Below are 72,089 nucleotides of genomic sequence, written 5' to 3' on the forward strand. Positions count from 1 at the left end.
TGCTCCCCACTTACCACCGGGTGAGGGGTGCGGCTCTAGGTCTTTCGCCCTCGTAATCTCGTGCGTGTGGGACGTACCACGGGGAATCGATCCGTCCAGGAGAGGGTCAGCTGAGAGGCTGGATCCCCGCTGGGCCATTTACTAGCTGTGTTACCTCGAATGAGTCACTTAGCGTCTTGGAGCTTTGTCCTCTTCACCTGTTATACAGGCAGACTGACAGCCACACTACGAGGCTGGTGTGAGGATGAAGTGGAATCGTGCAGCCAAGAATCTGGTACAATCCCTGGCCTATAGTAGGCCTCTTAAATGGTCTTTTTTTGCTTCCCTCCCTTCACGTGATTCTCACACAGTCCTGTGAGGAAGGTTAGGGCAAATGGCATTATCTCCATTTTTGAGAGAAAGAAACGAAGGCCTAGAAATGTTAATGATTTGCATAAGGTCACATAGCTAAAAGATGGTATTTCTCAAATTCTAGCTCTGCGATGGGCCCTATGCCAGGATAATAAAATGGGTTTCACTTCATAGGCCAAAACCAATTAATAGGTCCTTTTGCCTAAACTGCAGGATGGCAAGGCTACTTGAGATTTGAAGAAAGAACCCGGATGGCTTAGCCATGTGTGTCAGGGGCCTGCTGTCGGGGTGGTGACCCTTGGGCCCTGCAGTTGTCATGCAGGTCCTGGGTGAATTCTTTCCTAGTAAATTTTGGGGTCGGCAGAATGACCCTCTCAAAGACCTTCATAGTCAAATCACAGTTACCTTAGGTAGCAAAAAGGAATTTGCAGATATAATTAAGGTTTCCAGGTCTTAAAACAGGGAGATTATTCTGGATTCCCCAGATAGGACCGATCCAATCACATGAGTTCTTAAAAGCAGAAAGTTTTCTCTGGTTGCAGTCAGAGAGATGTGGCATAAGGAGAAGTTGGAGAAATTACAAGCACAGGAGGATCTGACCTGCCCTTGCTGGCTTTGAGGATGGAAGGTGCCAACAAAATTTCTCTGTAAGAGCCAGAAAGCAAATATTTTTGGCTTTGCAAGACACAGAGGCTCTGTCACGACTACTTTGCCGTTGTAGAGGAAAGTAGCAGTAGACAATATGCAAAGAATGGGTGTGCCTGTGTTCCAATAACACTTGATTTACAAAGACAGATGGTAGGCTGGATTTGGCCGCAGGCTACCATTTGCGGAACTTGATGTTGCCAGCAGTGCTGGTCAGGGAGTTTGTAGGATGCTCGTTGATTGGAATTTGTCTGATGCTTTTCTTACAACCATATTGGAGTTACAGGTTTGGGGGGAAGAAGATCACAGAGGTCAAGTGCCACCTACCTGAGTTCATATCCAGGGTATATACATACGGCCAACATGACTTGTTGACCTTGACCACCCAGCTGAAGTAGTGTTGCAGATTTGTCTTCTATAAACTTACTCTCTTTGCTCCCTTTTCCATTCTGTACGCTCTGGAGAAAGGCATTATGTGCAGCCCACACACAAGAAATGGGAGTTATGCAATATCTCTTGAGTGGAATATCTACATAATGTGTTCTTATGCTTCTATGTAGGAGATTTGTCTCTTCTTCCCATTTATTAACTCATTTAGTCATTTATTTATATCCATATGGACTCATGGAAATTCACTTCATACTCGGGTTTAGAATCTAACGCTCTGCAGTTGATTTTATTATTCAAATTGTTCCAGCTTTTTGACCAACTTTTAAATTTTGTCAGTCTGCCGAATTTGGAATGGTGACTCATTGTGGTTTTAATTGACTTTTACCTGATTAAGAAAGAGCTTGAGGGTCTTTTCATAATTTTATGGGTTTTGTGTGTGTGTTTCCTCTATCATGAAAGTCTTATTCGTGTCTTTCGTTCAACTTTTTTTTTTTTCATTTTAAAAATTAGTTTGTGGGAGTTCTATAACCTGGATATTAACCTTTGCAAGTTGTATCTTCTATTCGAGGCTTGTCTTTTCACTCCCTTTATAGTATCTTTCTCTGAATAAAAGTTTATGTTTTAAAGCTTAAAGTTAATCAGTCTTTTCCTTTGTATTTTGTGCTTTCTTGTTTTAAAAATCCCTTCCTACCACAAGATCATAATGGAATTCTCAGACACTGTCTTCTGAATATTTTATGGCTTTACCTTTCCAATTAAGTGTTTAGTTAACTGGGAATAGATTGTGGGTGTAGTGTGAGGTAGGGATCCAGCTTCAATTCTTGTCCCACATGGATAACCGAATACTCGAGAATCTGTTAAGGAACAGTGTCATTCGTCCACTTGTCTGCAGTTTTAACTTTGTCATTAATTTGCGACCCTTTTTTCCTATGCCTGAACCAGTACCAGTGTTCCCATAATTTCTATAGCCTTTTCCTTTTCCACCTCTTCCTACTTCCCTTCTTCCTCTTCTTTCTTCTTCCTACCAAATCTTGATACCCGGTACGGCAAGTCCTTCACTTGACCCCTTTTCAGGAATGTCTGGATATTGCCCTTTGCTCTTCCAAATTCATTTTAGAATCAATTTTTCACTTCTCACACACAACTGTGTATGGATTTTAATTGCAATTGCACTGAATCTTTGCATATATATGAGGAGAACAGTCAAGTTTACAATATTGAACTTTTTTTCCCAAGGACATTGTGTATCTCTTCATTTTCTTTCATTGTTCTTTAACAGTCTCTCAATAATATTTTATAATGTTCTCTGTAAGGACCCTGCATATCTTTGTGAGATTTATTCCTAAATTTTCTCAGGGTTTTCATTGTTATTGTTGCTATTATAAAGATATGCTCCTTAAAAAATTAAAAATTTCCACTTTTTATTATTGGTATGTAGTTATAGAATTAATTTTTATACCGATTTTGTATCTAGCAAATTTGCTAACATCTCCAAATAATTCTTTTTATTTTTTTAGAGAGGGAGGGGGAGGGGCAGAGGGAGAGAGAGACTCTTAAGCAGGTTCCAATTCCAGCGTGGAGATGCATGTGGGGCTCAATCTCACAACCCTGAGATCATGACCTGAGCTGAAATCAAGAGTTGGTCACTTAACCAACTGAGCCACCCAGGTGCCCCTGCATCTTCAAATAATTCTAACAGTAAATCTGTGGATCATCTTGCATTTTCAACATAAAAAAATCATATTACCTACACATAATACATTTTGTCTTTTTTCTCCCCAGTTTTTATACCTCTTATTTTTGTTTCTTACTTGTTTTTAAGGCACTGACTAGGACCTCTAGCTCAATGTTGAATAGAGGGTTCACAGAGTTTTTTTCCTTGTCTCATTATTTTTACCTCCAGAGAGTTTACTTCTGTAAGAGTTCTGAGGGGAAAGAATTTTTTCCCTTGAGACTCTTGCTGATAAAAATCTCTCCCTCTTACAATCTTAGGAAATGGGGTGATGGTGGGTTTGTAAGGTAACTAGCAGACCACACCAGTTAGTATATGTCTTGCTTCTGAAGTCGCTGCAGGTCTCCTTCATTTCACTTAAACATAGGTTTAAATTGAAGAATTGGAAAATGACTTTTTAAAAAAGATTTTATTTATTTTAGAGAGAGACCAAGCGAGGGCAAGTGCAAGTGGGGGGAGGGGCAGGTGGGGGGGAGAGAGAATCTCAAGCTGATTCCGTGCTGCGGGTGGGGCCCAAGGCAGGGACTGATCCCCTGATCCTGAGATCATGATATGAGCTGAGACCAAGACTCAGATGCTTCACCGACTGAGCCACCCTGGCACCCCTGGAAAATGACTTTCTTTAAAGACTATAAAAATACAGAAAATAGCCATTCTACCACATACGTGCAGATAGTAAAAACCCCATTTGTGAGATCCCAAGGTGCATAATCTAACCTAGAAATATTGCCTATCCCTCCTTTGTAGGACATAATTCATGCAGGGATCAAGCTTGACACTTTGCTCGTTTAAAAAAACATAATTGTCAGGGAGACTGAACTAATAGAACGTCAGTGTTAAAGAACTCACACTGTCCCTGATTCTATGGCAGCCCTATGCTCTCCATAGAACTCACAGGTACTAGAGGTAAAAACCAAAGAAGTATGGGTGCAGGGTTGTTCTTCACAGCTTGACACCTTGGACCCTCCTGTGGCTGAGCCTGGCCCACCCTTGTACCCCCTCTGCAACCTGACAATTGTTAACTTGCTCCCGAATCACACAGGTGAGCTGCTCAACTTGTCCCTGGATGCCATCAACTTAACTCCTAGGTCTGTTATAGTTAAGTTCTCATTGTTTTGGCATTTTTACTGTATTTACCAAAAATATCAGTCCATAATGGATTAGACATGTATTTTTTTGAAGTGGTCTTTTATTGCAGAGTGTCCCTGATACGTTCAGCCCATTGTGTTGGAGGAAGATACAAGGGGAAAGGATTGTTCCCCCATTTTTTTACTATTCCTTCTGACTGTAGCTCTGACCGGATTATTTCCTCTTGAACTTGAAGGCTCAGTAGCAATGGCCTGTTCAGACATGTTCTCTGACTACCCCTTCCAGGTCAGACTCAACTGCTCCTTTCTTTATGCTCCTCTATGCCTCACAACTGTATTTGCTATTATTTCATCCTGCTTTGTTTTATCGATCATTGTCTGCATGTCTGTCTTCACCCCACGTTAGACTGAGAGCGCCCAAGGGTAACATTCATGTTTTGTTTCTGCCTGTCAGAGAGCCGGCGTGACTGGCCACCCCAGCTGGAACACTGTGGTTCTGCCTCTTCTGTATCTCTCCGTGCACGACACATAGAAGGTTCTGAGAACATCTTTGCAGAATAAATGTGCAGGTTCTCTGTGCATTTACTCATCCCACAATCCACTTGGGGGGCTGACTCTGTGTCAGGACTGCAGTAGGAGCTGGGGAACAAGTGACCAAAGCCCATTATGTTTCTGTCTTCACGTAGATTACACTCTCAGAGATAGGGGTGAATGAATTATAAAGTCTGTTCGAGGAATATTTGAAGAACTACAATAAGGCTCCACGAGTCGCTGATGTACCTCTCTAACTTTATCATCTCGAGACAGCGTCTCCTTGGCCTGGTGAGATAAGTCATCCAAGAACAGTCAGTGTGGCTTCAAAAGCATCAGATGGAGAGACCGCACAGAAAGTGCTTCAGGAATAGGCAACCGGCCACAGGACCATTCATTTCGTGGGCCCAGCCGTTAGCTCAGAAATCCTGCCTAGTAGTCTTGTCATGTTGACAATGCTGCTTGGAGAGGGCCTTATCGTGTGTCTCAGCTTTGCTGTGGGAGCTTAGAGATTGTGCTGCAGAAAAGGATCATTTAGAAACCAAGGCGGGGGAAGGGGCAGTAACAATTGCTTACTCCTGAAAACCAGGGTCTGTATTTTGGATTCAATCCTGTCACTGCCAAGTTTAGAGTCCGAGATGCCTAGAATGGAGCTCTGATGTCTCAGTGTTTCAAACTGATAGCCTAAATTTGTCAAGCAATAGCTTCTGTAATTTAGAGCAATGGTTTTCAGCTTCTCTTTTTCTTAAAGAGCAGCACACTTTATTGGATAAAAATCTCAAAAAAAAAAAAAAAAGGAGAAGCTAAAGTGATAAATCAGATTATTCATTCAAAAGATATTACTTGAGCCCTGCCAAATACCTGACACTGTACTAGACAATTTTTCCAGTAGTAGTGAACAAAAGACACATAAGTCTGCTTTTCAAATGGTTTACATCCAAATGTGAGGAGCAGGCAACAACAAGAGCAGCAACAGCTATGTGCCATGGAGGACATGATGTGGGAAATAGCGGTAGGGAGTGCCAAGCCTGATGCCATATGCAGAGTGGTTAGGGAAGGACTCTTTGATAAATTATCATTGAAGAAATCTGGAGCATGTGAGGGAGGGAGACTTTGGGATATCAGGGGAAGAGCATTTCAAGTAAGGAAGCAAGTGCAAAGGTCCTGAGGTAGGTATGTGCATGCAGAACTCAAGGGCTAGCAGGAGGCTAATGGGGCCTGCAGGCAGAAGGAATAAGGGGGAAATGGGTCTAGAGAGGTAGTGAATGTGTGAAGGATGGGAAGATTATGATTAAAAGCTTTTTTTGTTTTGTTTTGTTTTTTTCTGAGTCTTGAGTGAGATGTAAAGCTGCTAAAGAATTTTGAGCGAGGGAAAAAAAAGAATTTTGAGCAGAGGAGTGGCATAAGTTGGCTTACATTGTAGACTGTGCCTGAAGCAGCAGCACAGCTATGTTTCCGTAGTGACTGAAAGGAGGCAGAGTATATGGTAGGAATGCAGGGGCCTAGAAGTAGTATCTCCGTCAGGAGAACCAGGCCACTTCTACGTCATCTCCCCACCCCACCCCACCCCGATCATGCCCCACGGAAGAGAAATTTGGAGACAGCACTCTCCCTTCCACCTCCTTCCAAATTCTTCCTTCTAAGACCCTGGTCAGGCTCCAGGTCCTTTAGAAAGCATTTCAGAAAATTGTTTCTTTTGCTAAGCACACAGTTGCCTGGTAGCACGTGATGGATTTACTGATTGTCTCCAGGATGTTTGATTGCCTCAGACACAGTGCAAGGTCCTGGAGGGCGGGGACGAGCATCTACAAGCACCCAGTGCACCATCAGCACCTGATCTGTTGGCCTCGTCTCTTTCCCCCTGCTGGGCGGCCGATGCCCAGATTCTGCACAGAAAGCCTCATGCGCAGTGCGGTTTCTCTTCTGTTGAGGCAGGAGGAGGTGGTTGAAAGCACAGCTGTTGCAGAAGCTGCCTGGTTGCAGCTCTTTGCTCCACTGCTTCTAACCCACGGTCCCCTGGTCTAGTATCTACTCACACTGTGGAGCATTTTCTCAGCTGTGAAAGGGATAGCAGTACTCACCTTATAGGGTGGTCATGGGGATTAAATTAGACAATACATGTAACTTGTTGGGAGAGCGTCTGGAATAAAGTAAACACACAGCACCCATCTGTACTGTGACTCTCTACTCCCTTTTTCTGTGATTCCTCATCTCCTGCCCTCAGCAGGTCATGGCTTGTAAGCTTTCCCATCTGCAGGGTTAAAGTTCTTTGTTGCTCTTGCGTATACCCCCAACATCAAGTCAAGCGGCTCCTGGCTCAGTAGTGCCCCTGGCCTCACTGTTGGGATTTGTTGTATTCCCTTGGATGTCCTGGGCAATAGCTGTAGTGATTATAACAGCCCTTAACTGTTTATAAAGTGCTTTCATAGCTTTATTCCCTTGATCCTCTCTCAGCACCAGGGCTGCCACATACAGTTGTGGAGGTTGTGTATCGAGCGACTCCACTGGGCACTGTTCACATTGCAGTCTGTGTGAATGGCGCCCCCTAGAGCTCTGCCCTGCACTGCTTTCCACTTCCATATGGTGGTGAACCTGTTCACAGCTACCCTGTGAGGTCAGGGTTGTTATTCTCATTTTACAAATAAGGAAATTGGGGGCTTAGAGAGATTATTTTTTAAAATCTAAACTACAAAGGAAGAGGTTTCCCAACAAGTCCCTGACTGCTTCTCACAGCCTGCAAATTTTGTCAGTTGCCAGGAAATTACCCTGGAGAGAAGCAAACGATCAATTTCAAACTGTTTGCCTTTATTGCATCTTCTCCACCCCCACACCAAGAAATGGAAAATCCAATAACTAATAAAGAGTACGGTAAAGTCCTTTCCCTTTGTTGAAAGGATTTAATCATTGGAGTGAACTCCACAAATATTTGTGCAGTGAATGAGGGAGTGAGTCAGCGAATGTGGTGCTTCCTTGTGCCAAGGCTCCTTAGAGCTTCGTGCAGGGCCTCTGGGGGGCAGGACAGCTCTGACTTGGGTGGATCTGGCTGTTGGGAGGCATGCCCCACAGTGCTCAGCGATTCCAGCACAAGGGCTAAACCAGGCTCCTGGGAAATGAATGCATCCACTGATGGTATCCATGGTGCATACAGCTGCCTGTGGTCCCAGGTTCTATCTCTTTTTGCCGGGACTCATTGGGACGTCAACTGAGACTTGAACAATCCACCAGTAATCCATTTTCCAAAAGAAAGGCTGTCAACGTGCACGGAAGCTATTTTCAGTACCCATAGCTTTAAATGATCCTCCCCTCCCCATGCAGTTTGCCTTTGAGTGGGATCCACCAGGGTCATGGCAGTAGGAACTCTCTCTCATCTTTTTCTGGCATCTGGCCTGCAGCACAATCTCCGCCCCATCCCATCCCCCCATCCAGCCACCATGGGGTCTGCCCTAAAACAGAGCTGAGAGCAATCCGCATTCTGTGACCTTGGCAATGTTGACTGCTTTGGGGTGGGGTGGGGAATGCAAATTTCTTAACAGAGCCTCAAAGCTCTCCATCATTCATAATCTGACCTCACCCATAATCTGACCCCTCCCTCCCAGCCCTACTTCTCCCCCCTGTCCCACAGACCCCCGTAGCACCAGACTGTGGTGGCTCTCAGCCTGCCCGCCTCCTCCCTGCTCCAGCTGTTTGCTCCACGCACGGAGAGCCCAGCCTTCTCGGCCTCTTCTCCGCTCCTGCAATGGCCCTTCCACTCATACTTGGTTTGGTCAGCACTTTTTATGCAGATTCCACTCCAGTTTAGAAAACATCTTCTTAAATATTTCATTCTGCTGTGTATTGGAGACAGTCAACTGCCTTTTAAAATCAGACTTCTGTTAGATACCACTGAGGGTTCTGCGTTTGGATCTTTCTTCTGCACTAGACTGCACGCTTCCGGAGGGCAAGAGCTGTTACTGATGCATCTCGGATTCCCCTACGGGGCTCAGGCCAGTGTCGCAGCACTTGCCAAATTCAACTGACTTTCTAACCCAGCTAAATGTAGTACTTTCCCTGATGACAGGTGACATCTACCGTGTGCTTTACAAGCTGCCCGTTGCCAGGAGACACCGAGGCGGTCACTCTCATGTTGCTCTTTGGCAATGACGCTGAAGGCAGGTGGACGGTGGAGAAGTGCTCTGGCAGTTAGACTGGCAAGGGACCGCAATCCAGCAAAGGCAGGCAGGAGGTCTCATCAGATCTTGCCGATGTCTCTGGCTTCATTCCCAGGAGAACGCCTGAGCAGAAGCGATACTGGGAAGCCCATAAATTCAGAATGTGATCACCGATTCAGGACAAACTGGGAGGGAAGCATGTATCTTCCTAGCTCCTGGGAATGGTTAGGGCTGCAGGTTGAGTAGGATTCCTGTGACCCGGAGGGTACTGACAGGGACAAGGGATTCTGCCCGCTCAGGCGGTTTCCAGATGGGCCACATGCTCACCCTTCACTTTGGTGATCATTTTGTCTTTGAAAGTTTTCCATTCAAAAAGACTGGATAAGGAGTGATTCTGACTGCCTTTGGCCCTCGAGCTTTTGCTCCTGGCCGTCCCTCCTCCCTTCAGTGCTCAGGGTCCTCATTCTCTCCCTATTCCAGGCAAATGCTCTCAGGCCCCTCCATTATGAACAGGGATTAAATGAGGCACCTGGGTGGATCAGTCGGTTAAGTGGCTGCCTTCAGCTCAGGTCATGATCCCAGGATCCTGGGATTGAGCTCTGCGTCAGTTAGGGTTAGGGTTAGGGTTAAGGTTAGGGTTAGGGTTATCTTGCCTTCCTACCCTTATGTGCACACGTGCTCTCTCTCAAATAAATAAAATCTTACAAATAAGCAAACAAACAAACAAACAGGGATTAAACAAAAGAGGCCTCCCATAGGAGTTTGCATACTGCCTAAAGTCAAATACACAGGTAACATGTGAATGGCTTAATTCCAGGCATTAGCCATCACAAAACAGAAAACGAGGACAGGGCAGCCTGGTTTCTCTAGTGTCCTTGAAATCACACCAGGGAATGTCCTCTTCTTTTATCCCCATGTGTGCAGGTGTGTATCACGGTTTGCACCATGTTGGGAAAGTTCAGTAAATGTTTGTTGAACTTGAACCTGATCAGTAAGCTTTTCTGAAGCATCTACTGTTATTGAAGTATTATGGAGGACAAAGAATCCACAGGAAAGCATGCTTTCTGGCCTGCCAGCTACAGCAACAAGTCAAGATAGGCAGAGAGGAAGCAATAATGACATAATGGTAATAATAATAATAGTAATGATAATAATGGTATGACAGTAGTAGTCGTGGTCATAGTAACTTCCATGTTTTGAACAGCTACCATGTGCCAGGAATTTCACATACTTTTCACATTTATTTCTCACAATGCTGTGAGGTTATTATTATGTCCAGTTTGCAAAAGAAGGAAATGAAACTCAGAGAATTTCATTATCTTGTCCAAAGACACACAGATAGTAAACAATGGAGCCAAGATTTTATTTGACGAAGCTAGCATTCTTTCTATGACACCACGATCCTGCATGAAGCCTGCCAAGGCTAAGATGGAGGAGGAAGAGAGAGACAGATTCTATACACACGTGTTGGGGCGCCTGGGTGGCACAGTGGTTAAGCGTCTGCCTTCGGCTCAGGGCGTGATCCCGGTGTTATGGGATCGAGCCCCACATCAGGCTCCTCTGCTATGAGCCTGCTTCTTCCTCTCCCACTCCCCCTGCTTGTGTTCCCTCTCTCGCTGGCTGTCTCCATCTCTGTCAAATAAATAAATAAAATCTTTAAAAAAAAAAGAAAGAAATGCCTGCTATACACACGTGTTTAAGGGATTTGGAGGAAAAGAGCTTGCTACAGAGTAGGGTTGGCCCAAGCGGTCACTGTGGAAGGGTTGGCTGTATACAAGGGTTTTTTTCTTCTGAATATTTTTTTGCGGTTCTGTTTATCTTTAGATTTATCCTTCCAATGATGAATAGTCGGGGAACTGTGTTCAGAAGTCACTTGAAATAATATATGAGGAGCTCTTTTGGAAGAACTTTGAGACAGAAACAAACACAGAAGTTAGCATATTGTTTGGTCTCAGTTAATGTTGGCTAGACGGAAGGACAGAGAAATACGTCAGAATCAGATGAGCTATCTAGACCACCTACGTTATGTCTATGGGATGAACTTGCTGTTGGCGTCAGTTTTAAACATTCCTAAAGCTTTTAAATTCAAATCTCTCAAGAACTTGCTCCTAGTGATTAGGTATTCCAATTATACTGTTCCCGTTTAGGTCACAGCCCAGCTTGTGGTCTCCGGAAGTGAGAAGTGCCTTCCGGCTGCAGTCAGTCTGGCATGTTGCTTCAGTCCCGAGATCCTGGGCAGCCAGCATATCCCCAGGGTTGGAAAGAATGTGGTTGACTACGGAAGTTCACTAGTTTATTCATTTAACAGATGGAAAAGGAGCCCCTACTTGGTTCCTGGCCCTGTTCTAAGCTGTGTAGCTCAAGGGGAGATGAAGGCTCTGACAGAGCTTGTGTTCCAATGGGCCGAGCTGGGTAATAAACAAAGAGCCACGTGAATATGCATGTTGACTTAAGATAAAGGTGAGCACCATGAAAACAGTCAAAATATGCGGCAATGTCAGGGAATACTTTAAATTGGAGCATCGCTGGAGGTCTCTTTAGAACTAACATCTGTACAATAAGAAGAAGATACAGAAAGAAATCAAAGGGGGCAGTGAAGTCCTCCAAAAAGTATGGCAAGTGCAAAGGCTCTGGGGTGGAAAAGACTTGGTGGATTGGAGAAAGTGAAAAGCTAGAGCACAAGTCTAAGAAGTAAGCGCGAGCTAGACCAGGTTGAGCCTTGCCAGACAGGGGAAGGAGTGTTTGTGTGTTATTCTCTTTTTTTTTTTTTTTTTTTTAAGATTTTATTTACTTGACAGAGAGAGAGAGAGAGAGAGCCCACACAAGTGGAGGGGTAGGGGCAAAGAAAGGGAGAAACAGGCTCCCCACTGAGCAGGGATCCCAATGTGGGGCTTGATCCGAGGACCCTGGGATCATGACCTGAGCCAAAGGTAGACACTTAACCAACCAAGCCACCCAGGTGCCCGATGGTTTGTGTTATTCTGATTGAAGTGGGAAACCACTAGAAGGTCTGAGCAGAGGAATGGCATGATGATGTTTAAAGATCACTTTTACGGTTTGCCTCCCTCTCTGTTTTTATCTTATTTTATTTTTCCTTCCCTTCCCCTATGCTCTTAACACTAGGAAACTGAGGGTTGCTGGAGGGGAGAGGGGCGGGAGGATGGGGTCACTGGGGGATGGGCATGAAGGAGGGCACTTGATGGAATGAGCACTGGGTGTTATATGCAACTGAGAAATCACTAAACTCTACCCCTGAAACTAATAACACACTGTATGTTAACTAAATTGAATTTAAATAAAAAAGTTTTTTAAAAAAGATCACTCTTGCCTGCTGAATGTTAACTCCCATCTGATTCTGATTTCAGTATCACTTACCGAGTATGCGCATTGTGCCAATCACCGTCCTAGGCATGTATATGCATCTATATACATATACATACATACATGTATATAATTTCTATCTATGTTTGTGTATATGATATCTATATGTGTATATAGGTGTGCGTATGTGTGTGTGTTGTAATTACCTGTCTAATCTCTAGTCTCCGGCCCACTCCTGGAGGTACCTATCATCACTCTTATTTTGAAATGGAAAAGCCATGGCCCAGACTGTGACTCACTCCAAGCCACAGGGCTGTGCAGTATAGTTTAGAGCTGGGGTTTGAACCAGAATGGGATCAAAGTTCTCTAATCCTTCCACCCTGCCACGCTATCTCACCCATAAAATCATGGAATTTTAGTAGTGTTGATTAATAAAATTATCTCATGAGTAAAACACCCAAGACACTTCTGCACCAGCTCTCATTTATACACCTGGCTTTCTGGCCAGAGCGGCCCTGGCTTTGGCTGGGCTGCTCCCACAGTCCTGGGGCCAGTCCTGACACCTCTGTGGATGCTGCGGATGGATGTCCTCGTCAGGGAAGCTGATCCCGGCCCCTCAGGTCACATGGGGGCTGTACCTGGTCACCTGCACTGTGGGCCTCCCACCCACGGTGTCCTTGTTGTGCGAGATGCTGCCAGATCCACCTGGCACCAACTAACCAAATAAGAGCGCCCCAGATGTTGGAAAAGTCCACTCCCGTGGAGCCAGGAATACAGGTTTCTCACTTCTTCCTCTTGGAGACACTGCTCAGAGCTGCCGTCGCTGCTGGAGATTGAGCAATCCGCTCGCGGGGGCCGTGGTCACCTTCGAAAGGCAGCCTTTACATTTGTTCCCCCTCCTTCTTGGCCCCCTGTCTTTTCTGTCTCTTCGGCCCCCCCCAGGCTTGAGCTTCCCAGTAAACCGTGGGTACAGGAGCTACTGCCTCCCACAACCCTGCCCTGCAACTGGCCTCTTCCTTTCACTGTTCTCCTGCTCTGTTCTCACGGGAAGGCCTGTTGTTTTTCTAGGTGGACTAAGACATTGTTGATGGCTCGCCGGGTCCAACAAAAGCCTCCCCCCTAATGTTTCTCTGAAACCTAAACTCGGGTCTCAGAACGGGCACTTGGGTTTTTAATAGAACTATTCACCAGGGAAATTGGAAAGCCCCAGAGGAAGAAAGACGTGATGTACTAACATCTGTTAACCAAACAGCAGAACTTTTAAAGCGTTCAATACAAGGCACCGTTTTTAGCCTTGTGGAGACAAAGGAAGAAACCAATATTAATTGAGCATCTGTTATGTTCAAGAATTCCTTCATATCTTGATTCACCAAGTGTTCATCTACTGCCTTCCCTATGCTGTGTGTGGGGGCGGTGAATGAGAAAGCTCTTGCCCTCATAGGGCTTTCGGTCTCAGAAGTGCCAGGCCCTGTGCTGGGCAGTCATCCTGAAGCTTCCAACTGTGCTTTGTAATTTGCTGTGTGCATATCCATCACTTCCCTGGATCGTGGCAACCTACTTCGGACGGAGGAGTGTGTCCATTCTGTGGGTAAGAAAACTGAGGCGTAGTGAGTTTAAGTGGCTTTCCAAAGTTAGTGCACTGGGTTAGGTATCGACTTGGGTCTCCTGGCCCTGATCCCACGGCTCTTCCTAACCTGCACAGCTGCCCCTGACTCTACACAATTGCTAGGATGTCCCCCCACCCCCACTTCAGACTTTGTCCTCTGGTCACTCACGGGTCACAGTGCAGCCCTGACGCTGTCTGGAGGGACATGGGGAGTTTAGAAGGTGTGTGTGGCTTCTGTAAGGAGTGGACAGATTGTAGCAGAAGGTGTTCCATGCCTCCCCCCATCCTGGTCACATGGTCCAGGTAGAAAGAAAATAGACCTTGTGCTATGATGTCCGAAATGTATACCCAAAGATTCCAACATCTCTATACCTGAAAAAAATGCCTTTGCAAAGTTGAAACTGAGTATTAGGCATCCAGTCCCCAAACTAAAGGAAGTGTTAACACCTGGTTTCCTCTGGCGAAGGGTATGGGAATTAGAGACTTTTAGTGAACATTCCAGAAGGCTGTGCGGGGTCATCTCATTCTAGACGGGAGCAGAAGCTTCTGAGATGTTCCCAAAGCCATGCAAACAACTTCCCCCTTCACTCAATGACTTTGCCTCATCTTGAAAAATTATTCCCAGGATAAAAAAAAATATATATTTAAGCAAGGTTTTCACAGGCTAACCAAATAAGATTTTTACAAATTAATAAAATAGAAATTTAACTTCAGATAGGAAAGCCACAAAATTAACCAGATACAGAACTCTGCGGTATTAGAATATTAGTATTATATAAAAAATAAGACATTGAATTACTTCGGCAAAGTTTACTCAGGGAGAAAATTCATTTATTTATCAAAAGCAAGTTAATTCGCCATCCCAGGGAACTGTTGTTCCTTTCCATTTATGAAATCAGGGCTCCCTTATTAAGCCAGAGTACTCTTCCAGGGCAATAATGAAGAATAATGCAGCTTTTTATTGCCTCTGGGGTATGTCTGTGCACAGATGGCCTTGAAAATAAAACCGGATTTTGGAGTGAATTCAGTCTGCTTTCTTTTTTTTCTTTTTTCTTTTTTTTCCCCCTAACCCGACTCCCGTGAATGGAAGCAGCGTCATGCCCTTTAGCTCCTGAGCGGCCCCTCAAGACGAATGGGACAGAAGAACCTTCATGCACACATTCCTTACAGTTACACTGACAGCCTGTAAGTACATGTTTGTGCAACCCCCCTACCGGTTATGCGTTGTGACAATCTCTAGAAATAAATTCTAGACTGCATGGATTTTAACTTCCCTGTCGCTGAATCTTCCTGAGATATGGCCCTTGGCTCAGCTAATTCTCAAAGTTCTGTGTAGCCCGAATGTCTCAAAATTTTGCTTCTTCTGTGGCTTCTTCTCCTAAAACAGTGGCAGAGGCCACAGAATTCACTGTCCTCCAACTTCCATCTCCTTCTTCAGACGGGTGGGGCGGGGGGGTCACAGTGGCTCTGAAGAATGTTACTGGAAAGCCTCTGCGTTTTCAGCTGCCTTTTCTTAACTCTGGGGTCTTCCACCCTGGGGGCAGCCGGCTCATTAATGTCAAAGGTAGTGCTGAATTCCCTCAGCCATATTCTGGGGAAAACTGATGAAAACTTTTCTGCATGTTATATCCAAGTTCAGGAATCTTCCGTGGCTTCTTGCGTTCAAAATATGAACATCTAGGTTCTTTAATTTGGCAACAAACTCTCCTTCTACTTGGAGTCATCTAGTCCTCAAATATTCATCGGAGCTTGCTAACTAAGCCCTGTGCTGTGGGGCAAGAGCAACCCTGGCCTCATAGAACTGACGATCACAGAGCTAAGTATTTCCTTGCAACAGGGCTAAGTGTGAAGATAAGAGGTGCAGGATGTCAGGGGGCTTCTAACTGAGGACCCAGACTCGTGTGGGGAACCTGAAGAACCAGAAAACAGCTGGGGCTGGAGATGAAGAGCAAGGGGGGTCAGAGTCCCCAGGAGGCTGGGGAGACAGGCAATATTGGGTTATGCTGGGCCTTGAAGAAAATTCTATGAGAAGAATGTGGGTCTTTATCAGAGGAGAAGTTAGAAGCCACTGTGGGATTTTAAGCAGGGGGCTAAGAAGATTAACTTGGTCTGTAAACCTGTCACTCTGGTTGCCTTTGGACATGGTTTGGAGATGGAGCCTGGAAGCCCAAGAAACCGGGCGAGAATGTGTTGCGGTGTCCCAGAGGGGAACGGAGGGGGATTTTGGAAAGAGGTGAGAATGTTGGAGAAAGTGAGAAATGAATGAAGCTGTACAGTGGTCACATGAACCGTGCTTGTGTCTTCCAGTCGAATCCTCTGCTCTCACCTCTCCCTCATGTGTTTATTTAAATGCTATTGTTCGTCTTCATGGGCCTTTATTAAGAAAGATGGCTTCCTCTTCATCACAAGCCTAACACCATTTTCAGGCATAAGATTTGGTTTCATTGCTTAAAGCCGCTGGCTCTTAATTTTGCTCTGGGTGAGGAAGGTAAATCTACTTTCTTGTTATGTTTTGTTTTATTTTGTTTAGTTTTGTTTTGCTTTTACATCTCCAATTCCCACCAGAAACATCTTCAGTGAAGAGGATGTGGCCTCGTGGTGTGGACTGAATTGTGTCCCCACAAATTCATGTGTTGAATCCCTAACCCCCAGTGTGATTTTGTTTGGAGATGGAGCTTATAAGGAGGTAATTAAGGTTGAGTGAGGTCATAACATTGGAATCTCAATCCAATGGGACTGGTGTCCTTATAAGAAGAGGAGGAGACATCAGAATGCTCTTTCTCTCTCCTCTCTCTCTCTCTCTCTCTTTTTCTCTCTTTCCAAGCCCACACAGAGAAGAGGCCATGTGAGGACAAAGTGAGAAGGCAGCCTACAAGTCAGGAAGAGAAGCTTCACTAAACATTGAACTTTCTGGTACCTTGATCTTGAACTTCCAGACTCCAGAACTATGATACAATAAATCTCTATTGGGGTGCCTGGGTGGCACAGTCGGTTAAGCGTCTGACTCTTGATTTTGGCTCAAGTCTTGATCTCAAGTGAGATTGAGCCCCACATTGGGCTCCACGCTCAATGAGGAGTCTGCTTGTCCCTCTCCCTCCCCTTATGTCCCCTCAATAAATAAATAAATAAATACATAAATAAATAAATAAATAATAAATAAATAAAACCTTAAAAAAGATAAATCTCTATTGTTTGAGCCATTTAGTCTTTGGTCTTCTATTAGGACAGCCCAAGCTGACCTATACACGTAGGTAGAGTGACCTCTTGACTAATCATATTTGATTCTTTCACTGCTTTTTAGCCTCCCAAACCACCCCTATGGAAGCTGACACAAACTATTTTAAGAAAAAAACCTATATAAAGAAAATGCCAGTAATTTGGACCCCACTCATTCAGAATTCAGGCCAATTCACAAAGGCTAGGCTAACGTGGCACTTGAAAGAGAGGTTGGTAGTTTTGGGGAGGCTATGTGGATTAATGCAGTACACAGCATTAGACGGGTCAAGGAGACACTGGACAAACACCACTAGGTTTGCTTTTTACAGTTAATGTAAATTTAACATGGTAAGGCCTCAATTTTCTCAGTTACATAAAATTTTGACTGGTAGATTGACCTCACAGAGATCTGTGAGGATTAAATGGGCTGATGCATGCACCAAAATTTTCACTATTTCTGGTGTGTCATAAGCACCCAAAAGATGATAGTTGCTATTATTTGGAAATACTCATACTTGCTGAAGGAATCAAAAGAGCAAATGGAAATTATTTTCTATTTCTTAAGGTTGGCATATAAAAGACCTAAGATGTTAAGACCAAGCATGTAAGTCTTCATTAATCTAACTTACTCAGAGAGAGACTTGGGAAGTCAGTAAGGATTCTAGAATTCAGGCTTCAGGGCTGCCAGCCTTGCCCCAGTCCACGTGCATCAGTCATGCTCAGCCAATGCGGCTCTCAGTCCTCCAACATAAGGATTTCTTTTGTGCTTAAAATCATTGTTATTCTTTTCCCTATACTGGGGCAGCTACCTAATAGGTGGGGAGGAAATGATGCAGACTTTGGAACCAAGAGTCCTGGAATGCAATCTGATTCTGCTATTCACTAGTTTACCACAGAGTAGGTTATTAGTAATACGTATTGAATGATGAATAAATGGATGAATGGGTGAATAAAAGGATTATCATAAAGATTAAGTGGGATAAAAAATTAAAACATCTTTAAAAAGCACTTGATACATACTAAATGCACAAGAATGTTCATTTCTTTCCTTTTAGTTCAACAAACATTCCCTGGGCACCAAAAATATGCAGACAGTATGCAAGGTGCTGGATTTCCATGATGACAGTGGGACACAATTAATTGACATGATTTTCCCCAAGAACAGCTAAAATGGTGCTGAAGGAAGAGGAAGTAAATTATGTTAATCCATTCAATAATGGTCCTTTGCCTTGATCTTTTGAATTCGATGCAATGGATTACTATTATTTTTGATTAAGTTCAAACATAGCTTTTGCGTATTTCTGTGTTCAGGATTATATTTCACTCTTAATAAAATATGATTTCCTAGTTCTATGAAAATAAAACTGAAGGCTTTTCCTCAACATTGTCTAGATCTTTAAAATACCATTTACAGATACTCGCTTTTCCTTTCAAATTACGTGACTTGTTCTATTACACGTGGGATTGTCAGTCTTGCAGAATCCAGGAGTGATTCAGTAGGAAATGTTTTCACTAATTTCATATTTATTTCTATTGATTTTTTAAAAGAACGACACTGCCAGAACAACACAAAATTCGATTTTGTATGACCTGGAAGGGTATTGTACATGAAATGGTAATTGAATGCAAATTACTTTATCAAATATTTATTGAGCACCTGCTACATTCCAGGCCCTGTATTAAGAGCAGTGAAATATCCAAAGATAAGCAAGAAATTGCCCTGTTACTGGACACCCAATGCCTATTAACACATAATGACAAACCCACAAATGTCTACTCTTAGAGATAGTGTAAGTGCCAGCAAAGTCTCATGATGTAGCGGGAGCATGATGCAGAGGTTAGAAAATGTACTTTCTGGGCACCTTTATAAAGCAGAACTAGGAAAATGTCACCCAGGTGAGTTTTTCTGGGAAAAAATAATTTAACTGCAGAGACAGCTTTCTTAAGAGGCAGATAGAATGAATGATGAATTTATCTTATCAATTCCCCCCCCCCCAAAGTTTTATCTACCAGGTAGGAGTTCTGGGTTGCAAGTGACAGAAAATCTCAAAGTAGCTTAAGCAAAGGAGAGAATCTGTGACTATTGTAGGTGAAAAGCCCAGGGGTGGATCTGGGTCAAGCTGTGTCCTAAGAGGTGCATTTTCTCCATTGTCTGGCTCTGATTCCTGTCATGTACCCATTCTCAGGGAGGCTCTCCTTCTATGAGCAGAAGTTGGCTGCAGGACTTCCAGGCCTTTCATCCCCCTACCTCTAGCTTCACGTCTGGGGCGAAGGTTAAGGGTGTCTTCTCGAGAACCCCCAGCAAAGTTTTAGTGGTGTCTTGTGGCTCCGATTCAGCATTTGAACCATCTCTAAACCAATCACGATGGCAGGGGAGTGCAGGACTGGCTCTGGTCATTGAGGGGGCTACCTCTGGAGCTGAGAGTGCGATCAACTCCAACCATCCTGCATGGGGCTGGGAGTTGGCCAGATTCCAGTGCATTTTACTGAAAGAAGGCTAAAGGAGTTTAGATGGCAAAAAGTATATTTTATCTAACTAGGCAGATCAATTAATGAAGAATGTATTAGAAGTGGTGATTGGAGCAAAAGTGATAATTTTTCCAAATTGTTTTTAAATTAAAATGTGACCAAGTACTGTGCTGGGGTTCTCCATGTTTGATTTTCAAAAATAAAGCATCTTCTCCATATCCCAATGTGTTAGACATACACTGAGGCCTCATGCGGCCCAGAACCGGTTGGAGTTTGGGGGTAATGACATTGTTTTTACTCTCAACAGCTTGCCATCCTCTGAAACAAACAGGAAACACAGAATCAGAAATATCCAGGGATCCTGCTTTTCTCTTTTTAAAAAGTGTTTCTGGGCAATCTGAATGTCATGTAGTTAATAAGTTGGGAAAGAGACTCCGTAAATCAATAAAGAAACTGATATTGGATTACGTTAGTTGCCTGTGATAGATGAGATCTTCAACATACCAAGACAACGCCTACCTCGAATGCAGCTGCCCAAGTGAGACTCTTAAAATAGGGATGTAATCAGGGATTTGCTCACGTGCTCAATTCCAAATTCCTAAGCGTGGTTCTCAATTGTGGCCTCATTCTCCACTACTTTCGGTTCAAACACTCAGTACTTCAGATCAGGTACACTCCTCAGGCCTCATGTAAGCTTTCTAAGTCATTGCACATGGTGACTCCTCTGTTGTATTTTCTGCATACCTCAGGTAGCAGGTCAGATGTCACTTCCTCTCTGAAGAGTTCTTCTCTGATCTTTCAGAGCATTGTATAAATCTCCTGTCTCTGTTGAGCCCTCATTACATGGCATTGTGGTGGGTTTGTTTTTGTTTTTGTTTTGTTTTGTTTTTTGCCCATCTCTCACACCTTGGGACTGTGAGCATCTTGGGGGGAAGTTTGGAATCTGCTCATTCCCAGGAGGTGGCATCTGGCATCTGACCTCCAGGGATAAGGCTTTTATTTCCTGTGACACCCCAGACTCGTTGCTGGACAACATTCATGTTAGAAAGTTCTCTACACTGAACTGAAACCTGTTTCTTCTCCGTGACTTTGATCATTGGTCCCCAGGGGCCTTCGGAGTTGCGAGAGTAAGTCACCTCTGTTTGGGCCCCTGACCGCCCTTCCCTCATTGTTGAGACAGCTGTCACAGGTCCCCTGAGCCTCCTCTTTGGATTAAACAGCCTGAACTCCTTCAAGCATCCCTCTCAGGTCTCACAGACTGACCCCTCACTATTCGGATCTTTGTGCTTGAGATGCACCCCAATGGACCTATGTCAAGTTCCCTTGAACGAGAGGATGGGGCAGGATCTGGAGCTGACAGATGCAGGAAAGCATGGCCTCTCTCGAGCTGGGCATTGCTTTTTTTTCTCTTGCTGCCTAATGACTCAACGATTTCAGGTTTTTTCAGCATTAGAATCCTGCTGGCCCAGGTTGTGCTTGTGGTCAGTCAATATTTGAAATATTTCACAATTTAAAATAAAAATATCTTTAAAGACCCTCTGTCAATCTAAGTCACCCCTTTTTGCACTTAGACAATTCATTTTTTAACCCTCCATGGCAGTGTCTACATTTATCCATATTGCTCTCAATCCTGAAATACCACAACCCTAGCATGCTGCCTTTCATAGAGTAGTGACTGCATCACGGGCTGAGCTATTGAGCCAGGAGCGCCCTGGTGCACCCATTTAACCTTTCAGTCCCTGGCCTTTTACATGGCTAGCTGATGCCTGGCTTGGAAGCCTATGCTATCAGAACAGCCTTAACTTGCAAAGCTATCACTGCCCTGGGGAGCCCCTTAGTTCCCTCTTCATAGGCTGTCTCTTATGGATTCTGTACATGGTAGGTGCTCAATATATGCAAGGGAAGAGTGGGTTTAATGTGATGACTCTACCAGAAAAAAAGGAAGTGAATAACAAATAGTAGAGAAACGAGGCTGCACCCATGAAATGCCGAAAGCATCAGAGAACAGACTATTTCTAGTTCAAGAGAACTTGAGGAAAGAGGCTTAAGAAGGAAGACGTGCTGCTTAGTTAAGTAAGGAGAACTTGATTTCAGATGTAAAACTGCCAAAATAAACTGGGTAAGAAAGGATCATGTTAAGAATTTTAAAAAGAGAAGTACCTTCTTTTTGGTCAGACTCCCTGATTGAGATGTCAAGCCCAGTGGGGAGACTATGATGCTTCGAGATGGGTCACTTTGGGTTCGAAAGTCCTGGAGAGAGGTCAACCCTTGCCCACTCCACGCCCTAGACCTTTCAGAGCCACTTTAGCCTGAGCAGGTGTCCTCCCCCTGCCACTGGATGACTCTGTCTGACTTAAATTCTTCACAAGAAGTGCCACCGCATCGTTGCTGTTATGGACTGAATGTCTGAGTCCCCCCAGAATTCATATGTTGAAATCCTAACCCCCAGTATGATGTATGAAAAGGTGGGGCCTTTGGGAAGTAATGAGGTCATGAGTGTGGGGCCCTCGTGCCTAAAAAGGATTAGTGTCTTTATGAGAGAGACTCCAGAGAATGTCTCTGCTCTCCACCCTGTGAGGATCCCAGGAGAAGACGGCCATCTGTGAACCAGAGGAAGGGGGCTCTCACCAGAACCCAACCAGAGTGGCACCTTTATCTTGAACTGCCAGTCTCCAGAGCTGTGAGAAATAGGCTTCTGTGGTTTATAAGCCTTCGGGTCTATGATACAATTTGTCATGGCAGCCAGAATGGACTCAGACAGCTGTGTTGAACAGGCATTGTGGATTTGAGTAGCCCACCATACTGTGCTCAGCCTTGCTGCTCTTGGAGAATATTAGGGCTTCTTGTCCCCTGCTATACTCTTACCTGTACTGTTTTACTATTAGAGGGAGACAGCAGCCAAAGCTAGAATTAGAAAAATGATGTTTCTACCTTGTTCTGTCTTTTCTTTTTCCACAAGGATTGCTGAGTGCTCACAAGAGCCCCCAAACTGTACTTCACGCCAGGACAATCAAGACGAGTTAAATAGAATCCCAGAATAATTTTAATGTATAGTAAGCATAGCTGCAAAAGTACATAGCAGGTACCAAAGTGAGAGGATCCATTGGGTCAAAGATGGTGGGAGAGGCACAGTCGGAGGCAGGAATCGTGAGGTGAGTCTCTAATGGTGGGCATGAACATGACTAAGGGATATGGGCAGCCATACAACTGTGCTCCAAATGCTGGCTCCACATTACTTCTGGAATACGCTCTCACTAAGTATGCTATTTCTCAAAAGCATCTCACTCCTGGGCATTGGAACAAATACATGGTTCTTGAATATAATGTGTCTTGAAGAATTATTTCCTATCTTGTCAGCAACAAAAAAGTAATAATTCTGAGCTTTAAGAAATGAATTGAAGGCGATACAGTGACAGGAAGATTTAAAAAACTCCACCCAAATGGATAAAAACTGCGCACAAAAAAAGAGTATATTTAGGTAACAAAATCATTCAGGAGCAATTTGTCAAATATTAAATGACGCTGAGAAAAGAATATACTTGCCATATTCTTTGAAAGTTGAAGATGTTGCTTCATATGCTTTATGGAGCTTAAACTATTTGAATAAAAATGAAACATCTCCAGGCTAGAAATGATAGCGCTCCGGTCTGCTTCTATTTCCTTAGGACTAAGGCGCGGGCAGGAAAGGAGGAGAGTCAGAAGGCGGGGTTGTTTGGTTTATGCTTCCTGCTGGGTCAGATGTGGAGAGGAAAACCAAGGGAAGAGAACTCGGAGCAGTTTTGCTTGAGGAATAACAGTAAAACTTGAAGTGTGTGATAAGACATTTTCTCCTGGAGATTAGCAGTTATATTCTTTGTAATCTCTCTCTCTCTTTCTCTCTCGCTCTCTCCTTTTTCCCCCTCTTTTCCTCTAAATTGAGCAAGTCATTTCCTCCAGGGCAGGATTTAAATTCCACAGCTTTTTAAAAGAAATCTTGACTTAGCTTGTCTGCTTTGGCTTAAAGGGGTGGCTCTGCGAGGACTTCGGTGATAACAGTGCTCCAGGATTTTGGCGATACCAGGAGATTACTTTCTGCATAGATTGGGCACGAGTCTCAGTTTCATTATTTTTGACAACTTGTACGCCCCAAAGACTCAAAGTCATTTGTCTAACAGTCTCATATATCTTAGTGCAAAACCTAATCAGAAAACTCTAGTTATTTGGAAATGGTTTTTAAAAATGTACAATCTTTAATATAACGCTAACGATAACATTTTCTTTAGGCCTTTCACTGATATGTTTCAGTTTATTGCTTCATACAATAAAAATTTTTATTTTTATTTTTTTTAAAAAGATTTTATTTGTTTATTTGGGAGAGAGAGAGAACATGAGCGAGGGACGGAGCAGAGGCAGAGGGTGAAGCTTCACCCCGCCGAGCAGGAAGCCCCATGTGGGGCTTGATCCCAAAATCCTGGGATCATGACCTGAGCCAAAGGCAGATGCTTAACCAACTGAGCCCCCCAGGGGCTCCTCAAAAAACTTTAATAACAAATCTAAGTGTTCTCAGAAGAAGGCTAAATGCTTTTAGTGGGAAAATAAACAAAATGAATTAGGCTTCAAATTAAAAGGTCAAAAGAAACAGATTTGGTAAAAATATTTATCCATATTTACTGAGTCATTGTTTCCATTTGGATAAATACATTGAGAATTGCTTAAAATAGTTTCTGGGAATGTCGCTAATTCTTGATGTCTTACCAACATTTGATTTACTTAGAGTCGTGCCCCTGACTCCTTCGGAAAGGACTTGCAGCTGTGTGCAGACTTGGCAACACTGTAAGAAGCCTGCCATCCCAGCACGTGCCAGGGCTCTGTCTTCGCCACTGTGGGAAATCAGCCCCACAGCCAAGGGGAGTTAGGAGCAGGATTACTTTGAGAAGAAGGTTCCAGAAACCCATGTTCTTTTTTTTTTTTTTTTTTTTTTTAAAGATTTTATTTATTTATTCGACAGAGATAGAGACAGCCAGTGAGAGAGGGAACACAAGCAGGGGGAGTGGGAGAGGAAGAAGCAGGCTCATAGCAGAAGAGCCTGATGTGGGGCTCGATCCCAGATCGCCGGGATCACGCCCTGAGCCGAAGGCAGAGGCCCAACCGCTGTGCCACCCAGGCGCCCCCCAGAAACCCATGTTCTAATCCCTGTTCTGCACTCAACACACTCAGATACTCCGTCTAGACGACTGTGGGCAGCGCTACTCCTGTCTTTAACTGCTAGTCTTTTTTTTTTTTTTTAACCTTATCATGTTTTTGCCATTTTTTTTTAAAGATTTTATTTTATTTATTTATGTGACAAAGAGACAGCCAGCGAGAGAGGGAACACAGCAGGGGAGTGGGAGAGGAAGAAGCAGGCTCCCAGCGGAGGAGCCTGATGTGGGACTCGATCCCGGAACACCGTGATCACGCCCTGAGCCGAAGGCAGACGCTTAACTGCTGTGCCACCCAGGCGCCCCTGTTTTTGCCATTTTAAAAACTCAAGTTTAGTTAACATACTGTGTCATATTAGTTTCAGGTGTATAATATAATGATTCAACAATTCTATACATGACTCAGTGCTTCTCACGATAAATGTACTCTTAATTCCCTTCACCTCTTTCACCCATCCCCCACCCACTTCCCTTCTGGTACCCATCTGTTTGTTCTCTGCATTTAAGTCTGTTTATTTGTTTTTCTCTTTTTTCTTTGCTCATTTGTTTGGTTTCTTAAATTGCACATATGAGTGAAATCATATGGTATTTTCTTTCTCTGACTGACTTATTTCACTTAGCATATTACACTCTAGCTCCATCATGCTGCTGCCAATGGCAAGATTTCGTTTTTCATGGCTGAGTAATATTCCACTGTGTACACTCACCACATCTTCTTTATCCATTCCTCAGTTGATGGACACTTGTGCTGCTTCCATCATTCGGCTATTGCAAGCAATGCTGCAATAAACATAGGGGTACAGATGTCTTTTTGAATTAGTGTTTTTATATTCTTTAGGTAAATACTTAGCAGTGACATCGCTGGATCATATGGTAACTCCATTTTTAGTTTTTGAGCACATTTCATATTCTTTCACAGTGGCCGCCCCAGCTTGCATTCCCACCAGCAGAATCACTGGCATTCTTAAAAGTTCTCACTGCCTTCATTCCCTCACCCTCATTCCTCACTGAACATTTGTAATCTGGCTGCCTCTCTCTGTACTCTTTTATTCAGTTTACTGAAAAGCTGATCAGCTTTTCTATTCCGCAAAACCAAGTCTTTCCTTTGTCCTTAGAATCTGTGTTTTTTCCTTTTTTCCCCCCAAGATTTTATTTATTTGAGAGAGAGAGTGAGAGAGAGAGAGCGAGCACACAAGAAGGGGGGAAGGGTAGAAGGAGAAGCAGACTCCCCACTGAGCAGAGAGCCTGATGCAGGGCTCAATCCCAGGACCTCAGGATCATGACCTGAGCCAAAGGCAGATGCTTCACTGACTGAGCCACCCAGGTGCCAGGCCTCTGTTTCTATGCAGTGCCCTGCAGTGGTTGGCAAAAGCTTCCTCCTTTGCTCCTGAGCCCTCAAGGAAATGATGCTGTTTTCCACCGCTTCCCACCTCTCCTGGCTTCTTTCTGCCTCTTCCTGTCCCCCACTTTGGGGGGCTTCTGTTCTCAGCCGGCTCTCTTCTCTCTAGCTGCTTCCTCTTCAGTCTTCCTGACTTTGGCAATTGTAACTACCGTGCATTGCTTGTGAATGATTCCAAATTACGTTCCTCCAGAGGCAACCCTCTCTTGACTCTTGCGTATCTCCACATGGATGTCCCCCGATATCCCAATGCAGCAGGTCCCCAACTGAATTAGCACTCTCGTTTCCAAACCAGCTCTTCTCCCAACCCACCAGTTTGTATCCTAGCGCCACCAGGAAACTACATAACCATCTGCATTCGCCCTGTCTTTTCCTTCAGGACTTATCACTGTGTCTGTATTTTCTTTTATAATTTGTTTCAGATTACAATCCTCTACCTTCTACCCATTTCATTCTTTTTTGTTCCCAGGAAAATAAATATAGTCTTTGACCCATCTAAGTCACATGGCCACTTTCAAACTGCTTGGAGAAGAAATATTACATTTCAAATTTTTGACTTTTATGGGTCTTCTGCAATAATTTATTTACTTTTTGTACACACTATACAGGGTTGCAATTACTTTGTGGGTCCTGATACATTTTGCATAGGGAGGTGAACCATGTAATAATGAAATGCTATTAAAATACTGTACCTTCCCTAAGGGAATTGCTGAGATTTTAGTTCATATGGATATCACTTAGAAATATTTTGCATTTTCCACACACATATAATGTGTAAACTTGTATTTAATATTACATGTAATAACATAATATATGATAATATATGATAATATATGATAATAATATAATATAATAATATAATATTACATGTATTTTATCATATCTATCTATACCGCAATTGATATATAGAGATATTCAAAACCTTTCCTCTATGCATAAGTGAAGGTTATACTTAAGGTTTAATACTTTTGAATTACATTTAAAGACTATAGGGTATATAATTGCTAGATATTTTCCTAAACTATATTTTCAACAAAAAGTTACAATACCTATGTCCTATTCACATATCTTAACATCTTTTTAAAACATTTATTACTATTATTTATTTTCACATAATTTTAGGCTTACACAAAAGTTACAAGAATAGCACAAAGAATTCCTGGATAATTGCCTTTACCCAGATTCCCCAAATGTTAACATTTTCTTACATTTGTGTTTCCTTTGTCTCTCTATCTCTGTCTACACACACATGCATACACACACACACACACACACACACCCCTATGTTTTCCTGAAACATTGAAGAGTAAGTTAAAGATATGATGTCTTTTTATGAAATACTGCAGTATGTGTTTCTTAAAAAACAAATAATTCTCTTGCACGACGACAGTATAATCATCATTTAATAATTTTTCTTTTTGAGAGAGAGAGCGTGGGAGGGGTGGGAGGAGGGGCAGAGGGAGAGGGAGAGAGAGAATCCCAAGCAGGCTCTACATCACATGGGGCTCAATCTTAGGACCCTGGGATCATGACCTAAGCCTAAATCAAAGGCTGACGCTTAACTGACTGAACCACCCAGGTGCCCCACCATTTACTCTTTCTTACACTAAAGTAATAGGTGCACATGTTGAAAATGTAATAGCACAGAAGTGCGGAGAATGAAAAGCAACCATACTCCTCTCCATTTTCAGTTCTACTTCCTTGGACTGGAATATATGTGAATTATTAACGATTTCTATTTTCATCCTTCAGGTAATTTTCTCTCTAATCTGAGATAATACAATTCTACCACTCTTTATTGGCTGATTCATTCACCTAATAAATATTTCTTGAGCTCTTTCTATGGGGTTGGCACTATATTTCTTGAAGTGTATTTAAGAAGTGTTTATTTACCCCTTGCTAGGAAAGAAGTGGCTATTCAGTGCAGGTGTATTTTGTTCTTCTTTCCTTTCCCAACCTTTGATAGTTATTAAGTTGTTGTTTTCTTTCCTTGATTATCATTGTACATTTATATAATATACCTAAATAAGAACAAAAATAAATAATAATACTAATTTTCTTACCTTAATATTGTTCTATGTAAACTCTAATAATGGGCTGGGTTATACTTTCTTCCCTATGGCCCATTTGTTATTTAAAAGAGAATGTTCCTAATAATCAGGTCCAATGGGTCCCCTGTCATCCCAATCTATTAATATTAGTTGTCTCATGTTTATACAATGACTTTTCCAGTTTTCCTTTTCAAATAGTTTCCTAACAGCTCTTTTATTAACAGAAGAAACATTCCTTCTTCACTATTCCATTAAAGTTATCTATGTCTTTATTCATTCTACCTGTTGCTTAGAATGCGTCCATTCTTGGGAAGATAGCTTTGTGGCAACCTGCTGACTTCCCACTTTTATTTGACCTGACCAGTTTCTAGTCTCATTGTGAAACTGTCATCCTGCAGATTTTTTTCCTTGAGACATGAATTGGGGACACATTTCAAGCCCACATCTACCTCCTTTTTTGGACTTTCATTATATTATGTTAGGGAGTATCCTCTAATAACTTCCTCGAGAAGATACATTGAAAATGCGCTTACTGGGTGTTTGATATTTGCATGTCTAAGTGACCCTCCTTGGGGCTTGCTCTGATTGGGATATAGAATCATAGGTTCAAAATCATTTTCCCTGAGACCTGTGAAGGCATTACTCTCCTGTCTTCAGGCCATCAGTATATTTGCTAAGATATTTAGTGAGAATCGTTCTCACTTGTGGTTAATTCTTTCCAGAAGCATATATGAGCTTATGCTTATCATGAGTGTTTTGAAATTTAATGAAGGTGCTTAGCTGTGGACTTTTTAAAAATACAACCTGCTTGACCTTTGTGGTACTCTTTCAACCTGAAGACATGTGTCTCGTTTTCCCCCCTTTATGATAGTGATAACTTTCCCTTTTTCTGTGTTCCTTCTTTTTCACTTTTACAGTCAGATATGGGTGGTTTGTATTGTGTCAGTTTGGTTCGGCTGGAACTTCCGAATCCCTTTCCCTGTGGGGTCTAGTTTCGATTTGCTGAAACAGGAGTTTCTGTGAGAACTGGAGGGCCAGTGTGAAGCTGCAGACTTTGCTGTCTGAAGGTTGCCATGCTTAGATGTGGTGACAGGATGCAGGGGTCAGTGGGTTCCATCTTGCACCTGCTCTCTGCTCCAGCTCTTACTCCTGACCGTTGACCGTGTAGCCAAATTGCAGCCCCAAGCCCTCCACCAGACACGTGGCAGCAGACCCACAGAGATGGAGACTGCACAGAGGGAAGTAGACCACAGAACCCTCCAGGAGCCTTCCATTTGCAGTCCCATTGGGCAGCCGAGCCGGGTTGCCTTCTCATCCTGAGTTCTCGGTGACTTCTCTCACCTCCTGGACCCGAACTTCCCCAGCTCCTCACACAACTGCGTGAGATTTCATATCTACAACAAATCTCTTACCTACAACAAATCTCTTATCCCATCAGTCCTGGTAGCTCCGCTTCCCTGATTAAACCCTGCCTGATTATAATCTCCTAAACTGAGTGAGATTTAGCTCTCTAAATTTTTTCTCATTTTTTAAGTTTTTTCTTTTTGCTCTATTTTCTGGGAGATTACCTTGACTTTACGTTTAATACCCAAGAGTTCGTTCTTGCTCTCTGTTTAAATTTTATATCATCTTGTAAATCCTTCTTGAATTTCTCTGAGAATACTATTTAAAGCAGGTTTTTTTAATATCTTAAATTATCTTTATTTTTATGGAATCAGTTATTTTCCCCATTTATCTCAATCTTATTTTTTTCATGTTGGTAAGTCTCTTCTAACGACTAGAGATTTTAAGTGGTAATAACTACAAATGGAGAATGGCCATTTTTATAGGCAGCTAGTTTTCACCATTTTATTAGCAAATTTGTTGTCTCTCCAGTTTTCTTTGTTCTTACCGGATTATCCATGTCTTTTACTCTGGGGGAAATCTAGAAGGTGGAGAGAAACATGTTTGTGTTCAGGTGCCTGCTTGGACTGGACATGTCCATCAGTCCTTTATCCATGCCTCTGATCCTGTTTTCTTTCCATCTTCCCACCAACCCTACGGTTGAATGGGTCTCCCATATTTGTTCCCACGCTTCCAGTCTTCTTCCCTCCCCAATTTACCCTAAACTTTCTTTAAAGATTAATTCTCCTACAGTGTTGCTGCAAAAACATTCTACGGCTCCCAATTGCCTTTAAAGTTAACACCAAACTTCTTACCCTGATTATGGTAATTCTCACCTAAACCTTTACTCATGCCTTGATTTCCCCCCGTTTGTAATATTCTCCTTCAAATCTCTACTTATCAAAACCTGACCCTCTTTGAACATCTGTTCAATATCACTTTCCCATAATCGTACGACCAATCTCTCCACTTTAATTCACGATCACACTTTATTTAGAGCCTCCGTTTTACTGCAGAAAAGCATCCTGTCTGATATTACAACTATATAGCAGATTTTTCTCCTATATTAGAATGAAATTTCCTCCTAGCTAAGGGCCTTATTTTAACGTCTGTTTTCTTCCCAAAGCGCCAAACACGGAGCACAGCAGGTAATCACTGAAAATGCATTTACTTACTAAATTAGTGCATGGATATATTGCTGCGTTTTTAAGTATCTTTGCATTTCAGCTTCCGGAAAAATGAGCATAATAGCTGCCCTGTGTTAGTGGTGCCTGGTTTTTCTAAGGAAAGGAAGCTATCAGGCCATGAATAGATTTATGTAAGAATCTCCTGTTATTTTACAGAAGCATGTGTTTGGATTCTAGAATGCTATCCTGTTTTTCATCCTGTCTTTGTGTAAGGCCTTGCTTGCATATGTATACAAACTGGATTAGAATAATTGGATTAACTCACAGTATTCTCTGACAAGGAGTTCCATTTTGGGCATATCCTGCATCCTTCACGATTTGTCATAAATGTATGAACTTTGATTCTAATTCCAAAGGAGAAAGCTGTTGGTTCTGTGGAAAAAGGGTCTGAACCCTTGGGCACACTCTGACTCATTTGTGTTTTAAAGTATATTTGCTAGAAAGCATAGTCCTATAAAAAGTGAGCAGTACTCCCTCTATTCTTAACTTTAGTGTCAAATGAGGATTCTTGCAATCAAGATAATAAAATTAAATAAAGCCTATTTTTGGCAAAATTGCAAATATGTCATTCTTCCAAATTACTACAGTAATAAGCCGTTACTGACGTCTTGGTTTAAATTTTCTATTATGAATCGTCATACTGATTCATTCACTCCCCTTTCGTTTATTCATTCATGCAAAAACATTCACAAACCATGCCCCAGCCTGTGTGTTACTGTGATGACTGAGACACAGACCTCGCCCTTAACAAGCACACAGCCTCATGCAGAGGACGGACCATCACAGGAACACAATAAGGGCCATGTTAGGGGAAACCCAAGGGAGGAGGAAGAAGGTTCAACTCAGCCTGTGAGAGTCAGGGACAAGTTCCGGCAGAAGTAATGCTTGCTCTTGATTATTACTAAAATTGGAATTCCGATCGAAACTCTAGTGGTGTCCTCAGAACGCTACTCACCTTCTTGCCTACTGTGTGTGTTTGTGAATAATTCTGTGATATAGATTCCTGCCCGGAGAAAGGTTAAGCTTGTGTGTTTTGATAGGATGATGTCTTGGACACCCACCAGGTCCCCTCAGTCTGTCCGAGGGAATTCTGCAGATGACTACTTCTCAAAATGGCTGCATATTAGCATCCTCTAGGGGGCTTTAAAATGGCCAGACTCCACCCCTAGGAAGGCTGACTATTTAATTGTTCTGAGGCAGAAGTGACATTGTTTAGAAGCTGCCCACATAATTCTAACATGCAGTGACAGAGGCAAACCACTGCTACGGATACAATTGTAGAATCGTTTTGCTGAAAAGTCTCTTAGTGATCACCCAGTCCAACTTGTGTTTCATAAATAGGAAACAGACTGGGTTGTGGCTCATTCTTCTTGCAAACTCTTGTTAGGAGTTGAATTGTGCCCTCTCTAAATTCTTATGCTGAAGTCCTAAACCCCGGAACCTCAGAATGTGAACTTTTTTGGAAAAAAGTCCATTGCAGGTGCAATTAGTGGAGATGAGGTCACAGGGGAGTAGGGTGGGCCCCTAATCCAATAGACTGGGGTCCTTTTAAAAAGGGGAAATTGGAACACAGATAAGCATGGGGAGAGAACGCCCTGTGGGGACTGGAGTGAGGCTGGCATGAGCCAAGGAATCCCCAGAAGCTGGGAGAGGGGCCTGGGCCAGGCCATCCCCAGTGCTTCAGAGGGAACACTGCAACGGCCACCTTGATCTTGAACTTCTAGCCCCGGAACTACGACAGAACACATTCCTATTGTTTAAGCCACTCCGCTTGTGGTACTTGTTACAGCAACAGTAGCAACTAATACAGTAATGTAGCCACCTATAAAAATGAATTTTTAAATTAGCCCTAGTCTGGTCAACTCAGCTGTTCTCATTCCTAGCGTGGTGAGTACTATACCCTATCCCGCTTCCCGTGAGCGAGCGAAGGCGGTTGCTGGGTCCTGCTTCCCTGAGTAAGGAGGGTGCAAGTGTCTGTGGCCAGGGCAGCTGGCGTGACTCAACTGTCTTCGAGGCCTTCTCGTGCCACAGGCTGACTTGTCACGGCTGCAGGCGGGGACAGAGGACAGTACTCTGATCTCACAGGGTGTTTTGCAGTGCATTCTACCCCCACTTGTAAAGCAGCTCTCAGAAACAATTTCACTTTTTGTAAAAGTGAAATCTGTGTTTGTGGAATTCATGTGTCTTCGTGCCGATGCATGCACACACATGTGTGTCTGTGGGCACGGGAAGACCTGGCAGGCATCTCTTTTGGGTTTTGGCTCTGAGATGAGAGCAGCGCTGGTGTGAGGGGAGCTCTGATATGCCATGGCTGCAGGCTGTCCCCACCTGCTGAGGTCTCTTTTCTCCATTTCTTAGCGTCTGGTTCTCTCTCTTCTCCATATTCCAACCTTCAGCCTTCCGTCTTTTCATTTTCCTATAGCCCCAAATACCTCTTGAGCCTCTGGGCTTGGGAGGAAGACACTGCGTAATCCTGTTCCTCCTTGATCCCCGAGGTGGCTGGGATGTGTACAGCAAAGGCTTTCTAGGCGGTCCTGAAGTGGCTCTGTTTTGTTCTGTTTCGGTTTCCCTTTCCCTTTGTCTCTGTGTTTGCATGTTTGTACCATAATAGACTCATAACCACGGAGCTCTGATTATGTGAAATGGAGATCATCCTGACCAGGGTCAGAGCTGGAAACTCAGGCCCCGGAAGAGGGAGACAGCGTGGCTTTCTAACTACCGCATTTACTGGGCTGTGGGAACTTGAACTAGTCTTCCGAGGCTTGTGTCCTCGTTTGTAACACGAGGACCATGTTACTTCTGTGACAGGATCGAGGACTGTGGGAAATAGATGTAAAGCTCTCATTCTGTTTTTGGCACCCACAAAACGCCTGGCACGCGGCTGGGTTTCTTGTGTTGTGAGGAGAGATGAGGAGGCCACTCTGGAAGCTGGAAAGCCGGGAGCCGATACCGAGTTTATACAACTTCACAATAAAAATCATTTGTTTCTCACAATAGTCTCTGTTGAAGTGTGTGCTTATCAGCTTCTGAAATTATGAAAACCCCGAGTTGTGTGAGGAGAAAAGGGAATAAAGAAGAACAACGCACTCAAAACTCAACAAATCTGTAGCCAGTCAATCTATCTATTTGGACTGGTTGGTTTTTGCTTAGCATTTGTTTATCTGGTAAAGACAGAAGTGGGGGTCTTTTATCTCTCTTCCTCAAATACTTCTGGAAGTAGCAGGTTTGAGGCAGGAGGAGAGGAAAGGAAAAGAGCAAGGGCCCAAGGGAACTTGGATGTCTTCCTATGTTCTGGGAAACAAAGGCGTTCATGGCAGGGCCATGATGGGAGCAACCGGGATAGGGCAGAGGCCAGGCTGGCAAAGGGGCCCCGAGCAATGCCGGGGGGAGGAAATATGGAGGGGACATCTCCATCTGCACTGTGAGAGAAAGTCAGATTTTGCAGGAATCTAGCAAAGTCCTTGAGCAGCTCCTTTGCTCTACAGATGGAATCGGAGGCCAGCGTGGAAACTGAGGGACGGAGTGTTTATTGTCCCACAAGCTCCATGATAGGCCCTTGTCATACGTCGTCGCATTTAATTTTCTCAGCGATTTCCTCATCCCCTGTTTTACAAGGGAGAAAACCAGGAGTGAGATCACGATGGGAAGTGGCAGACTTGCCTGGGGGCAGTGAGGGTCTTGACGGCAACTGCCTTCTCACCGAAGCCCTGCCCGGATGTGCAGGAATATTTTTCCGAAGCCACGAGGGTTGATTTTCCTCTCTGTGGGTTGATGGAACTGAAAGTAACAATATCTACCACTTGCCACCTAATGGGAGGGAGAGTTCTCATTTTCATAAAAAAGACACTTGATACTGAATGTGGTAAGCTGGCTAACGGCCCCCTAACTATCCAAGTCCTAATCCCTGTGATTATGAATGTTAACTTTTACAGCAAAAGGAACCTTGTGGATGTGACTAAGGTAAGGACACTGAGATGAGGAGCTTGTCCTGGATCATCTGGATCGGCCTAACATGTGACCACGGTGTCCTTATAAAAGGGGAGCAGAGAGAAGTGTGTTCACAGAAACAAAAGGCTGTGTGAGGACCGAAACAGGATGCTGCACGCTGGCTTTCATGTTGGAGTTAGAAGCTCCAGGACAAGTACTGTAAGGAAGGTTTTCTAGACTCTGGAGAAAGCAGAGACATACTTTGCCTGGGAGTCTCCAGAGAGAGCGCGGCCCTGCAGCTACCTTGAATTTGGCCCGGTGAAACTGATTTCAGACGTCTGATCACCACAACGGTAAGAGGATAAACACTGAGTTGTGTTCAGCTGCCAGGTTTGTGGTAATCTGATTCGGCAACCATAGGAAACTAACCCACCAGAGGACCCCTCTTCACAGCGGCCAAGATGGAGTCTTGGAATATGGTGGCCTTGCGTTGGCTGTGGGCTCATGGGGTGTGCCCATTTCCTGTCTTAAGAAGGGCCACTTATAGAGTATCTACGGAACAGCAAGCTGCCACTCAGTGCTCTCTGGCTGTGTTCTTCACTGGTTAATCTGAGTCTGGTGCAGATGTCTTCCGATGGCTAGCCAGCTGTGTGAGGGCAGCGACATCCTCTATTGTCTGGGTTTGCATGGCGGGGAAAGTTTGGGAAAGTCTGCCATTTGCAGAATTGGTTGGCATCCCGGGGCGCCTGGGTGGCACAGTGGTTAAGTGTCTGCCTTCGGCTCAGGGCGTGATCCCAGCGTTATGGGATCGAGCCCCACATCAGGCTCCTCCGCTATGAGCCTGCTTCTTCCTCTCCCACTCCCCCTGCTTGTGTTCCCTCTCTCGCTGGCTGTCTCTATCTGTCGAATAAATAAAAAAAATAAAAAAATAAAAAAATAAAAAGAATTGGTTGGCATCCCAAGCACACAGGAGAGGAAAGGAGTTAAGATTAAAAGCATGACCCAATGGGATAGGAGCTTCGGGGACAATTTCTCCCTGTTCCTTGATTGGCACGGTGGAAACAGCTCATTATCTCCTGGCCTACTTACAGATATGAACTGAATAGGGCGAAGGGAAGGAGGGAGGTGCATTCTGGGCAGCGGTGTGTGGGCACAAGCGTTCTAGGAGCAAAACAGACCCCGCAGATCCGTGTGATGGCCGAGGTAGGATAGGAACCCCAAGTGACCTGATTACAATGTTTTTGCCTCCTCTGACATTCCACATGGCTTCCTACAGAAGGGGACATGCACAGAGTCAGAACGGGAGCACGTTTCCCATATCTGACTCCAGGATTCTTTGCACCCATCAATATAGCTTTTTTTTTTTTTTTTGGTAACAGGAAACAATGTTACCATAATGACCTGCTTATCTGCATCGAATATATTATTTCGTTCAATCTAACAGAGATGTCCATTTATCATTTCCACCAGGCAAAGAATTAACTGTATTAAAGGGGAAAAAATGGAAAATTCGCTCAGAGGATGCTGAGTTTTTAAGAATCCCGAGGGAGAAGATGATGATATAATTCATAGAGTGCTCCTTTGTGCCTGATACCCATCTCCTCATTAATCCTTACAAGGCCTTGAGGTTAGGTTTTATTATCTTCAGTTTGCTAGGGAGGAAAACTGAAGTTTGGAGGGATTAGGTAATTGCCCAAAGCCACTGTTGGGTGAGTGGCTGTCAGACTTGAGTGTGTGCGGGAGTCTCACCGGAGGGCTCACTCAAACTTGGGTTGATGACTCCTGCCCCCTGGGTTTCTGATTCTGTGTGTCTGGTCTGGGCCCCAAGAATCTGCACGTCCAGCAAGTTCCCTGTAATGCGGATGCTTCTCATCTGGGCACCACACCTTCTGAACTTCCGAGCTTGAGCGTTTTCAAAAGGATATGGACAGGGCGCCTGGGTGGCTCAGTCGGTTAAGCGTCTGCCTTCAGCTCTGGTCATGATCCTGGAGTCCCTGGATTGAGCCCCACGTCGGGCTCCCTGCTCGGCTCTCCCTCTGCCCCTCACCCTGCTCCTGCTTTCTCGCTCTCTCTCTCTCTCTCTCAAATAAATAAAATAAAATCTTGAAGAAAAAAAAAGATATGGACCCAGAGCAGTTTGAAACCAAATTGTGCTGTCGCAGGATTCCCTTTCTGGAGCTGACTTCAGGCTTTCTAGTGAGCAGAGGATCATGGGGCCTTGTCCCTCCCTGATGAGGCTCCCGCATGGTCTGCTGGTCAGCTGTCCTGACCGCCCAGGCCCACCTTCCCACCCATTCCCTGTCGGGCTGTGGCTGAGAGAACAGAATGTCCGTGACTGGCTGAGAGCAGGGGGTGCAGGGGCCCACTTAGTTCCAGCCGAAAAGATAGCCACTGCCAAGGGTTAGCGCTTCTCTTCTCCTTAACTCCTCTTCCATAATTAGAAATAAAAGTTTTTTTAAAATTTTAAAATCTGTAGTTTTATACATCCGTGCTGTTATTATGCTTAGCATAATAATATTAGATTACAAAATAACACGAAATTATGGGAAATTGCAACATTATTTCTGTGGATCGTCAGTTATAAACAGTTTAAAAGTTGTGCTTTCTTGGAGATGAATTCCAAACGTGGTTAATTTTAACATTCCTGTGTTCTGAAGGATCAGGCCTGATGGAAGTTTGTATCTGATTTTAGCTATTTTTCTTTAATTCACTTTAACTTTATTATCAACATGATGCATGCTCATTGTCAAAAGTTGGGAAAAGGCTGTGAATGGAAAAAAAATCACTCGTAATTTCAACAACAGGGCAACTGCTACTGACATACAAAAATGTGATTTTCTTCACTCACTTTCTCTTGTGACTTTTTATTTAAAAATGTATTTAGGGGCGCCTGGGTGGCACAGCGGTTAAGCGTCTGCCTTCGGCTCAGGGCGTGATCCCGGCGTTATGGGATCGAGCCCCACATCGGGCTCCTCCGCTATGAGCCTGCTTCTTCCTCTCCCACTCCCCCTGCTTGTGTTCCCTCTCCCGCTGGCTGTCTCTCTCTGTCAAATAAATAAATAAATAAAATCTTTAAAAAATAAAAATAAAAATAAAAATGTATTTAGCCCACATCTCATAAATATAAGAATTTCAACATGTAATTATGTAAAATTTATTATTCAGATATCTTACATTCTTTTTTTGTACCAAATTTCGGAAACCTGGCGCATGTTTGCATCTACACTGCATGTTGCTTTGTACAAGCCCGATTTTAAGTGCTTAGTATCACGCACCCCGGGGGTGACTATATGGGTCAGCACAGCGGAGGGACTCGGATGACACATGACGGGAGATGGAAGGGGGTTAGGGAGGCTGAGGGCTTGTGATCAGAGACGGGGCAGCTAAGAATCCGAGGTGAAACACCTGGCCACTGACAGGTGTAGACGTGGTTCTCTAAAGTGACCTGGAAGTACCTGAAGGAAGGCACTTAGGTCTAAGTAGGTCAAGACAGGGAGGCCAAGGTGTTGGGCGGTTCATCCGCTTGAATGGAGTTCCTTCTGATGACAGCAGCGGCTGGGAAGGAAGGGGAGGGAGCTTGGTGCTTGGCACTCAGTGGGGGCTCAGCCTGATGCCCAGCGGGGAAGCCCAGGTGATACAGAGGCAGGTGCGGGAGCCGGTGGACGGAGTCTGCGTGGAAGAAGGATTTCTGCCAGGTGTCAGTCGATTGCGTGCAGCCCCCAGGCCAAATCCAGCCCACTGTCTGCTTAATCAAGTTTATCTGAATGTAGCCGCTCCCATTTCTAGATGTATTTTCTTTCATAGCTTTTGCTACAATGGCAGAGTTGAGCAGTTGGGACTGAGGCTGCATGTCTCATAAAGCTTAAAATGTTTGCTATCTCGCCCTTTACAGGAAATTTACGGATGCTTGATTTATGCCTTGGTCTAAATGAGCCTCAGGGGAGGAGGGGTTCCTCTATAGTGAAGTGGAAAGGAAATTCTCTGAATATATGGAAACCGTGGCCTGGCACTCAGGGGTTTGCCCACAGTCTGCTACTCTGTTTCAGCTCAATCCCAAGGAGGCCGTTGCGCCTTTAAAACTGCAATCCCCAGCGATCTTAAGACCAACATTAACTTCTAAGATCGTGTCTTCTCCACCGTGCATTGTTCGCCCGCGGCAACCGCTAGCACCTGCTGGGGTCACGCAAAGTGCTTTGTGGATGGAATCCTGATGCTGCTGATTTTTACAAACTCGCACAGTGACTCCCCAAACCTGTGGCAGATTAAATTTGTGTATGTTTCCTGCTTCCATCTAAAAACGAAAAAGTTTCACTCATCTTCTCTTACTGATTTACCCACAATTAGAATCCATCATGGAAAAAGAAATTATTTTTCTCCCTGATAATAACACCTGATGAATTGCAGGAAAGATCTCATTTGTCAGCAGATACATAATCCTACTACTACTTCTCCTTAATGTAATTCTCCTCTGAGTAGGAAATGGGGCAGCATATTGGAAAGGGCAGTGGACTGGGAAGCATTAGATCTGGGATTTATTTTTAGCTTTACTTCTATTTTGGTGCCTCCAGATTTCAGTCTTATCATCTATAATAATAATGGCAATAAAGTGCTGCTACTTATTGAGTAATAATAATAACTGCCTTTTCCCGAGAGACAGTAGAGTGTAGAGACTCCGAGCACGGACTCTGGAGCCTGTCTGCCTGGGTTTGGATCCTGGCACCCTGTTCACTAGCTTGTGACCTTGGGTGAGTCACTGAAACTCTCTGGGCCTCAGTCTCCTTACCTAAAAAAGGAGGATCACTACTTTATTAATTTCGTTAATATTTATGATACATTTGGGACAGCGCCTGGCACAAAAAGAGGTGCTATTTTAGAGTGTGCTAAAAAATAAATAAAATACTAAGTCCTTTATGGCTGCTATAATTACTAGAGTAGCAATTATACTACACTATATAATTACTAACAACACACTAGGCTTCATCCTTTCTGGGCACTGTCGTTTAATGCTAATGTCGATGCTACGAGGAAACTCTTGCTATCCCAAATCTTGGGCTTCAAGAAACAAGATTCAGAGAGCTTAACTAAGTTGTTCAGCATCACACAGCTAGTAAATAAAGGAGCCAGAATTACTCCAAGTCTTCCCCTGTAAAGTCTTTGCCAGATCTAAGGTCCTGGATTTGATCAGTTATTGCCAAATGTAAAAGGTCCCCGGTAGGGGTTTCATGGGGGCCCATCTCTTGGCTCTGTCTCTGACTTTGGAGAAATGGCCCTGCTCTTCCACTCCTTAGGCATCTCACATAGGATAGTGATGACACTAACCCACCGTGCAGAGGGCAGGTGAACGTCTGTTTTAGCCTGTGCTGTGTCTGTCTCCCCAGTTCTGGGAATGGCAGCTTCATTTTCCTTCGGGAAACCGCTCCCTCCCTGACTCTCATTCCCACGCTTTCCATGCAGCTGACCCCAATCGCCTGGCTCTGGTTTGGGGCATGTGACCTTCCCATGATCGATCAGAATACGATATCCCTCCAGTCAGAGGGATCACTGCAGAATGAGCACATGCAAATATTTTTTGCAAGACCCCCGCCTATATAAACAATTTGATTACAAGTATACTAAGCATGGGCTCGTGTTAGATACAGTGATTTATTGATGAAAATTGAGAATGACGGTAGAGAAAGGGTACTTCCGTATTTGTTATTATCCAGTCAGGACATGTGAAGAGTCTTCGTAGTTTCCATGCACCATCTAGTTCTGTTCTGGTCCAGAACGAGCTCTTCACGTTCTTCTTTGCGGAGAATGCCATTCCAGGCTAACTTCGTGCCTTCTCCTGATGAGAAAAAGATAGCAATGCGGTTGCTACTCACAATGCCATTGCTCTTCACAATCTGCTTGTATTGAAACAACATAGAACTTCTTATCTCTGCAGTTTCCTAACACCATTTATTTAAGGCTGGTTCCAACATTACTCATGACACTGCGTCACCCATCCATTCTGCTGTTTCCAAACACTGACTCGCAGTGACTCTGTCGAAGCTTGTTCCTGTGCTTTGTTGATGACCATCAGTGCAAGTCTTCCCCAGAGCACGCAGAAAAATGTAATCGATAATCTGATTTTTGGTCATGTGAAATTTACCTTTAGAATTTTATAACATGAATGGAGGATGACACATCTTCTCTTGAATTCTTTGGTCCATAATCACTGCAGTCCTAGAATGTGATCTCTTTCAACGTGGACCATACCTCTGCCTTCCACACATGGTCATCAGTAACGATAGGTGAGGGGACTGTGGGTTGAGCAGGAAGAGCAGTTCCAGTCACTCAAAGAATGACCTTCCTTCCCCCTGCCTTGCTAAGGAAACCCACCACGACTAATCTGGGAGAGCACAATGTTACCACACTGATCGGGGCAAGGAAAGGTATTGATTAAGTACCAGCTGACACTGTGGAGCAACGGTCTGGAAAGTCCTCAGAAGAAATGGGTACCTCCATTGCTTGCCACATGGTCTGGAGCCAGTGGAGGGGGTGGGATACTCCCCCTGAGCGTTAGGGAGTCAGGGATTGCAGTGGTTGGGAAAGAGGGTAAGTGTTGTTTGCTACCATCCCACTTGTCCTGGGTGTTGTAGGATACAGAAGGTGCCATCGTAGAAACACAGGTGCACAAGAGCCAGCGCCCAGGCTGGACACTTGACTCAAACCAAGGGGTAGAACATCGGTAGCCAGAGCCCTGAACTTATCCTCTGTCTGACGTGAATGAGAGTCACCCCAAATCACTGTCAGTACCATTCTGGCAGCCAATCCTCACGAAAGAAATACAGCAGCAACTAGCAGAACAGTCTGCTTGTCAGGCTGCTCTCTTGGAACAAGGGCTGGGACATAGTGTTGTGCTAGGACCCGTAGGCATGAGCCCTTGTGCTCCTGGGGGCACGTGGTTGACCTGATATCTGAAGCAGAGCAGAGAGCATCAAACTTTCATCATCAAGGGCCAGATATTAAGTATTTGGGGCTTTCAGAGCCATCCCTCTGTTGTGACTCTTCCACTCTGGTGGTACAGTGTGAAAGCAGCCAGAGACAACAGAAAATGAAGGATTTACAACAGTAGTCAGTGGGCTGGATTTGGTCCTCGGCAGGTAGCTTCCTGGACCCTGAATACAGGGCTGGAGAGTGCCTTGCATGGAAGAAATAGGGGTGGGCACTGCCAGGTGCTGATACACACAAAAGACAAAGAGAAAGTGGAGAAAGGAAAAAAAATTAGTATTTTTTTTTTTTTACAAGATGGAGAATATAGAAAAGGTCATTCTAGACAAAAATACAACAGCATATACAAAGAGGCAGATGAAAGAGCAGGGTAAACACGGCAAACGGCAAGTAACGTGGTCCAGTTGGAGCATGAGAACGTCACAGAGAGTTAGCACCATAGACTATAGGGCTTGCTGTGTGCTGTGTTTTTCTTGGGAGGGTTAAACGAGCAAACAGATGTGAACATGTTTTCACGAACTGTAAAAATGATACCACATTGCTTACTAATTTAAAGGCCTGATAGGCTATGCTAATGAATTTTTATTTTCTCCCACTCTAAGTTTTTGGAGAGCCACATAAAGTGTTTCTTGCCTATAGTCACATGGTGAGATTTCCATTTTAGGAAGGTCACCTGATGCCCCATGGAGAATGGCTCAGAGGGGCTGGATTGAGGCAGGAGGCTGATAAAGGGGCTGTAATTTGAGTGGGAGATGGTATGATAGTTAATTTCATATGTCAACTTGGCTGGACCAGGGTATTCAGATATGTGTTCAAACTTTGTTCTGGATGTTTCTGTGAGGTCATTTTTGTATGAGATTGACATTGAAATTGGTAGATGTAGACTAAGTAGATTGCCCTTTCTCATGTGAGTGGGCCTTTTCTAATCAGGCCTAAATAGCAAATGACTGACCTCCCCTGAGCCAGAAGGAATTCTGCCAGCAGATGGCCTTTGAACTTGAACCAGGGCATTGATGCTTCTCTGGTTCTCTAGCCTGCTGGTCCCCCCACAGATTTTGAACTTGCCCGCATCCATGATAGCAAGAGCCAATTCCTTAAAATAAATCTCTCTCTCTCCCTATGTACACATCTATTGGTTCCGTTTTTCTGGAGAATTGTGACGAACACAGATGGTAGAATCTGCACCAGAGCCGTGGCCGTGGGGATGGAGAGAAGGGTAAGAACTGAAGAGCTAGTTAGGAGATTAAATTGGCATCACTTAATGATATTTTGGGAGTGGACAGAAGGACAGTAAGAGAAGTTTCAGCGGTGACTGAGTGTTTTCTTAGGTGGGCTGCTGGATGGATTCGGATGTTATGTATCAGGAAGAAATCCTGCACTGTCAGTGTGGAGTGCTGACCGCAATGGTGCATATGGGTGGAATCAAGGCAAGTGGGTGGAAGCCTAGGGTTGGCTGGGCACATCCCGACGAGAGCAACACAAGCTCCTGAAAGTGAGTGGGCAACAGGAAGTCTGTAAAAAGGGTCAGATTTTCTGATTTCCACTTTCTTGGCTCGTTTGTGGGCCAATCAGTGTAGAGCCCTGTGACCTGGCTGGTCAGGAGCATTAGGGCCGTGCAGGGCAGCATTTTTGGCTCCAAAAATGCGGTAGGGCCTCTTTAATTTCCATGGATGTCCTAGGGAGGGTCTTAGTCTTGATGAATAAAATTATTTAAAATATATAATTTTACCAGGTGTTGTCTCTATTTATGGCACAGTTGCAATAGGATTAGACCCTGATGGACATTACTGACCAGCTTTCTCCCCTCCAGATGGATTTCTCTCCCTCACTTACTGTCAGTGGTTGAGGGGTTCAGCCTGGGTTCACCCTCTCTTCTGCCAGGTATGAGCATGGTGACGTTGAGCAAATGGCTTCCATTTTCTGGGCTCCAGTTCCTCAATTGTACTCTCACTATCCTCGTTGGCTTATTTGAGGTCTAAACGGATTAATGTGATCCACTTAAAATAGTGCCGGCATGTAATAAGCACCGTGTGGATATCATGGCAGAGTACTGAATGCACAGGAGAGAGGGGTTCCAACTTGGGGCTTTCAGACTCTCCATGACTTGCGTTCTCCTTCTCATTTCTTCTTTGCTGGGTAGTCACTGCGGGACCAACATTTGATTCCCCAGAATACTGCCAGGAAAGGGGATTTCAGAGGTCTAAGGTTCTGCTGGTGGGTGACATTTGAATCTCGAATTCCTGATCTTTCTTTGGGTCAGATTTATGAATTCTGCTGCAGCAGAATATGGTCATTCAAAGACTTTTGGCCCTTTCTGTTGGTTATTTTAAGCAAGTGGTAAATTTCTTTTTAATTACTAATACACAGAAAGGGTGTGGTGAGTCAGCTCCTGGCTGGAATGGTGCCCACAGGCCAAGTGTAGGCTGTTCCAATGCACTTGCCATTGGCAGGCATCACAGGCATGAATGGGGAGATGGAAGTTCAGATTTTCAAGCAATAGATGGGTTTTAGGAGAAAAAACTCCACAACCCCGGTTTAGTGTTTTTCAGGGATTTTCCTTTGAAATGAAAACCAGGTTCTGGCTACCAAAGCAAGGTGGATATGCTCTTGGACATTAAGAATAGCAGGTGCCAAGTGATGTGTGTAGGGGTATGTGTGTGCACACACTATAAGCATTTGAAACATACCCCAAGACCTATGCAACACAGAAAACTGACATATCACTCGTGGTCCCAAAGGCTGATTCGGGTCCTATACAAAAAACAAACAGAGACTAGATTGTCTCTGACATATGTGTATAGTGGGGTGGCAGAGGGTGGTAAGGTGTCTGTGCTGGTAGGGAACCCAGAATAAGGAAGCAACCAAAGAGTGACCATCAAAGGCCCCCAAGTATTCAGAAATGTTCTGAGTGGTGTGGGGGATTCATATTAAGAATATGGTTGGGGTTGGAGGCACCTGGGTGGCTCAGTCGACTAAGTGTCTGTCCTCAGCTCAGGTCATGATTCTAGGGTCCTAGGATCAAGCCCCTTGTCAGGGTCCCTGCTCAGCGGGGAACCTGTTTCTGCCCCCCCCCCCCATTGCTCGCTCTCGCTCTCTCTCTCTCTTTCTTTAAATAAATTAAAAGAAAAAAAACAAAGACCCATGGCTGGGGCACCTGGGTGGCTCAGTCGGTTAAGCATCTGACTCTTGGTTTCCTCTCAGGTCATGATCTCAGGGTCCTGGGATCCAGCCCCGAGTTGGGCTCCACGCTCAGCACAGTCTGCTTGGGATTCTCTCTCTCCCCGCCACCCCCCCACCGCTCCTCCCCCACTCACCTGCTCTCTCTCAAATAAATACATAAATCTTAATAAACAAACAAACACAGTTATGACACTGTGAACATCCAGTGAGACAGGAAGGCACAGACAAGACTCCTGTAACATATTGAGAATAAGACAGGAAGCAATAAGCAATAACTGAGTCTGGGGGAAAAAAGATACATAAGAATTCAGGGAAAGGACAGAAGGAGAAGGAAGAGAAGTTTCCAGGAAGAAGTAAAGTAGAAGGTGAATCTTGGAGTCTGCCTTGGAGCCTGCCTTATACAATGTTTTGAGTATTTACTTACCAGCGAAATTAACTGGGCAGGAGAAAAAATGTTTGCATTTTTCTAACTGGCTTTCCTCTGCCCAACAGCAGGCCACACGATGCCACCCATTGGTTGAAACTGGGATTGTAAACATTCTCCAAGTAGAGCTGAAAGTAAGAGCGATTTAGACAGCAATGGAAAAATGTGAGGCTCTATACTGCCTAAGCTAGCATTTGCACCAGCTCTATATTAGTATTTACATTTAGAATAAAGGAAAAAGTCTCCGCTTGCCAACACTGCATAAGCAGATTTCAAGTACCTAACACAGTTTACTGAACACAGATACAGATGTGTATAAAGCAGCTGCAAGGCATTTTTCTCCCCTGGATTAAGGACAGAGTGCTAATTGTCATTTCAGCTTCTGGAAAATATGGTAGCTTATTATCTTAGCAAATTTTCAGGCTAAATTCATTTCCTTTCAACTCCTCCGTCTTTCAACAAAAACCTGTCCTGCTTTTATTAGATGGGTTGAACTGAAAAGCTATTGATTGCAGATTGATTGGTTTTAGAATAAATCTTGCAGTATCTCAAGATTTTCTTTGGTTTTAGATATCAACATTTCGGCTACTTGAAAATCATAAAAACATTCTGGGCTGTGTAGAAAATTCAAAATATGACATCTTTAAGGTGACTTGTGTGTTTTTGCATGTGTGCATGTGTGTTAAACACTAAGCTCAAAATTGTGGTCTTGTTTTATTATTATTATTATCAGAGGTTTCTACATTCCCAGTGCAGATCTCAAATAATACCCCTGTAGCATTTATAAACATATTGAAAATCGCTTTGAAAGGACATTTATAATTCCCATTCAACGAAGACTGAAGCACCATTAATTTCTCCTCGTCCAAATCCTTAATTTGTCCTTCTTTCTTTCATTCAATCTATTCAACCAAATCAGGGGCTGGCAGCTACAGAGAAACCAAAGCATAGATTTTGAAATGTTTGGGAACATTGAACATTTAGATTTTCAATCTCCTGATGAACAAAGTGCTTGAAATTCGACCTTGTAATGGCAAATGGGCATAATACACACTTGAAATCTACACGTGAGGTTATCTCATAAATTATTCTATTTGAGAATAAGCTGAAAAAATATAGATGTATTCCAAACTTAAATACAATGCTGGTATTTAAGAAGAGCAAATATGCCATAGAAGTAAAAAACACTAGAAAATAATTGAGCAAGGTTTGGAAAGGTGACTGGAGATTTATCAAGGCTCTCATTGGTATCTGTATTCTACTCCTCTCCTTCTCCCTATAGGCTGACTGTAAGTGTATCAATATTATGGACTTCATTTTTTCCTTATTTTGACATTTTCTTGAAAAACAGACCTTAAAGCTTGTTTTTTGTTTTGTCTTACAGTTAAACACTCAATTTCAGCGTAGAGAAATTTTCTCTTGGTCATGCCTGAATCGTTCAATATTATTGCCTGGAATTTCTGTATTTTCCTATACTTAAAAATTTTTTAGTTGTGAGAGTGAAAAAAATACCATCTTTTTGGCAGGTGGGGGTGGAGAGACCTCCAGCTCTAGCATCAGGAAGATCTGGGATCAGATCCCATGTTTTCCAAGAAGGGACGCCTAAGACCGTCAGGAGACTCCAACACTCCAGGCAGCAGTTTCAGGAATAATAAGAAAAATAGTTGCCTCCTTGTGGAGTTTCTGTGAGATCGACTATCATATTTGTCAAATGCTTGTCAGAGAGTGATAACGGTACTTTTAAAAAGAAAACTTACCAGCCATAGTTGAGAAAACATCAACTCAGTTCATTTAAATTTACATTCAATGAACGTTGCTGAGAGCTCGCTCAGAACTTTGTCCATATCTCAGAAAAGTTGTGGTTTCTTCTTCTCATTGTACTTACTGGACTTGGTCTTATCATCAGCTCGGACGGTGAGCCTCCCACCAGCGAAGCCTGTGACTTCACCGCCTTAGTATCCTTCACAGCCTGGCTTCCTGGTTTTCCGATGGGTCATCTGCCAAACACTGGTCCCGAAATATGCTCCTCGGGAAAAATGTTCCATGACCTAATAAGTTTGGGAGACGTTGCCTATATGCTCTATCCCCCTCCAAGAGCTTTCCAATTCCTATTAACTCACTGACTGTGCTGAAAAGCCTGGTAATAAAGAAGCCCTAATTTGCTTTAACTCAGTGTTTCTCAAACTTATTAGACCGTGGAGAATCACCTTTGCTCTTTAATCACATCTCTTAATATTTAGAGTTACACTTCTCTTAAGGTGGCCTGGGCAGTGTTTGAAGAACAGGCAAACAGTAAATATGCGAAACACTGTGTCTTATGTATTGATACCATGTTTCTTACATTACATTTTATATGAAATCTTCTTACTCCTCACAGCTATCTGATTCTATCCATATTAAATAGGTCTGATTTTTCTCATTAGTTCGGGAACCCCTGGGCTTCTGGAAAGAGAACTGAATTCCATATGCCAAATGTGCCAACCTAAATTAAAACTTTAATTAAAACTATAGCAATAAGTGTCAAGACAATGTGCTTTTTTTCTGTTCTTTTAAAATGAATTGTGTTCGATGAAGCTAACTCTGAAAAGTGAAATTCCACTTGGTGATACATAAGATGATTAAAGTTAAACAAAATATCCAACTCTCAGCCCATAAATGTTTGAGTAGCATCTGCTCTGATGGCTCCTTCTCTTAGGGGAGCAATAAGAGATCAAAGGTATTCCCATAAAGGAATATTCCAGAAAGCAGAAACTTAGTATGCTAAACACTAGAATTTTTTAAAATCTCAACTATGGTAAAAATATTTTCCAATTTTTTCTAATATTTTTTCATTCTTATTATTACCTCATAGAGAATATAATTTGACCCATTCTTAACTCAGAAACAATGCTGTACCGGTATCCCCGCCAAAATACAAGTGTGTTCATTTTCAACAAAACGCAATGAGATGCTTAGAGCTTTTTTCTTCCTCCTCTAAATGGTCCTCCACTGCAGCTCCCTTATTTATCTGTGATTAGCAGTCTCCCTCTGCTGCCAAGGTGAGTTTCTCAGAAGCTCTCCCCATCTGTACATTTTTGCCCCATCAACTGGATCCTGTCCCCAACTGACTTCTAATCTGAAGATAATGGAGATACCAGATAAGCAGTCAAGCCACTATATTTTTTTGGTTATCATCTGTAAATGAGTAAGTTTATGTGAGAATCTGAAAAAAGGCTTCATATCAATTACTATCAATTTTTGATAACACATAGGGTGGCATTATTCCCTGGGAGGTTTGGGGTTCTATAGAAACTTTCATAGCTTTGTGATAGCTATTTTCCATTTGTAATTTATGCACCTGTGACTTGATTCAGTCAATAAATAGTTAATTGACATTAATTTCTGTCAGGGCTTGGGATAAATGCTCAGTGTTGAGCATTTCTCGGGTTTCTGAAAAGGCCTAATTGATAGCCCCTCTTTCTTCTTCAAAAAATTCTTAATCAATCGAAATTAAGTCAGGGCTCAAAATAATCAACTTCGTTGTTGGTAAGCCTAGATAGGAAAGCAGAGTTTAGACCCGCAACCCCAATCTGGTTCCTGCCACTGCCACTCCCCCACTGAATTCACCCTCTTGGCACAGATGGGGTGCCCCCCAGGAACTGCATGCTGGTCCTCCCACCCCTCCACCCAGGTGGTTACTCATCAGTTTATGTGGTTTTAGGCTAAAATAATAATACCAATTATTGGCAGCTGTGGTGGGCCCAACATAGCATCAGGCCTTAACATACACCATGTCTAATTCTCATAGCTCTGTGAAGTGTTTTTTAGAGAAAGAAATCAAAGCCAGGAAAGAAGTGATTTGCCAAGCTCTGTCAATTAGTCAGAGGTAGAGCGGTAATTTAACTGTGATTTTGCATGATTCCAACACTTAGGTGCTTCTTGGCTCTCACGGAATGATCTAAATTCCAAACTCATGTTTCCCACTATAGTGCCCCGAATGCACATTGCACTCATCCTCACCGTGATGCCATTAGTTTTCCCTTTCCTCTTCAGGACTTGTCCTGTGCATACTCAATCCTTCCGGTTCACAAAGTTCCAGTTGCTATTTCTACAAAGACTCACATAGCTTAGCAGAGTCCTGCTCAGCACACATTTGATGAGTCACAGAACCCTGTCCTTCACAGCATGATGGTCGATACAAGAAAAATTTATTTGATAGAAGAAAAAATAACATCAATGCAACCACTAAACAGAAAGAATACATTATAGATTGCACATGGAGAGCAAGTCTCTAGAATGAATTTTACTGAAAGGCTTTAGGAGGTAGAGGTTTAGAAGACGGGCAGCAAGAAGCATTTACTTCCCAGGAGAGAGGTATCTTTGGTAATTATTAAGTTATTCCCTGATTCCTTTGTGGAATTACCATTGTCATCTCTTGATGTTCTCTTTTTCTCATTTTTGAGTCCAACGTCACCAGCACGGGCGCTCCAAGCGCCTCTTTACGCCCAACTCTGGGTTAGCACTCCCTCTAGTGGCAGCTCAGTGAATCTCCCATAATTACCCTTGGTTATGAAACCTATGGACAAATCATAGAAGAGCTTTCACTTACATATTTTTGAGATAGTCTTTATTTATATAACCTTCATGACCAGAAAAATAGCTATAAAGTTGATCTACCATGATTTATTTACCAATTACTTCCATTATTTTTTTTTACAATTATTAAAAACAATTTCCCACTGGACATATTAATGCACGTGTTTAGGTTAAATTCTCAGTAGTTGGAATTTTGAGGACAGAGGATCCCATCTGTTATGGTCGAGAAAGTGGCCCCCCAAATTCATATGTTGAAGTCCCAACCCTCAGTACTTCAAAATGTAATAGTATTCAGAGATAGGATCTTCAAAGACGTAATTCAGTTTAAATGAGGCCCTTAGAGTAGGTTGTCATCCCACATGAGTGGTGTCTTTATGAGAAGAGGAAGAGGTAACAGGGACGGGCAAGTACATGACCACATGACGCGGCTCTCTGCAAGCTGAGGAGAGAAGCCTCGCAGGAGGCAACGTGTCTACACCTGGGTCTTCAACCTCCAGCCTCTGGAACTGTGAGAAAACCAGTGTCCATCCTTTAAGCCATACAGTCTGTGGTATTTTGCTATGGCCGTTCTAGAAAACTAATATACCATCCCCCATTAGACTCAACTCGTGAATTCTCACCTGTCTCTTCATATTAAGTCAAATTCTTTTTAAAGGGTTTTTTTTTTTATAAAGATTTTATTTATTTATTTGACAGAGAGAGAGACAGCCAGTGAGAGAGGGAACACAAGCAGGGGGAGTGGGAGAGGAAGAAGCAGGCTCATAGCAGAGGAGCCTGATGTGGGGCTCGATCCCATAACGCCGGGATCACACCCTGAGCCGAAGGCAGACGCTTAACCGTTGTGCCACCCAGGCATCCCTAAAGGGGTTTTTGAAGGATTATAACATAGTTTCACTAACATTGGGTCTCCTATGTATGTTTTTAGGTGTCGAAGGATATCTCACTTTATTTATTATTATTTATTTATTTATTTATTTTAAAAGATTTTATTTATTTGACAGAGAGAGACAGCCAGTGAGAGAGGGAACACAAGCAGGGGGAGTGGGAGAGGAAGAAGCAGGCTTCTAGTGGAGAAGCCTGATGTGGGGCTCGATCCCAAAACGCTGGGATCACGCCCTGAGCTGAAGGCAGACGCTTAACGACTAGGCCATCCAGGCGCCCTGGACATCTCACTTTGAATTTACATTTTTCAGGGCACCTGGGTGGCTCAGTGGGTTGAGCAATGGACTTGTGTTTTTGGCACAGGTGATGATCTCGGGGTCCTGGGATTGAGCCCCGTGTTGGACTATGTGCTCAACACAGAGTCTGCTTGTCCCTTTCTTTCTGTTCCACTCTCTCTCTCTCTCTCCAAACAAATAAATAAAATCTTAAATAAATAAATAAATAAATGTGCTATTCTCTGGTAATTAGAAGTAGAGCATTGCCTGTGTACCATTTGTTCTTTGTCAGGGATGAATTATATATTCATATATTTTTCTGGTTAGTCTATCAGGACCCATACATCTGGGTATGAGCTAGATGAGTCAGTCTAGACAGAGTGATTTCTCTTTATAGAATTTAGTACTAACATTTCATTGGTCACATTTACCTGCTGTTCATCTAGCAAGACCTTGATTAGTCCTAGACCTGTCTGTCATTCATCTATATTCTATTATTTAATTTATCACACTATATTCTACTGTCTGCAGTGTGTCTGTCTCTTGTACAAGATTACAAGAGAAAATGAGAAGTGTCTGGGGATATATAGTAGACACTCAAAAATGTTGTGGGAAGAGAAAATTTCCTAGAGAAGGTCTCTGACATGGGGCTGAGACCCCCTGACACCTTCCAGCAAAGATTTTTCTTTGTCACGAGAAGCAGATGAGATTACCTGACACTGGCATTGCAGTGAGACAAGAGAACTTTTGAGAAATCTATAAATTTCTAGAGAAGATGCAGGAAAACTTCTCCACCAATATTTGGAACAGAGTGTAAGAATAGTGTACACAGTTGAATCACATTACACGGTCTTTGTTTTAGCCTTGAGTGAAAAAACAAATGGAGTCAGAACATTCACCTCCTGGGAGGGGTTGACCTCAGTTGTTGGCGCAGGGTGTGGCAGACGTCCATGGCAGTCCTCCTGCCATCTGGCACCATTCCTGGGTGAGCCGGTGTCCCACTAGTTCCAGGACTCTGAGGCTTTTTTGAGCGGTGCAGACAGCTACCCTTGGGCAGGGGCTGATGCATTGTGATTAATACCTGGACTCCTCTGAAGTTAAAAGGGAACGAAGGCTGAGTCAGACCCCTTAACACATCTCACTCTCTGCATGCATTAAGATTAGATGTTTTTTTATCTTTACTTTTTAACAGCAGTGTTAGATTTATAACAAAATTGAGGGAAAGGTATAGCGATCTCCTTCACACCTCCTGGACGCACGCAGGCATTAGCCTTTTCCCTTATCAACATCGCTCACCGGAATGGCACCTTCCATTTCCTTAATAGACACAGGGCTATTCAGATCATCTAGTTCATTTGGGAGTTTTGGCAGATTCTGTCTTTCAAAGAATTGGTCCATTTGATCCAGGTTACCAAATTTGGGGGCATAGAGTTGTTCAAAGATTAGGTTTTTATAGGCATCAAAATAATCAAAGTGTGGTCTTACCTGAAGCAGAGAGGGTGGGGAGAGGCAGCCCGGTTCGGTTTGGCAGCCTCTACTTGGCAAGCACGTAGGAAATGTTAGGTAAATGAGTGGATTTAGGGAGGAAGTCTCAATGCAGATATATTCCTAGTCAGCTGTTTGGATTTTTGCTTGATTGTACCAAAGTTATAAAGTCTGAAATTGACCAGTATTTTTCTTTCCATTTTCTTTTCTTGCTTCAAAATTAAGGAAGCTGTCCATTTAAAGATCTGACAAATACACAATTCTGTGTCTGGTGGTTTTTCTACAACTATTTTATATATGATTATTTAATTCAGCTGGAGTTAATCTCAGTGTGTGGCAACAGCCATCACTTTTCTTGAGCAGGGAAACGAAATATTCCCTCCTGTTACTGTCATGCATGTTGTGAAAGAAATCACAAATTTTATGTTGTGTTAGCAAAGTTCTGTGATGCACTATGTTTTCTTTTTGTTGCTGTTAGAACTTCAAGTTAGTCCTGGAAGCTTTTTAATGTGCATCTGGTATGGACTGAATTGTCCCCCCCCCCCCTGCATTCATCTATTGCAGCCTTACCTGACAATGTGATGGTATTTGAGGACGGGTCCTTTGGGAGGTCATTAGGATTAGGTGAGGTCATAAGAGTGGGGCCTCCTGATGGAATTAGTGCCCTTTTAAGAAGAAACACCAGAGAGATTGTTGTCTCTCCACCATGAGAAGACACAGAGAAAAGGCAGCCACAGGCCAGGAAGACCCCAATCCTGCTGGCACCCTAATCTTGGACTTCCAGCATCCAGAACTATGAGACAATAAATTTCTGTTGCTGAAGCTCCCAGTTTATGGCATTTGTTAAAGCAGCCTGAATAAATACATGATGCATTGTGTAACTCGATCCAACAGCAATCTCCTGTTGTCCTGAGAGCATCTCTATTACCCTGTGGATACCTCAGTTTATGTGGCTTGAGAGGAGTCGTCTTGTCTTTGGCTCTAGGGGTGATGAGGAGCTCAGAGGTGGCAAATGCCTTTTTGCTGCTATGGCAAAAGATGCCTTTTTCCTTCTGGGTTGCTAGGCTAGTCAGAAGTAAGAGGAGGGTTGGTCCTGGGAAATCCTTGCCATTTCTTGGGGGATGCTGCCTGAGATTGATGCTAGTATAATGAACGCTGAACTGAGGACAGATTTCTGAGATAGCATCTGGGCACCCGGATTCAGTAATGTGTGGGTCTTCTATTGGACTTTTTCCATTTCAAGAGCCAATAGATTTTTCTATTGAACGGAATCAGTTGCCATTGGGTTTCTGACACAAACCTAAAAACATCCTCATTAATACAATTCTGGCAGATTTTATAAACTGTAATTAATTCCAGCTAATTTGATTTCTATTTGGTTGATGTCGATCCCAGAGGTGAAGCACAAATGTTTTTGTTTTTGCAATCCCTCTTTTTTTTTTTTTTAAAGATTTTATTTATCCATTTTTACAGAGAGAGAGACAGCCAGCGAGAGAGGGAACACAAGCAGGGGGAGTGGGAGAGGAAGAAGCAGGCTCATAGTGGAGGAGCCCGATGTGGGGCTCGATCCCATAACGCCGGGATCACGCCCTGAGCCGAAGGCAGACGCTCAACCGCTGTGCCACCCAGGCGCCCCTGTTTTTGCAATCCGTCTTAATGATCAGCAAGATGTCGCTGCTCTGGAGCTTAGGCCAGTTGGAGGTCTAATAGGCATTTCAGAATGAACATTGGCAGGGCAGGATTCCTGCTTTCCATCCAAAAGTGATTCCTTCCTCTAGTATCTCCCCCCTCAATAAATGACATTTACATTCACCTCCGTGCTCAAGTACCACCTGCCCGTCATGCTTTATTTTTCCTTTATCTTTGTGCCTCTCATGTGATCTACTAACAAATTCTTGTCAACTCACCTCCAAAGCATATTCCAAATCCTTGCTTCAAGTCATCCCCATCTCTTGCTTGCATTCCTGGGAAAGGCTTCCAAGTGGTCTTTCTGTTGCCCCACTGTGTTCTGCACAGAACACTCCCAGTGGTCTCTTAACACGCACATCAGAGCAGAGCTCACACCCTACCCAGAACTCTCCAAAGCCTTCCCATTGCTTTGAAGATGAAATCCAGATTCTTTACTACACCTACGTCTCACGTGATGTGACACCTAATTACATCTCCAAATTCATCTTATGCCACCTCCTCCCCTGCCTGTTTATGCTCATCAGTGTGCTACCTGTTTCCTCAGGGCTGATTCCAAAGTCGTTATGACCCATCAAAACCAAACATCGCAAAGAATGCATAACGGCTCAGCATGGTCTATTTTTCACCTGATATCAAGTCTGCTGGAGATTTCCAGAGAACAGCGATGGTGATGTATACAACCTCTCATAAATCCCTGAGATCCTCTCTTTTATTTCCGTGACGACTTAACAATATCCATAGTTAGAGATGAGTGTGTTGCTGTTGTCAGTGTTGACAGAAGCCAAAAGCTGCTGCTGCGGAAGCTGATGCAGGTTTTAACTTTACCCGAAATGATAATGACCAGTAAACTCCCAGTGCCAAGCCTGGAACAGACGTCTCTTGTGTCTGGTCCATTGACTTTCCTTCTGTTACTTTCCACCAGTAATTCGATTGGGGCGAGAATGACTCCATCCCTATAAACTCCTATCAGAATAAAAAATGTCCAAACATTCAGCAAGGACTTTCTTTCAAAAGCTGCATGGACTAAGTACAAGATGACAATGTCCTGCACGTATAGACGCTGTCTGGACCCGTGTGGGCAGAAAGTGGCCTGCTTTCTGCACTTGGGGACAAATATCGAAGGAATTCTGTACCAATGAACACTTGTTTACAAAGAAGACTTTAACAAAGGAATGTACTGAAATTGGAGAAATGTCACCATCTTCGTTATTACAATGAAAAATGAATTTTGCAATAGGCTTCTTAGGAATGTACCTGCATGGGGATTGATGGGTGCAAACCAGTGATGCGTCCTTGCACAGTCCCACATGTGTGGACGCTTACTGCTTCAAGGTTCAAGGCTTATTTCAGAAGAGCAGTAACAAAGGTAGGCAGGGGAGGGGAGGCATTCCAGGAGATACTCACACCTGGGTGCTCATTGTCTTTCCTGCAAATAACTTGTAGCTTCGTATTCCTGAAGGAGATCATGTTTCTGTTTATTTAGAAACAACAACTGTACATACATATATGTGTGGGTAAGCATTCTATAATTCACAGGACGGGCCCTCACAACAGAGAATTATATGGCCTAGATATCAAGGTTTCAAATCCCTGTTTTAGAGAAATTCTTAGGTGGACCCAAATAAAACTGATACTGTTCACTGTTTTTTACCTAAACCTTGAATTTTATATGGTTAATCCTCTAGCAATGGGTAATGGGTAATAGGGAACAATTTTAAGATTTCATAATTTGAGTAATGGTTTCCACAGGATATAAAGAATTATCTTAAACGAATGTCAATAATGACACTGTGAGAAACCCTAGTCTAAGTATATGAAAGTTGAAGGGGGAATGAACCATGAGAGACTGTGGACTCTGGGAAACAAACTGAGGGCTTCAGAAGGGAGGGGGGTGGGGGATTGGGATAGGCCCGTGATGGGTAGTAAGGAGGGCACGTATTGCATGGTGCACTGGGTGTTATACACAAACAATGAATCACGGAACATTGCATCAAAAACTAAGGATATACTGTATGGTGACTAACATAAGAAAAAATTATTATTAAAAAAATATATATACACATTAAAAAATATAAAAGTTGCCAGCCAAGCTAATATGCTTTCAAATAAAATTTGTTCTATCCCCACCTTAACAAATATAATATAGTATATATAAAACCCCACCAGACCGAGGGCATATTAGTGAGCAAAATGTCTGCAGTTGGCCACTTAGAAAAGCAAACTGTTAACCGTAGAGGTTGATAAAACTGGGCCATAAATTCTCAGAGTACAATTGTTTCTTTTTTCTTCATCATTAAAATCCGCAAAAGAAATGAAAATATTTTGACATCGTGTATATCAACTTTATAGGGGCTACAAATCTTAATCTCCTGAGTCAGTGACGTGGGGAAAAATGGGGTTTGTAATAGGTATATTGGCAGGCCATTAACTCTAACTGGGCTTCCTGGGAGTTCTGTCATTAGAAGGAGAAGAGAGCCTTTCCACTCCCTCCTTGCTGCAGACGGAGGCAGAAAGGCAGAGGCAGGCCAGTCCCCGTGCGCTCGCAGAGGTTCTCACCCACAGTGGGGGCAGGCGGCAGGTCTGGGCTGGGTGGGGGGGGCGGAGGGATGGAGGCTGGCGGTGCCCTTGGCAGGTGGGAAAACGGTGAGGGAGGCAGGCAAGAGGCTGTCACCAGATTATAAATCACTGGTCTCCAGGGACTCGGAGTGACCCTTTTACTACCTGCCTGCTCTCTCTCTCCACAGGGCAGTGAGGCTGGATGGGCCGCTCTGATTGGCAAGGATCACAAACTCCATAGGAGGTTCCTGCTAACCGGGCACTAGGGAAAGGTGGTAAGGGCATTGGTCGCCCTTGACCTCGTCTTTACTGATCTCTGTTTCTCTCCCAACCAGATTTCAAAATATATCATTCCACTGTATTTTATTTTTTATTTTTAAGAAAATATTTATTTGTTTGTTTATTTATTTATTTATTTATTTATTTATTTATTTATTTATTTATTTATGTTGGTGGGGGGAGGGCTGACGGAGAGAATCTCCAAGCAGATTCCTTGCTGAGCACAGAGGCCCACAAGGGGCTCGATCTCACGACCCCGTGAGGTCATGAGCTGAGCCAAAATCAAGAGTCTGATGCTCAACTGACTGAGCCACCCAGGTGCCCTTCCACTGTATTTTAAAGACCCCATGGAACAATGAAAAGCACATGTTTTTTACTTCAATGCTGGCTCTGGCACTTAGTAACTCTTTATGAAGAGTTAATGAAGCCACCCACTTCAACTCTCTGAATTTCAGCATCTCAAATAAAATTGTAGTTTCAGAAGATTTATTAAGTATTCATTAAACCTTGAGTGTTTGCCATGGGCCAGACACTGTCCCCTGGGTACTGGGAGCCACTGTCCTCATATTGTTTACAGACTAGCGAGGGAGCTAGACAGTAGTCAAATAATCATATTAATGAATATGTACTGAAGAGTGAGAGGGACCCACTTACAGCTGTGCAGGTTTTGCACTGTGCAATTACAGGGGGAGCTGTTTATAGTATAGTCCATATGAATGGTGTTCTGTGACGTATGTAACCTGTATGACAGCACATGGCACTGAGTCTGAGATGAGGGCTCTGAGGGAAGGGAAGCTGGCTTTATTAGAGAGTATAAAAAGGATAATTAATTTAGATTGGTTAGTTGGAAAACACTTCTTTAAGGAAGTACTACTTAAGATGTAAAATAAGTAGTTTTGGGCCTAACCTGGGCCGAGCATGTTTTATCATCTAAAACAAACTTTGATTTTATGAGCACTCTTTCTGCTGATGGCATCTCTCCTGGGCCTTATTCCTCTGATTTGGGGTATCATTAGATTCCTGAGCAAGGCAGTCTCCAGAGCTAGGAAAGGCCTGGACCAGAGGCAGGTTATCAGAGAAGGAGCTCAAGTACAGAATAAATCCCACCTTTTGATGTCAGGATGTATTTTGAACCGTGGTTGAGCTAAGGTCAGATCTAGTGTCTCCAGCATGGGGTAGAGGCTACAGGTGAGGGATGGGGGTGAAACACAGCAAGTCCTGGTGACATTTCACTATGACTACCGACATTTCCAGGCCTGGCTCATTCCTGTTGATGCTTTCAACTCAGTCTGTGGGGAGCAGATTTCTGGAATAGACACCAACACTCCCAGCCCCCCTGGTTCTCTTCACTGACTCTAGTGTAGGTCCCAGAGTGTGAGAAGGGGCCATGGCAGGGGATAGGGGTGTGAGGGTGGGGAGGGCCTCAGTAGTGGTGGGGCTCATAGTGGGAGCTGAGCAGTAAGGACAAGGGTCTTAGAGCTTAGAGCTGCTCATGAAATCTTGCCTTCTCAAGACTGGAGTAGAGAGCTTTCATGCCCCAGGCATGAAAGGGAGGGATGTCTCATCTCCCACTGACACCTCTGTGGGTTATAGGCTCAGCTTCTCATTCTTCCCGGAATAGACCATCCCATTCCTAGTCAGGTCATTGCTCACACTGTGACTTTACTTTCCATCCTGGCATACATCGTTTTTTTTGCTTTTGGCCCCCCCAGAACCACTCTCTACCCTCCTCCATCCAGCACTGACTACATCAGTGGGTCCCCTTGCCCTTTGGCTTCTAGACGCTTTTGGCCAAAGGTGACCTCCCCTGCAGGAGGTTAAAAGGAGGAGAATGCAGTCAGACTATGCATTTCAGCTCCCATCCTACAAGGTTGCCTCAGGCTGGCTGTGCTCCTTCACCAGTGGTCGCTGTTTTTTCCAAGATGTCCAGCAATTATGACGGTCACTTCCTGAGATTTGGCATTGCACATTCTTTCCAGCTGAGCGCTGGTCAGAGGGCGGCATCCACCAGCCCTGGGTTACTGTGGTTTCTCCTGCCTGGAACTTTGGAAATAGTGCCTTCAGAATAAAATCTCCTGAAATTATTTCATTTTGAGAGTGCCATCCACTTTCTTTTGAGAGTCTGACTGATATCAATACCCTTCTACTTCCTCTCTGACTTCAACACGTATTTCAGGTTCTAACACCAACACTACCTTCTTTGTAGGGCACTTCCTGCCCCCCCAACCCCCATCTCACTACTACACAGAGAATTATCTGGTCCATTCTCTGACATCCCACTACACCTAAGCTCTCCTCCACTGTGGTTTAAACTGGATTCTCCGGGAGTTATTTCTTGTACATCTGGTTTATCCCTCCCTTTCCATACCAGACAGTGAGCTCTTCAAGGCTGGTGTGTATTTGACTCACCTCTGGTCTCTGGTGTTTTGCTTGCTGCCTGTTCTTTTGTGAGTGGGCTAAGGTCAGCGCTGGGTTGCTGGCAAGGGTCACTGTAATTTTACAGGATGCATCATCTTCTTCTTAGAATTGCTGCTTGTGACATTTAATCCATACAGGGCACTGTGTGTTGGTTTTTCTAACTCTGCTGAGAATCTTGGCGTGATAATATCTACATAATCAGGGAGCCAGAGGGGGTGGGCTTGCTCAACAGGACTTGAAGAGAAACTGCCTCGATTTGCATTATGATTAGTAAACCCAATCAAGTCATGTCCTATCCGTCACTGTGTATTAAGAATCCACTATTGCTCGCAGCTGCATTCACCCTAGGAGGAAGGCATGGCTTTCAGATCAGAGTTTTTGGAAAGCTTACAAAAGCCTTGGAGACAAAAAGTAAGCAGAGACAAAACACGTTCCTCTTATATTGAGCTCACACACTGGGCAATAATACCAGCTCAAGAAGTCGCAGAATCTCCCCCTCTTTCCTCCTTTGCTTCCTTTTCTTATCCTTCCTGCCAGCAGAGGTCTGCAGCCTGAAATGCCAAAGTTTTATAGTAAACAAAAGCCCTCTCTCTCCTCAGCATTTTCTCATGACAAGCAGAGATGTAGGAAGCAAGGATGGCGCAGACTGAGTTTCTAACTTCGTTATTATTGAGAATCCAGGGCTTGTCTGACTCCTCATAGCCCCACGGGCATCTGGGTGGTGGGGGCTGCCGTCCACGGCCCCTTCTTTGGTCACTGTCTCCTTCTGTCTTCTGTCATCTGTCCCTGTACTGCGGGGGTGGGGGGTACAGTAGAGACGGATCAGTCTGCACAGCTGGAGTCCTCCTGGTAACAGCACATGCCCCCCGGGAACCCCGATGCTCGTCAGGTCATCGTATCCACGGACCCAGATGAACTGATCCGATGACAAGACTGGGAACTCCTAGGGCAGGAGTGTTCCGGGTCTCCACTGACGCTTCACCTGCACCGTGAATGTCTTCATCTATCCCCTCTGGGTGCTTTTTGTAAATTCCCCTCATCTTTCTTCTTTGGACGTTTTGATTAAAAACGCTGTCAGCAGAGCAATTTGATGTCCAAAGGAAGATGCTACTTGTGAGGCATTTTTCTTTTTTGAGTCACTGGAATAGGAAATTCTTTTATGCTTGAAAACCTTTCCTTTTTCCCCCATGAACATAAAGTGGAAGCTGACAGAATGTGTTAACTTTGCTGTTTCTGTGTCATTCCGTCTGCCTTGCTCGTGATGACCACATCCAACTTCAGATTCCACAGGCCCAGTGGGGCGGGGTGTGCACAAGGAAAGTGAGGCACTGGGCACCAGATTTGGACTGGCAGGTGAGAAGCAGGAGCCCAGGCAAGGAGGGCCTCGCCCTCGCTGCCCAAGTGTGTCTGCTCTGCATGCTGTGACTCGAGGGACTGCAAAGTGACGGGCAGAAAGCACTTCCAGAAGGACTGCAGGAACGCTGGGCACACCAGTCTCCCAAATCCCTTTCATTAGCACTTGTCTCCATAGCAACCCCATTCCAAGCTCATTTAAATATATGCATGTCATTAATGGGTTTGAAAATCATTTAGTATAAAGCTACTATGTGCCTGGCACCATGTTAAGCACTGGGGGTGGAATTCATCATTATTGTCCTCAGGAAGTTCAAGTCTAATTAGGAGACATATACACGTACCCAGCAAGCACACAGTGGCAGGGGAGCAAAGGGGAGGGTCTCCCAATCTGAGCTCGGCAGGTGCTCCACTGTAAATCCTCCCCACTGACCGCAGAGCCACTAAGGGACAAGTAGATGAGGGCAGTCTCGTGGTTTATCTTATTCTCTTCCTCAGGGTTTCAACCCACGAGCTTGGTAAAAAGGCATTCACCTTTTAGTCCACTGAAATTGTCCTCAGAGGCTGACAAAAATAAGAGCCTTGGGGCTCCTGGGTGGTACAGTTGGTTAAGCATCTGTCTCTTGGTTTCAGCTCAGATCATGATCTCAGGGTGAAGAGATCGAACCCCACATTGGGTTCCATGCTCAGCATGGAGTCTGCTTAAGACTCTTTCTTCCTCTCCCTGCGCCTTCTGCTTGTCCTGTCTCTCTTCCTCCCTCTCTCTCTAAAATAAATAAATAAATCTTAAAAAAAAAAAAAGCCTCCAGAAGCTTCTTATGAAAGTGTAGTCTGAGTGAAGACCTATATCTAAAATGGTGGCTATCTGTGTCTGAACTCCAGGGAAACGCTGGGGTGCATGGGCTTCTGGAGTGCAGGGACTGTGTTTTTTGTATTCACGGAACCCATTGGGTGCTTGGCACAGCTAGAAACTCAGTAACTGAATTATATAATGACTTAATGAGTTAGGAGTTGAGTGATCTGAGTTCTAGCAGAGTGGTTTTTGATCTATCACCTTTTCCTCATCTTGGTTTCCTCATCTGTGAAATGAGGGTTCGTGTTTAAAGAGTTCCAAGAATGCCTCTTGCTCTGATATTTTCAGTCCATAAGATAACATAAAACAAAACAAAAATCCACCCTCTCAGAAAGGAAGGGGGCCCGGCGTGGCTGGCCATGCCCAGGAAGGGAAGAGCAGCTCTCTGAAGGGTGTGTGATACCAGCTCATGTCCTCAGCTGAAGTCAAATATGCTCCAAGGCCAACACACTTCACGGTGGAGAGTTTGAGGTTGATTGAACAGTTCAGAGATTAAATATTCAAGGTTAAAGATACATTTCCATTAAGAGGATCTATATCCCTGTTACGCTCAAGAGGACTATATTTTTTTAGTGCTTCTTGTTTAGTGTTCTTTGGAAATTAATCATTACAGTTGATTGAAAGGGGTCAAGGACGAAATGGTATGTTTGCATCCTTATTCCACTCAAGTGTTGGACAGAGGAACTGCTTCACGGCAAAAGTGATTGATGGGGAAAAGGCAGGACCACACCCACTCATTTCCTACTCATGCCCCAGGGTCAGGATGAAGAGCCACTCTGAATGGAGCGCCTGTGTTACACTCCAAAGTTCACCCTTTAAATAGTTCACTGAAAATTCAGCCCAGAATTTTCATTTGAATCTCTGCTGACATTTGAAGAACTCTGGAAGACAAGAGCCATTTCTTGGAGGTTGTTTCCATTTTTCTAGATTCGGGCATGTAGGGACATGAATTTGAAGTTGTGTCGAAAATTAGGTGATGAGCATAGTGAGAAAAAAGACAGGCGGGATGCTGGACAAAGTAAAAAAAATCACTCATTAGGAATCGTGCAGAAGTTGTCCTGCATGATAACTAATACGGGAGACGTCATCATAAAAATTTATTGTTCAGAGACAGAAAACATCATGTCTGAAGAGAAAGAATTGATAGAAAAGGCAGTTAAGGGCTTTGGAAAGAAGTGGGATTCAGGATAGGGTTTTAATTCTGGAGGACAGGAAGGTCAAGGCATGTATCGATTTGGAGAAGAATGAAGAACATGGCCTAAAAAGCTGGGCAAATGAACTGTTTCCACTGTGTTCCATGACCAACACCAGTGCACTTGACTGTATCCCGTCCCTCCCTGCATGCCTCCAGTATTGATCCCTGAAGCTGGGTCAGGCAGAAAGTGAAAGCCAGCTAGTTTCAGCTTCTAAGGGTACGGGGGTCAAGGAACCTGACAAGCCATCGCAATACCAGTATGCTCAGGAAAGTTCTATCTCTAAACATTCTTTGTTTTCAAGGTTTTCAGAAATTTGAGCATTTTGAAATTCTTTAGAAAAGGATGAATGAAGCTCTGAGGCTCTTCAATAGTTAAATCCATTTCAATTTCAAGTAAAATAATTCCTCAGGACAAGAGGAAGGTTTTAGTTCTCAGATCAGGTGGTCATTAGCTAAGCTATTGTCCATCTGCTAACTTCAAACTTACTGACTTCTTTTGGGAAATGAAAATAAAAAGCAGAATTTTAAAAGAGAGACCAGAATGAGGTTCATGTCCTGCCAACCATAAAAGGCGCCATTTGAACTTATGAATAATAAATAGGAGGGTTTTCACTTGGACTCAATTTTCTTGGCTGCTACCAAACTTTCATACAAAACAAATAACTATTAACTTATATGCCAGTGACCTCTCAGGACACATTGAGAAATGCCGCAGGAACTCTAGATGATGTCAGGAATCGTTTTTAGTGTGAAGTGAGACTTATAATTCCTGCTTATTGAGGTTTTTACCCTTGTAAAAGTCTCCAAGTGTAGAGAAATGCAGGAAAGCTTCCTGTAGGAGACCATGTGCTGATTCAAATGAGTGAAATAAAAACATGGGAGAGAAAATCCTCTTACCTGATTCTTCACACTGCAATTTCATACAGGATTCTAAGGGAGGGAGCGTGGGTTAGGAAGACACTCAAGACTGGTCTGGTGATGCTTTTATTTTTTATTTTTATTTTTTAAAGATTTTATTTATTTATTTGACGGAGATAGAGACAGCCAGCAAGAGAGAGAACACAAGCAGGGAGAGTGGGAGAGGAAGAAGCAGGCTCACAGCAGAGGAGCCCGATGTGGGGCTCGATCCCATAACGCCGGGATCACGCCCTGAGCCGAAGGCAGATGCTTAACCGCTGTGCCAACCAGGCGCCCCTGGTGATGCTTTTAAAAGCTGTGAGGTCTTATCAAGTCTTTTCTCCTTATTGGCAATATTATAAAACCTACTTAGAGAATTATTTTGAAAACAAATAAGTGAATATAAAGGTACTTTGTTAAACTATCAAATATGAGTATTCTTAAGTTTAAATCCAACTCTTTACATATTAGATTGCCTACATTAAAATGTGAGGGTACAACTGTGTTTGCTGAAGTTGAGAGTCTGGGTCTATCAGGATACTTCTTTGAAGCAAAAGTTGTAAGGAAAAAGAACAGGTTTCATAGGGCAATAGAGGCTTCTTCATTTTCTTTTATCTTACTTTCTTTTGTTCATTTCTTCATTTTAAAATTGCTTGCCAAATGAATGAGACAGGAGCCATTATTTTTCCCTTTTCGTTGAATGTAAGGGAGAGTAGGATGGTGTGGACCGTGAGCTGAAGAACCCTGGCCAGGGCCAAGGGCAGTGGCCATCCTTAAATACCACCTATCAGGAATAAGGAGACAGGTCCTCACAGTAAAATACTTCTTGGGACAGATCTTTATGATTCTCAGAATTCAAGGAGCATGACCAGTCCTGGCATTGACCAAATTTGTACTTCATTTTTTAAAAAGATTTTTATTTATTTATATGACAGAGAGAGAGAGAGAAGGAGAGCACAAGCAAGCGGGGGGGGGGGGGCAGAGGCAGAGGGAGAAGCAGACTCCCTGCTGAGCAGGAAGCCTGAGGCAGGGCTCCATCCCAGGACCCCAGGATCATGACCTGAGCTTAAGGCAGACGCTTAACTGACTGAGCCACCCAGGTGCCCCTGTACTTCAGTTTCCAGACTATAAACTCAGATCCATAAACATGTGTCTTTATATTTGGAATTTTGAGCAACATTTAAAAACATGTTTTAAACTTCATTATGCGAGATTGGGCTTCCTTTGTTTGGGAGAGGGACAATTCTGAAGACGAAGAGTGCTGTTGTTCTTGATTTTTCCTCTGGTGCTATTCTTCCTGGGAGCACAACCCACTTTACTGACAATGTCACATTATTCCTCACAAAAAATGGTGTCTCCTATAATTGCCTTTCTCCCAAATGTTCCTAGAAGAAATGAGATTGGAGCCATTTGTGAGAAATTGAAGAATTCAAAGAACTTCCAAGATCAGAATGAAAAGGACTTAAGTCTTTCAGTTGGCAGGAAAAAATAATCACCAGGGTCTCTTGAGGAACAGAATCAATTGTTCACCTTCCTCTGAGACACATGCATTTGCTGAACCAAGGTATGCCATGGGTACGCTTCAAGGACGCTCCTAAAATGTAGCCCGGGGGGAATTTCAAAAGAAAACTAAATTTGTTGGTTTCTGACTTATGCATATCATTAGAGTCAGAGAGTAACGGGGAAGGAAGATTCTTATTTGCTAAATGAAATGTTGTTAAGTCCATGTAGTAAAAGATGTCAAATAAATTTATATGGGAGACAGAAAATGGGACTTGCAATCATTTAGGCATGAGCAATATTTTATTTTTATTATCCCCATCCTTCTCAAAGGATTTTAAGAAAATTATGTAATCTTCAAGATTAAGGGCGAGAATTATTTAATCAGACTTGGGAATGACCTGTGACCTAGTCCAACCTTCCTCACAAGATCTCCCCCGAAAGGAGGTCATTCCACCTCAGTGTGAGCATATATGATGACTACATGTCCATCTCATTGCTTGGCAGCTTCTGGGTTAGAAACTTCTTATATTAAGCCAAAATTTGTATCAATATAACTTTTAGCCACTGGTCTTAAATTCTACCTCACGGATATACTTTTTTTACAGCCTCTCAAGAATTTGAAGTCAGCTTTTTTATCCTTTCTTGGCAAGTCTTCTTTGGAGGAATCTAAAAGGAAATTATACGTTGTTTCCTCCAGTACCTTAGGCAGATTTGGGACATGTTTGCAGAAGTCTGAAAGTCTCTTTTATTCTGTGGATGACACCTAGACTTTACTGTCTTTCCTGATGAGAGCAGGCTGTTGGATCTAGACAAAAGTGCTTTCTCAGTCAACAGAGATAGCGAGATGCCTCAGCTATGGATTAAAAAAGATAGAATTGTTCTTTTCTCTTGGCTCTTCACTTTCTTAGGGATATATAGATATAGATATATAGATATAGATAGATAGATAGATAGATAGATAGATAGATAGATAGATAGATATGAAATTATTAGTTCTCTGGTATCTCCGTACTGCCTATTGGAATGGCCATGAAGGTTGCAACCCCAGAAGTAATCTCTAGATTTCCCTGATACCTGAAGTTCAGTCAACATTGAGCTTTACCTTCCTTTCTTAGTTGATAGCAATTGAAAATGCCATCGGAACAGCCACTGATGTCATTGATCAACTGGGACTGATTGATACACATTAACCAGGACCTGATTTTCCTTTTAGCCTTCTAGTTTCTGAGAAAAAAACAAAAACAAAAACAAAACAAAAAAAACAAAACTGTTCTTAATGAAGATACTGGTTGGAGTAGCTGGGATCATAAATGTAAGGTTGGTGTGTCATTAGACAACAGACCACCAGCCTCAGAGTTCCCCTGCCTCACCTCACCTTTGTGGAGTGGTTGTCTGCCCTGCGGCAATTTTGCAGAGACCCTAATGGTTTACCCATTGTGCCAATTGTTTAAGATGCACAATATTCTTACTACTGTATTTCTGGTGGGATAAATCTCCTCCTACTTAAATGATGAGTAGTTGGGATAATTTTCTCACATTCAGATATTTTTATCAAAAGAAAAAAGTTAGCTCATGATCTGGAAGGGACAATAAAGTCAAATACTAAATTCAGAACATAATTCCTTCACATTGAAGTAGAAGATGAGAAAGAAAGCTAGTAATTAAAAACAATAAACTTTATTGAGTTGTAAATTACACTTAATCTTTGAACAATGCACAAAGTCAAAAATTCCACATGTAAATTTTGGCTCCTATTAGTCACTATTAGCCTACTCTTGATCAGAAGTCTTACTGATAACATAAACAGTCGATTAACACATATTATGTGTGTTATATACTATATTCTTCCAATAAAGTAAGCTAGAGAAAAGAAGAAAATGTTATTAAGAAAACCATAAGGAAGGGAAAATATATTTACAGTACTGTGCTGTATTTATATAAAAAAAATCCACATATAAGTGGATCCATGCTATTCAAACCTGTGTTGTTCAAGGGCCAACTGTATATACCAATATATACGACGCACCCATGTTATGTGTACATTCCTATGAGTTTTGAAAAACGTATAGACCCGTGTAATGACTGCGCCAATGAAGAAATACAACATTTCTATCATGTTAGAAAGTTCTAGACAATTTTGATGCCCCCCAATCCTTGGCCCAAGGCAAACACCAATTGGATTTCTGCCAATTTTATATTAGATTTGTCTTACTAGAGTTCATATAAATAGAATTACAAAGTATGCATTCTTTTATGTCTGACTTCTTTCACTCGGTGTGATTTTGAGAGAGTCGTTCATGCTGTTGCATGAAGCGATACGTCAGTCATTCTGCTTACTGCTGAGTATTATTCCATTGTATGCACGTCTGACGCTTTGTTCATCCACCATCTGTTGATGGACATTGATGTAAAATTACTGAGTCATTTATGTAAAATTACTGGAATTACTGAGTGTTATGGTAAATGTCATGTTTAACTTTATAAGAAACTGCCAAATTGTTTTCCAATGTGGTTGTATCCTTTCACATTACCTCCAGCAATACATAAAAGTTCCAATTTTTCCACATCTTTCCAACAAAGGTAATTTAGTCTTTTTAATTTTAGCATTCAGATGGGGGTTAGAGGCATTTCATTGTGGTTTACATTTCTTTGATGATTAATGTTAATCGTATTTTGGCATATATTGGTCATTCGCATACTTTTTGTGATGTATCAATGCAAAAATTTTGTCTATTTTTTTTTTTAAGATTTTATTTATTTATTTATTTATTTGACAGAGAGACAGCCAGCCAGCAAGAGAGGAAACACAAGCAGGGGGAGTGCGAGAGGAAGAAGCAGGCTCCCAGTGGAGAAGCCTGATGCAGGGCTCATTCCCAGGACTCTGGGATCACGCCCTGAGCCAAAGGCAGACACTTAACAACTGAGCCACCCAGGTGCCCCTATTTTGTCTATTTTTTTAATTGGGTGTTTAAGTTGTAATTGCTTTTATAAATTTTGGACCGAAGTTCTACAGATGTTGTTATAGATGTGATTACATAAGTGAGTTTTATATGTGTGCATATACAGATAGATGGTTTTCAACCAGTTAATGGACTATCTTTCCACTTTTAAAAAGGAATATTTTGAAGAATAGACATTTCAAACTTGCTTTTTATATTTTATCTAAGAGCTCTTTGCTTACCTCAAAGTCACAAATATTAGACTATAAATATAAATATGAATGTTTCATTTCTAGCAGTCCCCTTCTGAGTAACACTGTATCATTTCCCTCAAAATGTAGGAGCTTTAAAACATCATGCTTTCATTTCTTCCCTCCCATCCTTTGTGTTTTTGTTTTCATATATTTTACTTATACATATGTTATAAATCTCATAATGCACTTTTATTATTTTAAAATTAATTATCTCCTAAGAAATTAAATTTTTTCACTTATATTTACGTCCATATTTACCATTTCTGGCAGTTTTAATTCCTTTTAATAGACCAGAGTTTCTATATAGTATCATGTTCTCTCTAGCTGAAGAATTTCCATTAATATTTTTTTGGAGTGCAGATTTTCTGGAGACAAATGATTTCACATTTAGTTATCTGAAACCTTTATTTTGCCTGCATTTTTGAATGGCATTTTCAATACAGAATAGACTCCTAGTTCTTCGACCAAGGCGTGACCCCTGTAGGTCTTCTCCAGGTGGTCAGGGGACTTTCCTCTCCAGCTGGTTGAAGAGTCACTGTCTTCTCACTTTGTGTATCATTTGGAAATTGTTTAGCTTATGGCTCCCCAGTCACGCTTTCCTTGGCTGTGAGCAGCATAGGCTTATGCAAGCACAGCTCAGTGTTCAGCAAAGACTCAAGGACACAGCAAGCAGACTTCTGGAGGTTTTTTCCATAGCACCCTCCTCTCTAGAACTTTTTCTTGCATTTTTCAGCTGCCTCATCTTCCCTGGACTCTAATCTAATTTCTGTCCCAATTTAGAACAGTCTCCTTCCTCAGCTTGGTCTCCCCTCTCTGCGCGATGGTCCAAAATATGGACAGAAACCTGGGATGATTGTAAGATTTCCCTTGCTATTTTTACTTTGTGGCTTATAGATGGGTCTTTATTCAAAATTATATTATGGCTCTATTAGAGTTTGAAATGAAATTCTTGCCACATACAGCTAGAAAACTGGACAAAATCTATGAAACATTTGTTTATCAATATTGGAAAATAAGGAGCAGAAGATGGTGATCTCAGAGAGAAGGGGAACGATACTCTTGCTGATGTGATATGGGCCAGGAGCCAATGGTCCAAAAAAGAATTCTTGAAATGTTTTTGGTGCAAAAAAGGTGATTTTATTAAAGCCCGGGGACAGGACCCATAAGCAGAAAGAGCTGCACTGGGGTTGTGAGGAGTGACTGATTATATCCTTTCAAGTTGGAGAGTAGGGGGTAGGGATAGTGTGAGTCTCTAAGAATTTGGCAGCAAGGTTTTCAGGACCTTGAGGGGATAGCTCTTTTACTACTGTCTAGTAAAGCCTTAGTCATGAGACCCTTCAGATGTGTGTCAGTGGACCAAATGTTTGGAGGATGATTGCTAATATATATCTTGGTGGGGGCGTAGAGACAAAGGAAGTTGCCAAAGGATTTTTATATGTTAAAGAAGACAGAGGATCCTGGAGGTTGGGGTGATGTCAAGCTGGGGTTGCCTTTTGCCTCTAGTAAAGCATTAATTTTGAAGCAGCCGAGTTCCTTGAGGAGGTCACTCTGCCTGTCCCGAGTACTTGTCAATGGGCTGCAAGCTGTAAGGCCATTTCATTTTTTCCACATTTCTTTTGCCTTTGTTCTCCACATTATTGCCACTACCCTGTAATATTTTTCCAGAACTCTTCCTATAATTTTTTTTGTATACACTCATCAAACCTGTAAGAAGCAGAAAAACAAGGTTTCTTCCTTCGACTCACTATCCTTCTCAGGTGCATATGTGCTCATCTGTCTTTTGACCAATATTTTATATTGGACATTTTTAGTAGACGAATGGTTGCTGTTCAGGTTCTGAAACCTGAAGATTGAAGATTCATACCATATTCAAAGTATAGTGTGGAATAAGCAGAGTTGGGAAAAGTCATCGATGTCAAAATGAGGGATTCTCTGGGTTGGTTATTGGATTCCACACTCTTTGCAGAGTGCCTTTTGTGAATTCATCCATTCTTTGTCTTCTGTCTTTGAATCTGTCATAACATGTAAGTAAGCATTACTATCATTTTGAAACCTGAAGGACAGCAGTTTAAAACATATCATTCCACTGAAAGTCTGCAATAAAATAATTGCTTATGGGAAAGTTAGCGAGTAAATACTGTTTTTTGAGGGTGCCACCTCCCTGTTTGCTCTGGGCTCCTGGCATTTAGCTTTTCTTGACTCTCCATGCCTGGTAAACATTAGGAATGGGAAGGACAATACATCATGAACTTCTGGAGAAGTAAAGAAAGTTAGGTCTCTGTGAACCTACCAGAGCTTCTTGGTCACGGGGTTTTCTCCACTGTAGGTTGAGGAAGGAATCTTGATCTGGTGTGACCATTTGAGTTTTTTCACTTCCCTTTGTTGGTGAGTGGTTAACATAATCAAGAAACCCATAAATTCTCAACTCTATGGATTTCTGGAGATTGTCTTAACCCAAAAGAAAAAAGTTCACCTGGGATGGGTAACTTTGCAGCAAGGCAGAAGAGCCTACGGTCTTGATAACTTGATAACTGATTTTGTCCCTAAATATGCAAGCCTATTTCAAATCCTTTATGCACAGGCTTATCCTTTCTCCAAACCAAACTTTCCACACAGTGTTTTCTCTTCCTGGAATGGCCTCCCCTACTCTGTCCCCCAGGACAACTTTAGGCACTATTTAAATTTCAATTCAAAGCTTCTCTATGAAATCTTATCTTCCTTTATCAAGCAAATCTATTTGCCACCTTTTCTATGCTTCCTATATATTCAGTACAACAGTTAATTATATGTGGTTATTCATTTTCATGCTGATCTCCACACCAGACTGATTTCCTTGAGTCCAGGGCCACATGACATGTATCTCTTTAATTTCGAGGGCCTGTCAAATTCCGCTTCTAATGCTTAGACATCCCCGTATTCTTTCTAGACATGTAGGGTTGTTCTTCAAAGTGTGTGTCATTTCCTTCTATTCTCTAGCCACCTGTGAGCCTTAAATGGTTACTGGAATGTTCTTCTCTCACCTTAGGGTATTTTGGACAGTGGAGCTGCTCCGCTGATCTGCATTAAGAAGAAAGAGTAATTAGTCACAAACTATTTGTGTTTGCATTAGATGACTAATTTACATTTGAAATATAATCAGCTGAAGTACTGAGACTAAATGCATAGCATTTATTCACCAGTCAGAATAAGGCTTCCCAAGTGACCGAAATCGTTGAGAATGTGATACTTCGTTCATTTTAGATTTCCTTTGTTTCACTTTGCAGAATCCTAAATGTTGGAGGAAGTCATGGAGAGGACGTGACTGCAGATTGACCCCCAAGCTGGCCCAGGGCAATCAGAGCTCCTTCAGAGCTTCCCTCTCCTTGGACTGTAGTCACTCGCCTTCACAGAATGGGAGCTGTTTTCGAGGAAAAAGCCTTGAGAGACAATGTGTTATTGAGGCCCTCTGGGAGGTTTCTGTGACGAGACCCACTTAAGGCTTCTGTATAATCCTTCACGATTCTGGTGCGTGGTGAAGAGATCATCTCATTCTGTGGCGCCCAGGACGAGCCTCCTATGTAAGTTCCCTTGCTTATTAAGGCGGCCACCTACCAATCTAGAATGGTATGCCTCTTTCTTGGGTTTCTCCTTGCCCTCGGGGGCCCAATTTGGGATTTCACCTGGGAAGCCCCTAAGGGTGCAACTTACACTGAAATAATGATGGCCTTCCATCCCTGCCTTCACACCAACTCTTACA

At 43.1% G+C, this 72,089-nt stretch overlaps 1 long non-coding RNA gene across 1 annotated transcript; it reads left to right on the plus strand.

Moving 5' to 3' along the window:
* Nucleotides 1–13,177: 13,177 nt before the first annotated feature.
* On the plus strand, nucleotides 13,178–36,620 carry LOC121100970. Its single transcript, XR_005832754.1, has 3 exons — nucleotides 13,178–13,794; nucleotides 14,906–14,997; nucleotides 34,627–36,620. It is a non-coding gene; the product is annotated as an uncharacterized LOC121100970 (long non-coding RNA).
* Nucleotides 36,621–72,089: the final 35,469 nt, after the last annotated feature.

The sequence above is a fragment of the Ursus maritimus genome, unplaced genomic scaffold, assembly GCF_017311325.1.
Source record: "Ursus maritimus isolate PB19 unplaced genomic scaffold, ASM1731132v1 scaffold_6, whole genome shotgun sequence".
In the NCBI taxonomy this organism is placed as follows: domain Eukaryota; kingdom Metazoa; phylum Chordata; class Mammalia; order Carnivora; family Ursidae; genus Ursus; species Ursus maritimus.